Source organism: Triticum urartu, chromosome 6A (assembly GCF_056163025.1).
Source record: "Triticum urartu cultivar PI428250 chromosome 6A, HENAU_Tu73, whole genome shotgun sequence".
NCBI classification, from domain to species: Eukaryota; Viridiplantae; Streptophyta; class Magnoliopsida; order Poales; family Poaceae; genus Triticum; species Triticum urartu.
This window is the reverse complement of record NC_141878.1, coordinates 390,726,185-390,798,273: the sequence shown is the minus strand read 5'-3', so window position 1 is coordinate 390,798,273 and position 72,089 is coordinate 390,726,185. Positions and strand designations below refer to the sequence as shown.

Below are 72,089 nucleotides of genomic sequence, written 5' to 3'. Positions count from 1 at the left end.
GCGTTGGGTCACTAACATGCATGCCATGCACCCAAAGAGCCCACATGTCAGTGGAAGAACGACGCAGTGTCCTAGGTCAGAGTCGAATTTTTCCATGTGTTGTTTTCATGGACTAGCAAGATGCCCGTGCATTGCACGGAACATCAAGATGCATTTTTTACAAACTCCTGCATGCATGCAAGGGATAATTAATGTACTCCTTTGCTAGTACCACGAGGCAAACACCATTAATATTGCATCGATTAGTGTTACTGGCCTTGTATATCTGCAAATTATAATTTTGATAGTGGCCCCTTGTATATAAAAATGGAGGGAGAAAGATGAGAGATAAGGTGAGGAGGAGTGGGGCGTGGTGGTGACTGGTGGTCGGACTAGGCGGAGGCATGGGGATGGACGGCGCATTATGTCTAGGTTTGTATCTCTCTCTCTCACACACACACACATAGGTGGGGGCGTGCACGAAGAGAAGAGGTGCACGCATGGCGCACGTACTCCCTTCTCTTTCCCAACCACACCCGCGCGGGTACATGGTGGAGCTCATTTTTGTACGAAAAAGGCAGCCCACGTGGTAATTTGGCATGTGTACTGGTTGTCCACTTGGTGGAGGGAGGATCGTCTACCACGGGTGAACAAACAAATTGCGACTTGACGTGTTATGTTAAATTAAAAAAAGAGGCAAACCATGTGGGGCCTACCTTAGAGGCAAGGCTCTATACACTGGAGTACTTTTGATGTGTCCCGTCAACTCGCAGAACGAGGAGAAGCTTGCTTAGTACGCCGTCTCCCCCGCCCACGGGTGCGGTGGCTCGCAGGATGAGGTGAAGCTTGCTTACTACGCCTTACGCCCGCTCCCTCGCCCACACGCGCGGTGGCTCGCAGCACGAGGAGAAAATTTTTACTACTCCCTCCGTTTACTCCTCGTCCCTACTACGTACTTTGGTTAGTACTCCCTCCATTTACTTATACAAGGCCACTATAAAAAAATACATTTTGCATCTATACAAGGCCACAAATAGTAATCGAGACAAAAGTTACTACTCCCTCCTTTCCAGTTTATGGCTCAATTCAAAATCTCTCCAACCAAGGTAGACGGTGAGTGGTCGAATTAATTTCGTATTTTGCACAAGTAATTAGTACGCTCGTTTTTCTCAAGAAGTTATGTTTACCGAGGCATTAATTAGAACGAATGCATGAATGACCACTAAATTTCCATGAACTTGTACATGCATTGGTTAGTTTCCTCTTGACACTTCTTGCATTGGGTGATCTAACGCACCTCGAAATCCAACATGTAATGGTACTACTACTAGTATAGTAGAATTGAGACTTATCAAACGGAAAAACGTATGTTTTTTAGATGAGCCCTATAAACCCTAGTGGGTACGTACTCCGTAAAAACAGATTTTCCCAAAACTAAGTCACTCCCTTTCATGAATTCTGTAGTATACTCCTCCATCGACGCTCCCTTTCATGAATTATGTACTTCCTGTTGCCGACATGTGGGACATATAGCAACCGGGTCGACATGTCAAGCACCAAATAACAGTGCAGAACAGCAGGGGGGACGCACCCCACTCCTACCGGCCCAGTAGTAGTAATGAGCAATGAGATGTCAAATCACAATGTCGCACTTTCCCAGACGGACGAAGCAACCATTATTTCACACTTCGGTTCGCCATCATCTCAAACCACGTACTAGTATTGCTTCTGCCTCAAGAGGGACACGCGCATCGCCTTGGTACATCATGACATGTGGGACCGCATGACAGGCCATGCTCCCCCGCCGATCGCTCGGTAAAATCACCTCATTTTTACTATACTTCCTCCGTATCGGTTTACTACATGGCATGCACATCGTTCTAGGTTGAGAATTTAACTGGCTATATATGTGATGAATAGTACTCTAGCCTTTTAAAAAATGTATACTTTTGTACAGTAGTACTATCGATGGATTGCACCATGGAGCAAAAATTGAAATTAAAAAAAAGGTGGTACATATAGAGAGCGCTCGTCGCCAAATTATGCATATAGTACTATTAAAAAGGCTAGTCACAATAATGGTGTCCAGCACAACCCACCCCTCAAATAAAACTAAGAGGGTGCTTGGATACATTTTAGTCCCATGACTAAAAGTAGTGGGACTAAAACATGCTAGCCTCACCCATGCTTGGATCCAAATACTAAAAAGGCTAAAATCAAGTTAATGAACATTTATTATCCTCCAAACCCTCCAATCCAGAACTCGCATGTGTTAAAGGAGAGGAGTTAAATGAGTAGAGAGAGGACTAATCCACATTTTAGTAGGGGTACCCCTGACTAAATAATTTTTGTCTCAAGACTAGTTTTAGCCCCTCTTTAGTCAGGGGTGCTTGGAACTTTAGCCTCTTAAAGAGACAATTTTTAGTCAGACTAAAATAAGTCCTTTGGATCCAAGCACCCTCTAAGCATCCTGGAATTCTTTGACAAAACTAAGCACCGTGAAATTCTTTGACAACTAAACTGCTGGCTATATGATGTTGGCCATATATATTGTACGTATATAATGTGAAGGAATGAGTGGTAGTACTATACCAACTAAAAGATGAAATGTAAGAAATACTGGTATGTACGTACTGAAGAGTTAAAGTAACGAGAAGAAACATAACATAGTTCTGCTGGGGGCTCAGCACAACACACCCCTCAAATTAAATTAAGCACACTTAAAATTAAACTTTGCAACTATTCAGGTAGACACTGCATTAGAACCACCATGAGCAATGACACTCCCACCTTACTCGGAGTCCTCGTCCACGTCCTCGACTTCGTCCTTGTCCCTCTTCCTCTTGGCCGATACTTCTTTGCTTGAACTGCACACTTGGTTGTTGCTCTTCATCCAACCCTTGTAGATATTGAAGCAAATGTAGCCATCCATTGCAGCGTAGTGGATGTGGTCTATATCTAGTACATTCCCCTGCAATGCATGACGATGAAACATGTAATGAGGTTTCTCCAGTTTACCGTACGAAGGATGACCATGGCTCCTACCAGGGTCAGCATTGAAGGCTGACGAGAGGACACCAGCCGATTCTTCTAGAGGTCGAAGGTGTTGCCTACAACGAGGCCTATTTGACGCTGGACTTCTTTGTCATTACCAAAGTCTACATTAATGAATTTCACTGTTTTGTCCTTGAGGAAGTTCTTAAAATCCTGGCACTCAACGTTGGCATGGCATATGTGGTAGACCAAGCAAACATTATGTACGCAAACCTGGACCACGGCGGGCTTCTTCCTCTCTTCGTCCTTTAGATCCTTCTCTCGTCCCAGGACTATGGTGTACTCAACATCTAGCCCAGCGACCCACTCATCATCTGAGTTTTCGAACATGCGGCTGAAGCGAGAAAGGCATCCTTTCACCGCCACGGAAGAACGGGTGTAGATGACGTCGAACTCATCGCCAGTGATGGTTCTAACCTTGTACTCACTGCCGATCGTGGAGATTTGGGACGCCATGGATTTGGGAGGAGGGTTAGGATTAGTGGAACTGATGTAATGTGAATGGACGGGACGACTAGGAGCGAACCGCCGTAGTATTGAAGGACGTGCGGGGACGAGTAGGAGCGAACTGCCAGCGTGCGAACGGCAGGGTAGTGGTTTTCCATTCTCCCATGATACAGGCTTCCGAGAGCCCTTGGATCTGAGATCGAACGGTTGCATGGCGTGATTCTAGACCTATGGGTGAATATCCTATCCTGGAGGGTTATTCTGCAAATTTTCCGCAACTTAGCATGCGACCATTTGATCTCAGATCCAAGGGCTGCCAGCAGCCTGTATCATGGTCGCGCCTACCACGACCGTCGCATCGCTCGCGCGGTCGCGCCCTTGGAGATTTAACACGGTGCGTTAGGCTATCTGATGTTAGCATGTCATACATAGTCATCACTTAGTCACTCATACTACAACAAGGTTGGCTATAAGTGTATTTTTTTACTCCTCTCTATCTCTTTCTTCATACTCAAGGAAGAAACGGTGCTAAGCGCGTGTATTTATTGCATTTGCCAAGGAGTGACCTCTTCCAATGAAATGGTGTTGCTAAGTTTGCTTCATTTAATTAGCTATAGACTCAAAATTGTCTTTTCACCTAGGTACATGCGCTTAGCACCGTTTCTTCCTTGGGTCACCAAACTAGTCTCTCTCTTCTTGATTAACTTGCCACATCAGACTTTATGCCTATGTGGCAAGCTTAAGCACCTATAGGAGCAAGTAAAAGTAAGTACAATAGTGCACTTTACATGGCATTTTTGCATATGTGGAGGAAAGAGAGGCAAGAAAAAGTGGAGAAGTGGGCTCTCATGCAAGAGCCAGCCTCTACTACATGGTGGAGCATTGGGAGAGGCACCTATATGGAGGTGGTCAGGAATCTGGGAGACTCACGCCGGTCGTAGCGCCACAGTTAAAATGATAATGGCAAGTCAAATCACGGGGCCCCACCTGTCCAGCAGTAACTCACTGTCAAATCACACAACCCTACGTTTGCAGCAGCCTACTCCCTCGTCTTCTCGCTTCTCTGTCGAACCGACTAGGCGGAACTGCCCCGCCGCCTACCGTGCAGGAAAAGCCCCGCCCTCGACTTTTAAATACAACTACATCCGCTTAAGAATCTAATGATATACTTTTTGTGACATAGTAACTCATATTTAGTTAGTCAAATGGATGAGCTAGAACTATGTGCAGGCCCTATAAACCGAGACGCCTAAAAATAAAAAAACCAAGACGGAGAGGGTAGTTCAGCACGTATCTTTTTAGATCAACATTGTCGGGATTCACCAAGGAGCAAAACCAAGTGGTAGGTTGCTCCTGTCGTGTTGCCGTAGCAACTCAAGCAGGGTCAGTCCGCACACAAAATGGCGACACACTTAACAGGACCCCTTTGGCCGACATGTGGCTCATCCACCGTCTTGTTCCACGTGCGATGCACCAAATTACAGTTCGAAGCAGCGGTTGGAATTGGAGGCACCCCGGTCATAGCACCGCAGTAGTAGAAAATGAGCGACGAGGGGTCAAATCACAAAGCCCCACCTTTCCCGCATTAAGCTGGACGGACGAAGCAACCATCATTTCACTCTAGGGCGCAAGAGCATAAAGAAAAGAGAAAACAATGGTGCGTGCGGCAGCTACCTAGGGCACCCTAGGGTAGGGGTCTCCACTACAGATCCTTTTTTTTTAAAGCGCCTCCACTACAAATCGGCTTCTCCCTCATCCTCTTGAAGAAAACCGATGATGAGTGCGGCGGTAGGGTTTGTAGGAGTACTACGGAGTGCAGGGCCACGTCGTAGTAAACGGGTTCGAGCCGACGCCTTAAATATGTGTGGGCCGCTTGGTTTTACGGGAACGAGGCAGCATTTTGCGTTCGAGGACCAGTGGAGATATAGTACGTACAAAAAATTGTGGACGTAGGTTCGACCGAAAGGCAATGATGCATGGGCCCTGCATTTTGATATACCCGGGGCCGCGTGAAATTTGCTACTCTACTCAAAACTAGTAAGGTACACATGTATTGAACGCATGAGATTTCAAAACCAAATTATGAATAAATACACACTATAGGATGTAAAGCTTTGAGTCATATATGCATGATGTGGATGTTCGTTTAGTTCTTATAGTTCATCTCATTCAAAATCAATAAGTTTTATAAAAATGTTAAGATTCATGGGGTTGTGCATTGTACTCCCTCCGTTCCAAAATAGATGACCCAACTTTGCACTAACTTTGTACAAAGTTAGTGCAAAGTTGGGTCATCTATTTTGGAACGGAGGGAGTAAATCATAAAGTAAAAAACAAATAATGGAAATTCATTTAGAAAAAAATAATCAATTATGATACAGAAGATTCTAGAATAAAGGAGAAGTGCTTGTGTTTTGAGGTTTGTGCATTATTCTTAAGTTCAACCATGGAGTCTTCTAAATTGTACATGTGGCAGATCTGGTGGAATGTTGATGATATCCAACGGCCAGTAGTGCTCGGATTTTCCTATCTCTGCACTGTCGGGTTAGCTTCATCCAGCGACCATCTTTCAAAGTTATTGGCACACTATATAGTTCTTGTGCCATAGTTGCATGTTTTGGAGAAAAGCTACTAGTGGGTTGTACTATCTATTTAGGAATAGAAGATGTATACATGGAAGTTGTAGGGAAAGAGATGACATGGAGCATCTCAATTCCCACATCATAGGAAATTTTCTATTGAATATAGAGATGACATGTTTCTCAATTCCTATGAGGAGGGATTAGAAAAGAGATGTAATTTGGTTCATATCATAGGAACTTTTCTATTGAATATACGCTAATGTTTATTTTCCTTTGAAATTAAGGGAGTATAGGAATCCATTCATATGAACCAAGTGGCTGTAAAGCTATAGAAATGATATCATGTTTATTTCCTTTGAAATGTGGAGTATATGAATCTATTCCTATGAACCAATTGGCTCTAAAGGAAAAAATCCTATAAAAATCATATCATATAGAGTTCCTATGATATTCCTCGACACTACAGGATGCTTGAAATTGCCGCAGGTGATATGATGGTCTTTCTTTGTAGACTCCTCACCCAACTTTATAGTTACCTCTCGAAGATGAATGAAATGATATATACATGGTATTCTACATGTGCAATTTGGTACACGAAAACTCGGTAAAAGTTTGCGAGATTCGAATTTTCAATAAAGCTATATGCACTGCATTTCGGAACGGAGGGAGCATACGGCAGTTGCCAACACTCATGTGGAAGATTTGTGTGTAGGAGGAGTGGCTGTTCTGTTAAAGGACATGGCAAAACTGACACTATCGGATGCCGATCTAACGGTCCTTACGGCATTCGTCAGGAAAAGGCTTGTGGCGAACGTTTGTCGGATAATGATTTACGGACACATGCATTGCATTGATGCGTGCCCCCTCTCTCTCACGCACACGCACCCTCATGAGTCACGACTCTCCCGAGTCCTCTCGCAGACTCGCACGTCGCACCCACTGTCTATCTGCAGGTAGACGTCACGCACATATGTGCTCTTCACATCCTACCCTCAGAACTTCTAAAAAACAAAAGACGGTGTGCACATTTTATTTTAGCTCACACGTCACACACTTGTACTATTACTCTTGCGGCGAACGTTCTTTGGGCATAGTATATTGTACACTCACGAAGAGAAGCGGTGCACGCACGCACTAGTTCTCTCACACCCACTCGCGAGTACAAGTAGGAGCACATTTTTTTGAAGCTGGTACAACAAAACCACTCCACTATATATAAAAGCAGGAGCCTTAGCGCTTGCTTTACTAGGGTTCCTCTCGTTCACTCTCTCATGCTCTCCAGATCTAAGCAACACATAGGTGGCCACACTCTCTCTCTCTCAGCTCACGGCTGGTCACAAATCCGGCCGGACAACCTCGACCGGGGCAGGGGTGTAGGTGCATCGTTCACGCTGTCGTCGGCGGCGAGGGAGGAGACCAACGGCTGCCCGCGCGTCCCGATCGGCGGCCGTGTCGTTCTCTCCGAGAGAGCGCCGGCTCGGGAGGGCCTCCGACCCCTTCTTCCTCCCTGTGGTATTGTGGCCAAGATGCGGCCTCCCGACGCCATCTTTGCGACATGCCGACGACCCTCAAGTATATATTCCTTCGAAACCTGCCTTGCTCTACTGCCCCAGCTCCCTTCGTGTGGATCCTTTTCTACTTCCGTTCGCTGTTCCAAAGCCACCTAGACTTCTACTAAGGCACGTGCTTTGCACGTATGTTCTGTATGATAGATACTCATATACCTTCTTTTTAGAGAGAGAAATGGGTACTCGTATCTTGAGTAGATATCATAGTGTGTTTGTTTGCATGATCTAAGGACTATTCTGAAATAAGAAGCAAATCACTTGCGCAAATCAAACTGAGTTCCAAGTAAGAATTTGATTACAAGATAAAAGTTCTAGTTTTATTATATGTTGTTTCCTAGGTTCCACTGATGTATAGTTCCAGAGTTGTTTGACGGTTTACATGCATGTTTATGGACTATTTTGTGCAACTAAATAAGTCATTTAGGTCTGACAGACACTCATGTCATGTATTAGCTTGAGGTATAGCTTATGTATGACTGAAATAAAATATTACACTTTTTCTGCGAATAATAAAAATATTACATTTATCGATGAAGCAAAATAAAACTTTAGCTAACATCAGCCATGCAATGTTATGTTATGTGAACAGTGTAAACTTTGCACTATAGCGGCATCTAAAAAATCCATTTTTACAGTAATCTAAAAAAATAAGTTAGTAGTAGAGTGTTTATTTCCCAGGTGACAACGGGGAACCAAAATGTGCTAGCTATTTGCCAACTTGTCGTACTTGCATGTGAGGAGGTGGCAGCAGTTTCTAGACATTTCTCAACTTCAGTAGGTGCAATCCAGATTCAACGGGGACTTCTTTATTTGTTTACTTGGAGAGCAGAGTCGGCCATGTGCACAAGGAGCGGGAGCGAATCCGATAGCTCTTAGCCGTCAGATCATGTCATCCTTTGTTTGATGGATGGCAATGATATGCATGAGAGGGGAAATGAACGGTGGATTTTGAGTCAATGCTTGTTTAGGCGGGAGAACTGAAGATGGAGTGGTAAATCCAATTTCAAAACTGCCGCATTATAGTAGTAGTAGATAGTAGATTAGAAGTAAAGCTATTTCATACAGTTGACTCAAAGCGTTGGTTCAAACAAGGAAGAAAGTGGGAAAGCTGTAGCATGAATCTAGGACTTGGTTCTAAGAGGAAACGGGGGAACGTAGTAATATCTGTCACTGTTTAAATAACCGTATATCTTATTTGCGCAAACAGGGATGTTTGTCTCCATATCGTTTCGGGATGTCTATCTCCGTATCGTTTCTATTCGCGCAATCAAAAGCACACACCTCAGTTTTAGTACAACTGCGCAAAATGAGATGGCTATCCCTCGCTGTCGTCGTCTAACCTCCCGTCTTCAAGGTATGCCTACATTGGTAGTAACTAAGGTAGAATGACCAACGCAATCTAAAAGAAGTTGATTCATATGCTTTACTTCCTGATTGCAGTGCAGGGATGAGTGAAAACAACTGCATCCTAGTTCGGAATGCACTTTCTACCAGTTCATCCATCGACCAAGGACTAGCTGGCACGGCTGCACAGCGGTTTTTTGGACAGGTGCGCGGACAAGAGGCATTGTGGTCTGCTTATTTCTGCAAATAGCGGTGCTTAAATTTAGTGGAATGCACAAGCATTTCAGCTGGTCAGTACACTGCATGGTTCAGTTCAGCATTCCAGCTGATACCACAATTATAATTGGTTATTCTGGAATGAGAGAACCTAACCCTGAATGGTGGCAACAAGAAAAAACTAGAGTGAACTCCAGGAAATTTAAGCCTGCCGGGAGGCCCTTTGCTCAGAGAGAAGCCTTGCTTGTTTTTTCCTGATTTGTAAACCTTCTCACAACTTTGTCTTTTGCTGTGAACTAGTATATGTTTGTTATGTTCTATGAATCATTGAGATGTATAAAATTGCTTAACTTATGCTTTTCAAGTTTTTTATGAAGACGAGTTTAATGTGAGTGTTCCACATGAGCGCTGGACTAGCGTGTGAACGTTTGGAATTTAGTACATTGTGGCCTCAATTAACTGCATGAACCACTATAACAAGATACATAGTTGCTTATATGTCAGACAGCAGATTGTTGATTGTTAGCTGGTCGATAGCCTAGTGTTGAAGCGAGCTGAGCCAATGTGCCGTGTTTTGCGCAACTGCTTACAAGTGGGGTAGCACCAACAGTGTTTACAAGTACTTATGTATACGTCGGCGCACGGTTCTCGAACGAGTGCTCTATTTCATCAAAACACACACTGCTCGTATGATAAACCGTGACAACTTATGTATTACCATGCCATATTCATGAAAAAACTAGTGAGGACGCATCTGTTTTGGCAACAATTACGATGGTTCTCACATGATTCACGGGCACACAAAAGTAGCAGCAGTTCCCATAGACAGATTCAAACAGAGTACTAGCCCCAGAGGGGTCGATAACAGTCAAGGTTCGGATAATTAGACACAATCCAAACTACTATTAAACACTAGCTGGGGCAACTATTTCATGTCTCGATCTAATTTGGGCTGGACACAAGACGGACCTTGCCATGAACATCATCGAGGACGTCCCGCAGCAGCTCAATCCTGTGAACCTTCATGAAGACAACCTTGTGGCCTTGCCACTGATAAACTTGTTTGTGGAGGCATGCCATGTCATCTTCCTGCGTAAGCTTGACAAGAACAATATTCCTCCCAAACGAAGGAGTAGCTTTGAACTTCTTGTGCTTCAGTACACCCTGGACAACACGCCTGACAATAGTGAGGCTGGAATACAACTCTTCATTGGTATAACCGCAAATGGCTTCCAGGATCCAATAGCCTAAGAACTCTATTTTCCCAAAGTGTATATTCAGGTCGTCCGCCTCATAGAGAGTGACATGTACAACCACATAATCCTTGTCTGCATCAGGGCTCTAATTGAAACAGAAACAAATTCTGAATTACTTTTCAATGTAAGAAACACAAGTTATTTAAACCACTACGTATACCATGGCATCGAAGCTAATAAAATTTTGCATTATTAATCACCACATACTTCCTTTTCTAAAAAAATCACCACATACTTAGATGAAAAACCACAATCGAGATCGGCAAAGAAGGAAATCACCTTGGGCAACTCAGCGGGGGGGGACACATCCTTGAAGGGGGAAAACTGCTCCTGCAGTGCCACGGGGGCTGTAACCTCAAATGGGGCGTTGACCATCTCAGTATCTGGGGTCGCCTCGGTGGTTGCCTCCATCTTCTTGGAGCTCTCTGTCTCATGGGGATCAGCCTCCCGCGTCTGCTCCAATATCGGCAGATCTTTGCCTGGTTCTCCTTGGTCCATCATGAAACTGACGAATACTAGGAGTCCACTAAAAGGAAAACACAATCGCAATGACAATGAAACAAAAAAGAGAGTGAGGATCGGCTACTGCTTTGCAAAAGTTCTTTTTTTCCTCTGAACGAAAATATACCAACATCACGGATCCGCTTACCTTCCCTTCATTCGGAGAGAAGAACAGTGGCAGATGCAAGTGTTGCCTTTCTTGAAGACGGTGAGGGAGAAGGGGATTCAGCAAAGAGTGAAATGATGGTTGCTTCGTCCGTCAAACTTAGACTGCGGGGAGGTGGGGTTTTGTGATACGACGGCTCGTTACTGCCGCGCTACGACCGGGGTGACTCTCCGCTTGCATACTGCCTTCTAATTTGGTGGATGGCATTTGGGCCTGCGCGCTGCATGGCCCGCATGTCGGTGAACAAAAGTATAACGGCATTCAGTACAGGGAGACGTTTCAATGACCTAGGAGGAGCCAGAAGCGGTAGAGTGTCTCCACTGTACTAGTAGTAATTGTTTTTCTGGGTAGCTGTAGAGTGTCTCCACTGTACTAGTAGTAATTGTTTGTCGGGTCCCAAGACAAAACAGCCCATCCACACTAGTAAATAGTAAAATCAATTCAAAAACCTGGGTGCTCTTCTTCCTCCTCGCTCCCACCCACCTCACGTCAGCTCGCTCCACTCGTACCCCCAAATTCCTCACCTCACTCCTACAGAAAACCCCAGCTCCCCTTCTTCCTCACTCCTACAGAAAACCCCCAGCTCCCCTTCTTCTTCGCTCGCACTACAACTAGGCTCGTCATTCGTTACTCGGCTCAAATCTGTGAGCGCGACGCGACGCCCTCGAGGAAAATGGAGTCGGCTGACCCCAGCGCCAAGAAGATGAGGCTCCCGCCAGCGGCGACGCCTGTTGTAGATCCCGCACCCGACAGCACGGGGAGAAGCGGCAACCCCTCCCCCACCAGATCCCAGGAACCCATAGAATCTCGGGTGGACCACATCAGCGATCTCCCGGACGCCATCCTTGGGGAGATCATCTCGCTTCTCCCCACCAAGGATTGCTGCCGCACTCAAGTCCTCTCAATTCGGTGGCGCCCTCTATGGTGCACTGTTCCCCTTAATCTCGACTATCGTCAGCTATCTCTCTTCAATGATTTTGAAATACCAGAGCCATCATCTCCTCCCACCAGGGCTCCGTTCAAAGCCTCTGCATCCCTTCATGCTACCTGAGCAAGCATACCATGCCCTGCACGGTGGACACCTGGCTGGAATCCCCTGAATTCACAGAACTACAGCTGCTTGAGTTCTACTATTCCCCTGGAAATCACATACCACATACTGAACGCCATGAACTTGTGCCCTCAGCACCAATGTCCATCTCGGGGTTTTCGTCCTCTCTCCACACCGCCACCTTTGCGCAGTGCTACCTACCAGAAAATCTGGTACTAAACCTTCGACTCCCATTTCTCAAGAAACTTTCACTTGTGCAGGTTCGTATATCGGAGGCCTCATTGCACAGCATCATCCACTCCAGTCGCCCTGCGCTGGAGTGCTTAGTGCTTGTTTTCACAGTTAGAATCGGTTGTCTCCAAATAAAGTTGCCTAACCTTGTAAGAATTGGAATTTCTTTTGACGGAAGGCAGCTCATCATCCAAGATGCCCCTTCACTTCAAAGGTTGATCCTTGATTCTAGTTATTCACCGTTGCAAATAACCGTCCTCTCTGCGCCTAAACTGGAGACCTTGGGTGTAATACATGATCTCTGTGCTCATTTCAATATGGTGTTTGGCTCCATAGTTCTTCAGGTACTTTATATTATCATCTACACTTGTAACCATAAGCTGCATTTTAAATTTTTGCGCATAATTTATATATCATCTTGGAGTACACATTTTGTACTAATATTATGTTCTATGCTCAATGAAGAGTTTCTCCATGGATGGCCTATCAATGGTGCTGGATTCTGTCAAGATCTTATATATCCAAATGAATAGTTTTGATCTGAACAAGATTATTGGCTTGCTGCAATGCTTTCCATGTCTAGAGAAGTTGTATATAAAGGTGATAATTTCATGCACATTGGAAGCCCGCATATAGTGTACTAGAATTAACCGTTCCGCTGTTGCTGTTTCGACACTCTTCTTTTAGACCTTAACTGTTTTCAATCTTCATGTCTATTTAGGCAACAGGACGGGGTAAGAAAGTTATAACCCATCGATGGATTCGTAAGCATCGGGATTTTCTCACTTCTCATGAGATTCGATTGAAGACAATAACGCTAGAACGATATGTAGCCAACTGTGCAAACACAAGATTTGTCACATTCTTCCTGCTGAATGCGAGGTTACTATTGTCCATCAGGCTTAAGTTTATCAATAGCATGGTTTTGACGGATGGGTATGTCGAAGAGCAAAAAAAGGAGTTCTAGGTGGGCAAAAGAGCTTCTGAACGTGTCGGGCTTCTATTTACAACATATTGTGGTCATAATCCAGTAAATTTTACGACCCAGGATGTTCATTCTATGGACCTGACCAATCCATTTGACTGTGACTGCCGAAAACAGTGCTGGAGTTAGATGTTGTTGCCCTTTTCAATCTGGTTTTTTTTTGTAAACCTGATGAACAATTAACCCTCATGCTTTTGTACAGTTTGTAAGCTGGAGTTAGATGTTCCTGCCCTTTTCAACTCGGCTGTGACTGTCATATTTTCTTTGAAACAAGGCAAATGGCTTGCCATTCGTTTAATTTAGAGTGAAATATTGTAACAAATCCAAACCAAGGAAAATAACATCACTCTCGCTGGCTGCTTGAGCTCACTGTGCATTACAGAAGCCAAGTGATTAGCCCCCACCAGCACCCACAAACTTATTTCGAACTAGCACATCAAATGGGCTGTAAAATTTCATAGGAAAGGCTGCATGACCGTGACAGATTTGGATTCTGACATTTGGTACCCGCGAGGAAATAGCCTATCCAAGGTGGTGTCAACTTACTAGCCAGTCAACAAACGATTCTGCCTACCAGCCGTTGGATTGACATCCAACATTTGTTGTGTATCTTCTATCTCTTGTCTTCTTCCTCCAATCGTCCAAACCAAACCACCCCGTCGGCTCCGCCTGCTCCCGCCTCCCATGGCTGGCTGCGCCTCCGCCGCCCTACCGTACGTACCCTACAACGTTAGCCAGTCCCTCCCTCTATTCCCCCACACATCCTGTTATTCTCCGGCGATGTCAGCCCCAACACGCACCCGCGCCCGAACCAGTCAACCCTCGTACTCCCCTCCGCTTGCGACTGGACCGGCGCATCTTCAACGGCTCCTATTCGTTCCGTCCGAGGCCTCGCCGTCGTCCTCCGCCTTGCGTCCTTGGTTCGATCGCCGTGCGCGGTGCGCCGCCCTCTTGCGTTGTCAACGTCGTCAACAACCGAGAGGAACAAGGAGATCATTGTACGTGGAGAGGATGACAGTAGGGACCCACCAGCGTCATGGCAGTACGCAAGCAAGTGCCTCTATAGTACAAGCCCAAAAATATGGTTCCTCCTAATGGTTGGACATCTGGGGCTCACGCCATTGTCAACGTAGTCAATAAACGAGAGAATTACACTACGAGCGGCTGACACCAGGGACCCAGCAAGTCGCGTGGTTTTTTTTAGGAACAAGCAGTTGTTATTTATACTAGTTTTAGCGACAAATCAGGGTAACAATGGGGCTGTGCGGAGGCCATGGCCCGTCTAGCCAGGGTTTTATTTATGTTTACCACATCATGAGCCCAGTTGTGTTTTTTCTTGCTGAAAATGGCTAGCCCAGTTCTATTTTTTAAAAGAAATACCCAAACAAGGCCTACTTGCTTTATCAGCCCTGCTGGGCTGCAAATCTTTCAAGACGAGGAGAGTTTCATTCGGTTTGCCCAGAAATGGGTTGTACATTTTTAAAACACATCAAACCGGGAATTAGTTTCAATTTTTTTCATTACAAGATCTTAAATTCCATTGATTTTTATGCGTGGACAATTATTTGGATTTTATATTTATATAAATTATTTTTCAAAATAGTTTGAATGTGAATCGATATTTCTGGATTAAAAATAGTTGACCGCACCGAAATATGCAAAATTTCCTATACTTTTTAACCGTGGCCACAATATGGGGTGTGATGCTAACAAAAAGAAGATGGGCTCCAAAAAAATTCTTAAGAATTAGCAAATGGGATGTACATTATTAGAAATAATGGCAGATGGGTTGTATGCTATTTTCCACAGATTTGAGGCTGACTTGTGCGCCTACTACAGGTTGACGCGTATGCTTTCATAAAAAAAGGTTGACGCACACGCAACGCCCTGTCAACTTAGTCAACACACGAGAGCAGTGACTGTTGGATGTCCATCCGACGGCTGTCGTGCTTCTTCAATCTCTGCTCTTCATGCTCAAGCCGCTCAAACAAGCGCCGGCGGGACTGTCTGCTCCCTCCTCCCGCGGCCGGTTATGCTGCCGCGCAGGCCTCACGGCCCCACCATACTCCCATCACTGGCCTAGCCATCCCTCTACTCACCCACACATGCTGTTATTCTCCGGCGACGGCAGACGAACCAGTAAACCCTCGTACTCCTCCGCGTGGGAAACAACTTCCGAGTATTCCCTGGCTCCGTGTCATTCCCTTCCTAGGCTTCGCCGTCGTCCACCGCACTGGTGCTCTCAGCGCGGCCTGGTCAACGTGGTCAATGAACGACATCCATCGGAAGTGGACTGTACGTGGAGAGGCTGACAGCTGGGTCCACGGCCGCACGCAAGGAAATGCCTCCTTATTACGCGCAAAATAATGATTCCTCCACCTAACAGCTAGGACCCACAGGAAGGGCCTCTGTATTTCGCGAAAAAAATGTTCCCCCGCTGACAGGTCAGACCCACCAGCTATATCTTCGCACGCAAGGAAGTGCCTCCTTATTATGCCCAAAAAAATGAATACCCCCTGCTAGCTGGGACCCACCATATTGTTGGGCTGACTTGTGGGCCTACTAAGTTGACATGGACGGAGAGCTTTGTCAACTTAGTCAATACTCCAGTGACTGTATGATGTCCATCCAACGGCCATAGTGCTTCTTCAACCTCTAGTCTTCTTGCTCCAGCCGCCCAAATCAGCATCGGTCGTGCCGCCTGCTCCTGCCTCCCGTGGCCGGCTATGCTACCACGGAGGCCTCACCGCTCCCATACTACTCCCACCACTGGCCAGGCCATCCCTCCACTCACCCACACCCCCTGTTATTCTGCGGCGACGGCAGCCTCACACCGCAGCCGAACCAGAACGCTCGTACTCCTCTCCGCGTGGGCATCCAATGCCGCGTCTTGCATGGCTCCGCGTCGTCCCCTTCCTAGGCCTCACCGTCGTCCACCGCCGTGGTGCTCTCGGCGCGGCGTGGTCAATGTGGTCAACGACCGACTTCCGTCGGAAGAGTACTGTACGTGGAGAGGCTGACAGCTGGGTCCACGGCAGCCGCAAGGAAGTGCCTCCTTATTATGCAGAAAATAATTATTCCTCCACCTGACAGTGGGGACCCACCGAACGGGCCACCAGTATTTTGCGAAAAAAATCGTTTCCCCCTGACTGCTGGGACCCACCGGACAGGCCACCGTATTTCGCAAAAAAACGTTCCCCCCACTGTCAGCTCGGACCCATCGGATGTGCCTCCTTATCACGCACAAAAAAGGAATACTCCCCCGGCTAGCTGGGACCCGCCTTGCTGGGAGGCTGACTTGTGGGCCTACTAAGTTGACGGGAATGAAGGGCTTTGTCAACTTAGTCAATATGAACGATTCTAGATCCAGTGACCGTACGATGTCCATCCAACGGCCGTAGTGCTTCTTCAACCTCTGGTCTTCTTGCTCCAGCCGCCCAAAGCAGCGCCGGTCGTGCCGCATGCTCCTGCCTCCCGTGGCCGGCTGTGCTGCCGCAGAGGCCTCACCGCCCCCTACTATTCCCACCGCTGGCCAAGCCCTGCGGCGACGGCAGCCTCACACCGCAACTGAACTAGTGAACCCTCGTAGTCCTCTCCACGCAGGCTTCCACTGCCATGTCGTCCCCTTCCTAGGCCTTGCCGTCGTCCACCGATGTGGTGCTCTCCGCGCGGCGTGGTCAACATGGTCAAGGAACGACTTCCATCGGAAGAGTACTGTAAGTGGAGAGGCTCACAGCTGGGTCCATGGCCATAGCCCAGTTTTTTTGTGATTTGCCAAGTAAGTCGCTTTGTCAGGCCTGTTGGGCTGCAAATCTTTCAAGACGAGGAGAGCTTTCATTCGGCTGGCCGAGAAAATGGCCCATCAGTAATGAGAAATGGGTTGTACATTTTTAAAACACATCAAACCGGCAATTAGTTTCAAATATCTTTTTTTTCATTTCAAGATTTTAAATTACATTAATTTTTATGCGTGGAGAATTTGTTGGATTTTATATTGATATACATTTGTTTTTTAAATCAGTTTGAATGTGAGTCGAAATTTCGGGATTAAAACAGTTCGGACCGCACCGAAATATGCAAAATTGCGTATAATTTTTTAACCGTTGCCACAATATGGGCTGTAATGCTAACAAAAAGAATATGGGATCCAAAAAAACCTTAAGAATTAGCAAATGGGCTGTAAATTATTAGAAATAATGGCAGATAGGTTGTATGTTGTTTTCCACAGATTTGAGGCTTTCCTAAAAAAAGGTTGATGCACAAGCACTGACTGTTGGATGTCCATTCAATGGCCGTCGTGCTTCTTCAATCTCTGCTCTTCCTGCTCCAGCCGCTCAAACAAGCGCCGGCGGGACTGCCTGCTCCCTCCTCCTCGCGGCCGGCTGTGCTGCCGCGCAGGCCTCACCGCCCGACCGTACTCCCATCGCTGGCCTAGCCATCCCTCTACTCACCCACACCTGTTGTTATTCTCCGGCGACGGCAGACGAACCAGTAAACCCTCGTACAGTCGTACTCCCCTCCGCGTGGGAAATAACTGCCGAGTCTTCCCTGCCTCCGTGTCGTCCCCTTCCTAGGCCTCGTCGTCGTCCACCGCCCTGGTGCTCTCCGGCCTGGTCAACGTGGTCAACGACCGACATGCATCTGAAGTGGACTTTAGGCCGACAGCTGGGTCCACGGCCGCACGCAAGGAAATGCCTCCTTATTACGCGCAAAATAATGATTCCTCCACCTGACATCAGGGACCCACTGAAAGGGCCTCTGTATTTCGCGAAAAAAACGTTACCACCGCTGACAGCTCGGACCCACCAGCTATATCTTTGCACGCAAGGAAGTGCCTCCTTATTACGCACAAAAAAATGAATACTCCCCCTGTTAGCTGGGACCCAGTATAGTGGCAGGCTGACTTGTGGGCCTACTAAGTTGACGGGGACGGAGGGCTTTGTCAACTTAGTCAATATGCACGATTCTAGCTCCAGTGACCTTACGATGTCCATCCAACAGCCGTAGTGCTTCTTCAACCTCTGGTCTTCTTGCTTCAGCCGCCCAAACCAGCGCCGGTCGTGCCTCGTGCTCCTGCCTCCCGTGGCCGGCTGCGATGCGGCGGAGGCCTCGCCGCCCTACTACTCCCACCGCTGGCCAGGCCATCCCTCTACTCACCCACACCCCCTGTTATTCTGCGGCGACGACAGCCTCACACCGCAGCGAACCAGTGAACCCTCGTACTCCTCTACGCGTGGGCATCCATTGTCGCGTCTTCCCCGGCTCCGCGTCGTCCCCTTCCTAGGCCTCACCATCGTCCACCGCCCTGGTGCTCTCGGCGCGGCGTGGTCAACGTGGTCAAGGAACAGCTTCCATCGGACGTCGAATGTACGTGAAGAGGCTGACAGCTGGGTCCGCGGCCGTAGCAAGGAAGTGCCTCCTTATTACATGCAAAATAATTATTCCTCCACCTGACAGCGGGACCCACCGGACGGGCCACCGTATTTCGCCCCCCTAACTGCTGGGACCCACCAGCTACATCTTCGCACGCAAGGAAGTGCCTGACAGTCGGGACCCACCTGGTCGAAGCGTACGTAGCGTTGTCATTCTGGTCGCGAACGTGTACGTACATGTATATTGGTCGATGTAGAGGCGCGCACATGTGGTAGTAGAGGCGGCCAGGGTGCAAGAAAGAAAATACGGCCACATATGTGTACATACGGGCGGGGTCTCGAACGCCTACTCGCGCATATGTACGGCCAGCGCTCGTGTACATGGCTGGGTCGGAACGAAGAAACAGCGTCGTCGTCGTGTTCATGGGGAGGCAACGGAATGCGTCATGTTCATGGGGAGGCAACGGAATGCGTCGTGTTCATTGGGAGGGCTTGGACGGAACATGCGATGGAAACGAGGCCTGGCGTACCACAGAACGGAGGAAACGGCCTTGTGTTCGACCGGCCACGTTCAAAACGGGATCCTGTTCATCGGGAGGGGTCTGGCGTACCGTAAAACAGAGGAAATGGACCTCCTACGGTCGAAACGGGGGTCCTGTTGATCGGGAGGGTGTGGCATACCGCAAAATGGACGAAACGGACTTGTGTTGGAGCGCTACGGTCAAAACGGGGGTCCTGTTCATCAGGAGGGGTGTGGCGTACCGCAAAACGGGACTCCACGGGATACTGTTCATCTCCACCGTCGACCCCCTCCAGCCTCCACGAGCTACTGTTCATCCACCGTCGACCTCCTCCAGCCTCCATCTGCGACTGTTCATCCACAGGCTCCTGTTCATCTAGCCTCCACCGCGTGCTACTCCACCGGCTAATGTTCAACTAGCCCTCTCCACGGGCTCCTGTTCAACCACCCCTCCACGGGCTACTATTCATCCTGCCCTCCACCATCTACTATTCATCCTGCCCTCCACGGGGTGGTCCTGTTCATCCAGCCCTCCACGGGGTCCTGTTCATCCAGCCCCAACCGACTTGATCGATCGGGGTCCTGTTCATCCAGAGGCAACACCACGGGGTCCTGTTCATCCACCCCCACTGGGAACTGTTCATCCAACCCCTCCCCCCCCCCCCCGCAACGCTCACTGTTCATCCAGAGGCAGCATCGATCGGCTTCAGTTAGCAGCAGTAGCGAAGGAATCGCTCGATCGAGTTCAGTTAACAGCCATCGATCGATCGCTCGGGTTCAGTAACGCATAGCCTGCAGTGCAATCGCTCGGGTTCATTTAGAGCCCAACGCCTCGCTCGGGTTCAGTTAGAGCCAACGCCTCGCACACACGTGCGTACGTGTACGAGAGAAATGTGCATCGCTCAGCCCCCGACCTCCCACCGTAACCGGGAACTCCCCGAAATTTTCCTCGCCCTCGCTTCTACCACGGTTTTTTCCATCATGGACGGCCCAAAGAATGTCATGCAGCTGCGTCTCCGGCCCGCCCAGGACGAAAAGCCATTTTCTGTCATGATTTTTTGTCATAGAAGTAGGAGCCCACCACATCTATGATGATACCGGGTTTTGTCACAATTATCGTTATAGAAGTGTCATATGTATGACAGAAAAAAATTTCGTTCGGCCCAAAATGTCACGGATGTGTCTTTTTTGTAGTGACTAATGAAAATAATTGGACACTTCCTGAACCAAATCCTAAGCAAACTCCGAAGCAAAGGGGTATTCTATTTCTCAGTACTGAAGATATGCAAGAGGCAAAGAAATCTATGAAAGAAAAAGGTATTAAAGCTGAAGATGTTAAGAATTTACCACCTATTGAAGAAATACATGGTCTTGATAACCTGATATAGGTAGTAAAGGCAAATTCTCTCTATAGATTTGATGAAGGTGATATTCCTCGTTATAAGTCTGCTAGCCAATGCTTAGATGAGTTTGATAATTTTATTGTTAAACAAGAAAACTTCAATTCTTATATTAGTAGACAATTGAAACGCAATTCTGATATGCTTGAACACTTGAGTAATTATATGGCTAGTGTTAAAGGTGAACTTAAACTCATTAGTAAACATGCTTCTATGGTTACCTCTCAAGTAGAACAAGTACTTAAGGCTCAGAATGATTTGTTCAATGAATTAAATAATAAGAAAAATTATAATGATGTTAGAGTTATGACTAGAGGAGGTAAAATGACTCAGGAACTTTTGTATCCTGAGGGCCTCCCTTAGAGAATTGAGCAAGATTCTCAGAGAACTAATATTGATGCACCTAATTCTTCTTAGAAGAAGAAGAAAAATGATAGGACTTTGCATGCTTCTAGTGAACCTGTTGTTGACACACCTGAGAATCCCAATGATATTTCTATTTCTGATGTTGAAACACAATCTGGTAATGAACATGAACCTAGTGATAATGTTAATGATGATGTTCATGTTGATGCTCAACCTAGTAATGATAATGATGTAGAAATTGAACCTGTTGTTGATCTTGATAACCCACAATCAAAGAATCAACATTATGATAAGAGAGACTTTGTTGCTAGAAAGCATGGTAAAGAAAGAGAACCATAGGTTCAGAAACCCATGCCCTTCCCTCCTAAACCATCCAAGAAAAAGGATGATGAGGATTTTGAGCGCTTTGCTGAAATGATTAGACCTATCTTTTTGCGTATGCGTTTGATTGATATGCTTAAAGTGAATTCTTATGCTAAATATATGAAGGATATTGTTACTAATAAAAGAAAGATACCGGAAGCTGAAATTCCACCATGCTTGCTAATTATTCTTTTAAGGGTGGAATACCAAAGAAACTTGGAGATCCAGGAGTACCAATTATACCATGCTCCATTAAAAGAAACTATGTTAAAACTGCTTTATGTGATCTCGGAGCCGGTGTTAGTGTTATGCCTCTCTCTTTATATCGTAGACTTGATTTGAATAAGTTGACACCTACTGAAATATCTTTGCAAATGGCTGATAAATCAACTGCTATACCTGTCGGTATTTGTGAGGATGTGCCTGTTGTGGTTGCAAACATTACTATTTTAACGAACTTCATTATTCTTGATATTCCCGAGGATGATAGTATGTCGATTATCCTTGGTAGACCATTTTTGAATACTGCAGGGGCTGTTATTGGTTGCAACAAAGGCAATGTCACTTTTCATGTTAATGGTAATGAGCATACGGTACACTTTCTGAGGAAACAACCTCAAGTCCACAGTATCAATTCTATTGGAAAAATTCCAACTATTACTATTGGAGGTTTTGAATTTCCTCTTCCTACTTTCAAGAAGAAATATGATATTCTCATTGTTGGGGACATGCATATCCCCGTTGAGGCAACCTAGTGTTATTCGAAAATTCTTTGGTTTCAGGTTATTCGAAAAGAGTTTGTTAACAATACTTGATCAACCTTATTAGTGGATTCCTTTTGATGAGCATGAGATGGATGAATTTAGAAAACACAACTCTCTGTACCCTCTTTTTACTTTCTGTTATTTAGATTAAATAAAGCAAAAATAGTATTTTCTGTCTGTTTTCTGAATTATCCATGCAATAAAAATACCTCGAAAATAAAAGTTCTCCAAATGCTCTGAAAATTTAATATGATTTTTTCTAGAATATTTGAGAATATCTGGCACTGAGAACACACCAGGGGGACCCACCACGTGCCCACGAGGGTGGAGGGCGCTACCCCCCTGGGCGTGCCCCTTCCTCATGGACCCCACGTGGGTCCCCTCCACTTATCCTTGCACCCACACCCTTCGTCTTGCTCCAGAAAAAATCCCCACCTAGCTCAAACCCGTGTTCTAGCTCATCTTGCTGCCATTTTTGATCTCCTTGCTCAAAGCTCCATTCACAAAACTACTTTGGGGGATTGTTCTTCGGTATGTGACTCCTCCAATGGTCCAATTAGTTTTTGTTCTAGTGCTTTATTTGTTGCAAATTTTTGCTTCTTAGGTGACCCTGTTCTTGAGCTTGCATGTCAAATTTATATGGTCAAAAGTAGTTTTAATGCATAATATAGTCTCTAGGCACTTGTAGGAGTAGTTGCTATCAATCTTGTTGAGTTTGGTTCACTTTTATTTTTGAGTTACTAAAAATTTCAGAAATTTTTCAGAGGAAGAAATATGTTTAGGAAAATGTATCAAGGTGGTTCCTCAAGGAAGCAAGGCCCAAGGCCCGCAATACGCGAGCCGGACAATGAACTACCAAGAGAAGCTCAAATGTGGCCTTGTGAATGGCCGTCAGAAAATTTCATGGTCCGGGCAGGAATTAAGGAGGAATTTGAAGCATATGTGCGTAACACTGATCTTGAGAGCTTCGAGTTAGATAAGTGCCATCAGTACCTCTATTTACATCATCATGCAATTCTCAAACTGTCATGTTTGATCTTTATGATAAATCTTATACCATGGACTTAGAAGAGTTTAATACTGCTTGTAAACTCCCTCAGTGGGGTAGTGCTAGTGAGACTCGCAAATCTGAATATAAAGATTTTCTTGCTAGTATAACTGTGGGGGAATCTAGAGAAATAACACAAGCCACCATAGTGAGCATTCATTTTCCTACCATACATTATTTTGCTCTCTTTTTAGGTAGATGCATTAACGGTAAGGACGAGGCATGTCACATGTGCGTTCCCGATCTTAATGTTCTCAAGAGTGTTATATTAGGAGATAGACAATATAACTTGGGGGGCATTGTTGCACGCAGGTTGCATGATAATAATATTAATGGAGATTTCTTTGGTGGAATTTCTGCAACCCGTTTAGCTGATTTTCTTGAGACACCCATATGTGGAGATGATATTGAGTTGCCTCCTGCTTATTTAGATTATAATGCTATGGTTCGTCATCAGTTTGTTGAGAGGAATGATCAGTCCCTCCAGTACCAACTAATCTTTGACAGACGACGCACCTATCATGTCGCCCTCCCTGCTCCTACTTTCTTTGACTTTCAGGCAAAAAGGAGATATGTTATAACCAGGGAGGAGGCGAACGAGTACGAGAGGAGCGTGGAGGAAGCCTGCCTCCAAGCTGCAGCCCTTCAGGCAGTAGCTGATGCATCTCAGTACGACCCCGGCTTCAACTTCGGATATCCACCAGGCCATCCATGGGCATAGACCAACTTAGGCCAAAAGCCTAAACTTGGGGGAGTACGTATTTCTCACTGACATTACATTCATGTTCACACACTCATGCCAGTTGTCGGTGCTCATACTTTTTCATTGTATCATCCATGCTAGTTTATTTTCTTTTTAAGTTTTCTTCTTGTGTGTTTCAAAACCCTTAAGAAAAAACAAAAAAATTATCTGTAGCTTTTAGCTAGTTTACTTTCCATGCCTGTAGTAGTAGTAATTAAAAACCCCAAAAACATTTCTCGTTCTTCTTTTGCTTGTTGGGAGCTTTCCCGTGTAAATAGTTTTATTTCTTTCTTGTTCTTTGGGGGTCGAGAGGAGAATGCCATGATGAAATTGTTGAGTGGCTCTTATATGCATTATTGTTGATCTAACAAAGAGCCTGTATTACCTTGTCTTCTCCCTTGAATTGAATGCTTGCAGATTCCAGCTTAGTCCAATGCACGTGCACTATTATTATTATCCACACTATTCGGCCATGCAAGTGAAAGGCAATAATGACGATATATGATGAACTGATTGAGATGAGAAAAGCTGGTATGAACTCGACCACTCTTGTTTTTGTAAATATGATTAGTCCATCATTCCTGATTTAGCCTATTATGAATGAAACATGTTTGCAATGACAATTAGAGATTATAGTTGCTTATGCCATGCTTAATTTGCTAGGAGTTTATAATGGTTTACCTTGCGTGCCAACATGCTATTAAAATGGTTGTGATGTGGTATGATAGGGTGGTATCCTCCTTTGAACGATTCGAGTGGCTTGAGTTGGCACATGTTCACGCATGTAGTTGAAACAAAATCAACATAGCCTCCATGATATTTATGTTCATGGTGAATTATATCCTACTCATGCTTGCATTCAGTGTTGATTAATTTTAATGCATGTTCATGACTGTTGTCGCTCTCTAGCTAGTCGCTTCCCAGTCTCTTTCTAGCCTTCACTTGTACTAAGCGAGAATACTGCTTGTGCATCCAATTCCATAAACCCCAAAAGTTGTTCCATATGAGTCCACCATACCTTCCTATATACGGTATCTACCTGCCGTTCCAAGTAAATTTGTATGTTTCAAACTCTAAAACTTCAAATAAACATTCTGTTTTGTATGCTCGAATAGCTCATGTATCAACTAGGGCTGTCTGTATCCTCCATGTTAGGCGGGTTATTCTCAAGAGGAGTGGACTCCTCTCCTCACTCACGAGAAAATGGCTGGTCACCGGGATGCCCAGTCCCATGCTCAAATCAAATCAAAATAATTGCAAACAAAACTCCCCCAGGATTGTTGCTAGTTGGAGGTACTCGTTGTTTCGGGCAAGCCATGGATTGATGCTTGTTGTTGGTGGGGGAGTATAAACTTTACCATTCTGCTTGGGAACCGCCTATAATGTGTGTAGCATGGAAGATATTGAGATCTCTCGGTTGTTATGTTGACAATGAAAGTATACCGCTCAAAATATTATTCATCTCTATTTCAAAATCGAGCTCTGGCACCTCTACAAATCTCTGCTTCCCTCTGCGAAGGGCCTATCTATTTACTTTTATGCTGAGTCATCATCCTCTTATTAAAAAGCACCAGTTGGAGAGCACCGCTGTCGTTTGAATGTATTATTGTTAGTTTACATTGAGTATAATTTGATTGGATCTCTTTTACCATGAATTACAATGTCTAGTCAATCCTTGATCTTTAAAGGTGCTCTGCATTTATGTTTTGCAGTCTCAGAAAGGGCTAGCGAGATACCATCTTGTTATATCATATTATGATTGTTTTGAGAAAGTGTTGTCATCCGAGATTTATTATTATTGCTCGCTAGTTGATTATGCCATTGATATGAGTAAACATGAGACCTAAATATTATTGTGAATGTGGTTAGTTCATAATCTTTGCTGAAAACTTGAATGTTGGCTTTACATATTTACAACAACAAGAGCAAACAGAGTTTGTAAAAGTTTTTCTTTGTCACTTTTAGTTTGTCAACTGAATTGCTTGAGGACAAGCAAAGGTTTAAGCTTGGGGGAATTGATACGTCTCCAACATATCTACTTTTCCAAACACTTTTGCCCTTGTTTTGGACTCTAACTTGCATGATTTGAATGGAACTAACTCGGACTAACGTTGTTTTCAGCAGAATTGTCACGGTGTTATTTTTGTGCAGAAATAAAAGTTCTCGGAATGACCTAAAAATCAACGGAGATTATTTTTAGAATATTAAAAAATACTGGTGAAAGAATCGAGGCCAGGGGGCCCACACCCTATCCACGAGGGTGAGGGCGCGCCCCCTGCCTCATGGGCCCCCTGATGCTCCACCGACGTCCATGCTGACTCCATATATTCGTGTTCGGGGAGAAAAAATTGGAGAGAAGGATTCATCGTGTTTTATGATACGGAGCCACCGCCAAGCCCTAAACTCTCTCGGGAGGGCTGACCTGGAGTCCGTTCGGGGCCCCGGAGAGGGGAATCCGTCGCCATCGTCATCATCAACCTTCCTCCATCACCAATTTCATGATGCTCACCGACGTGCGTGAGTAATTCTATCGTAGGCTTGCTGGACGGTGATGGGTTGGATGAGAATTATCATGTAATCGAGTTAGTTTTGTTAGGGTTTGATCCCTAGTATCCATTATGCTTTGAGATTGATGTTGATATGACTTTGTTATGCTTAATGCTTGTCACTAGGGCCCAGTGCCATGATTTCAGATCTGAACCTATTATGTTTCCATGAATATATGTGAGTTCGTGATCCTATCTTGCAAGTCTATAGTCACCTATTATGTGTTATGATCCGTTAACCCCGAAGTGACAATAATCGGGATACTTACCGGTGATGACCGTAGTTTGAGGATTTCATGTATTCACTATGTGTTAATGCTTTGGTCCGGTACTCTATTAAAAGGAGGCATTAATATCCCTTAGTTTCCAATAGGACCCCGCTGCCACGGGAGGGTAGGACAAAAGATGTCATGCAAGTTGTTTTTCATAAGCATGTATGACTATATTCGGAATACATGCCTACATTACATTGATGAACTGGAGCTAGTTCTGTGTCACCCTATGTTATAGTTGTTGCATGATTGATCGCATCCGACATAATTATCCATCACCGATCCATTGCCTACGAGCTTTTCATATATTGTTCTTCGCTTATTTACTTTTCCGTTGCTACTGTTACAATCAGTATAAAACCAAAACTGCTACCGTTATTTTTACCACCGTTACCACTACTATCATATTACTTTGCTACTAAATACTTTACTGTAGATATTAAGTTTCCAGGTGTGGTTGAATTGACAACTCAGCTGCTAATACTTGAGAATATTCTTTGTCTTCCCTTGTGTCGAATCAATAAATTTGGGTTGAATACTCTACCCTCGAAAACTGTTGTGATCCCCTATACTTGTGGGTTATCAAGGCGCGCCCTCCACCCTCGTGGACAGGGTGTGGGCCCCCTGACGTTGATTCTTTCGCTAGTATTTTTTATATATTCCAAAAATAACCTCCGTTGATTTTCATGTCATTCAGATAACTTTTATTTCTGCACAAAAATAACACCATGACAATTCTGCTGAAAACAGCGTCAGTCCGGATTAGTTCCATTCAAATCATGCAAGTTAGAGTCCAAAATAAGGGCAAAAGTGTTTGGAAAAGTAGATACGATGGAGACGTATCAAATACTAATAATAATGATTTTATTAGTACTCCGATTACTCCCGCCACTAGTGCGGAACTTATAAAATTAATGTCGCTTTGCTGAATCTTGTTATGAAAGATCAATTTTCTGGCCTTCCTAGTGAAGATGTCACATCCCATCTAAATACTTTCGTTGAGTTCTGTGATATGCAAAAGAAAAAAGATGTGCATAATGACATTGTTAAATTGAAGTTATTTTCGTTCTCACTAAGAGATCGTGCTAAAACTTGGTTTTCATCTTTGCCTAAAAATAGTATTAATTCATGGAATAAGTGCAAAGATGCTTTTATTTCCAAGTATTTTCCTCCCGCTAAGACTATCGCCCTTAGGAACAATATAATGAATTTTAAGTAACTTGATAATGAACATGTTGCACAATCTTGGGAGAGGGTGAAATTGATGATAAGAAATTGCCCTACTCATGGTTTAAGTTTATGGATGATCATACAAATTTTTTACGCCGGATTGAATTTTGCATCTAGAAATCTTTTAGATTCCGTCGCAGGAGGTACTTTTATGAAAATTACATTAGGAGAAGCTACTAAACTTCTAGATAATATCATGGCTAATTACTTTTAAAGACATGGAAAATATTACTTTCTTTTGCGATGGCAAATTTTACTATATTCTCCACGACAAATTACTTTCACATACATGGTAAATTAACTTTTTATCACTCATGGCAAATTTACTTTTGAATTTTTCCATGGCAAATTGACATTTTAATTGCCATGATAAATGTACTTTACATCCATGGCAAATTTACTTTTTCAATTGTTCATGGAAAATCTATAGCTTTTATTAAATGTACTTTACATCCATGGCAAATTTACTTTTTCAATCGTTTATGGAAAATCTATAGCTTTTATCATGGCAATAGTTTTTAGTTGTTGCCATGTCATCAATATAGACTTTGCCATTTCACCAATACAACCCTTGCCATGCCACAACCACACTTTTTTACAAGGCTCAGTTTTATAAAAAAAAACTTGTCATGGCAAATTCAGTTTTATGGCCCATGGCAAATTCACTTCATGGCCCATGCAAATTTCCTTTTTTATGACAATGTCGACCTTCTTTTTTCCTATGGTCCCTGGCGAATTCACGTAATCGACCGTCGCAACTTTTTTCTTTCTTTTTGGACAATGCCAAAGTGTGTCTCGTACCTCGTAGCATAATTTCAAACATTTTTTTAGAATAGTCACGCGATAAATATATGAAAATTTCATCTTCATAAGAATTTTTCCTTATAAGAACATGTCAAATTTATTTTGTAGCATGGCAGACTTACTTCATTTTCCATGGAAAATTTACTTCATTTTCCATGGCAAAGTTTAGTCTACTTTTGCCATGGCAATTTTACTTTTAGTGACATGTCAGATATTAATTTATTTTTTCATGGAGAATTTTGCTATATTCTCCACGGCAATTTTACTTTCACATACATGGAAAATTAATTTTTATCACTCATGGAAAATTTACCTTTTAATTTTTCATGACATTCATCCTTTTATTGCCATGGTAAATGTACTTTACATCCATGGCAAGTTCACTTTTTCAATGTTCATGGAAAATCTTTTCCATGGACCATGGTAAATTTACTTTTATGAAACATGGAAATTATTACTAAAAAAATGGTACACTTTAACCAACATTTTTGCCACCTTATACAAATGCAAATTGGCAGGGCTATTTTCCTTTTTCTGCCTTTGAAAATAATCTTTTGAGCATGGCAAGATTTGCTTTTAAATACGATGGCGAATTTATTTTTTTAAACCATGGCAAATCTTACTAAAACAACCCATGGTATCTTGTTTTTCATTATCTATTACGGCAATTTTTTCTTTTACTTTTGTAAAAGGACAGACCCAATGCATAGAAACTCCAACACAAGGTGCTGTGTGGGGAGGGATTACAGGAACCTAGTCTTCAGTGGCGGAGCTACAAAAAAAAATCCTGGGCGGGCCAAGATAAAAGAAAACACACAAAAATAATCAACTCAAGCAAAGGATGATGAGCTGCTGCTCAGAAGTCTTCCTAAACTTCATATGTAATCACATCATCTCTTTTTCTATTGAGAATCAAATCTCTGCGTTGATTAGCCTTGTTGTCCATGGCAATTATGTAGTGATTACCGGACGAACCCTGCCAAGCTGGAACTCCGGCGATCACCAGAGTTATGGAAGAAAGAGTGAGCACACGAGATAGGGAGGTCTTTGCTCTGCGAACTATATGTAGCTTTACTGTTTCTCTTCTTCTATTCAGTCGTTACAGACTTCAACGGAAAACGAAAAAACAGGCATGTTCGGGTCGTGAGTACCGCCATCCCAATACTCCCTGCTCGTCGCATGTCATGGCACCATGACCGTTTCATCGTGCGATTCCATGATCGGGTCAGGGTGCCGCAATCCTAGCTAGCTACGGTCGAGTCGCAGCTCGGTTATTTCTGACGAAACTAAAGAAATGTAGCTACAGTCGAAACTGAAACTTTCAACACCTAAAACTCTACTGAACCCTGAACAACAACAATGATGTGCCTATGTAGCGGTGCTCATCCCCCAGCTGGCCCCTGCTAGGGGCCCGCCTGGGGTATGGGCTCGAACCTGCTACTCGTTGTGATGGTGGGACTGGGAGCTCGACCCTCACGGCTCCCGGCCACCTCTCTCTGGCCCTTCGCGCGGCTGCACGCGTGACCCATGCACTAGTATCAGTCAGCTACTCTGCACTCTGCTGTATAAGATGAGGAATCGAGGGGGGGAGGGCATAGAGCGATCGTGGCTGCATGCGAAGGAGAGAAGCGTGACGAGGTGGTGCTGCGAGCGAGCGATGCAGTCGTGGGCTGGGCTGTAAGTAGTATATGTACGTATTACCTGCTGGGGCTGGGCGGGCCATGGCACGCTTTTGCCCTCACGAAGCTCCGCCAGTGCTAGTCTTACCCTTGCTACATTGCAATGCAGAGAGACTGGTTCAAACCTAGGACCTCTTGGCACAAGTGAGGAAGACTTCATCACTGTGCCACGTCTACCCTCCTTTTCTTTTACTTTTGTACCATGGCAATTTATTTTCATAGCGTCACAATTTTTCTTTTTTGCACCATGGCACATTTCAATTTTTTGAACACCATGGCAAATTTAAACACACTACGTCAATTTTGTTATCATGACACTCTTTTTTTTTACATTTTTATTCCTTCTTTTTTTTGCATCATATCATGAAAACACATTGGCAACTTGAGTTTGAATGACATTTTTCATGCATGCCATTTTTTTAGTTTTTGTTTTCTCTACTCTAAGTGCCTTTTTTTTGTAAATATAGTTTTTAAGCCATTTTTTCATCGGATCCATGCTGAACTTCATGGGATTTTTTAGTATAGAAATCATTGCTTTTATTTGTATTTTTGTTTTACGTATTTAAAGTCATGTACCTAAGGCTTCGTGTTCGCGCTACAAGAAGACCGAATGGAACGATCTCGTTCGATCGATAGCTTCTTTCCTGATGATGAACCTTTGGTGGGTGGTCGCCAGACCGAACGTCAGGTCAATATCGGCGTCCAAAAATTATCAAATTAACAAGTATAGTGTCAAATCCGAAAGCAATCTTATCCTGAATATGTCTGTCCGAATCAGATGCACGCACATATGCCACAACCAAGTCCACGCGATGTCCTAAACAGTGAGCTTAATTAGCAGGTGAGGCTGGTCCCCGGGTCGACGCCGAACTGCTGGCAGAACTGCTTGTAGAAGGCGACGCGGTCGTTGACGGCGCTGGGGTTCTTGCCGTTGCACTCGAGCGCGCCGTTGATGGCCCTGATGGTGGCGCCGAACCCCTGGCCGGAGACGATGATGTCGTGCACGCTGTTCATCCAGTACCAGAGCGCCGCTTGGAACGCCAGGACGGGGCTCCGCGCCACCGCGTCCGGGTCGTTGAGCCCGTCGAAGCCGAGGCTCTGCCCCGCCGCCCCGTAGTTGTAGTTCCACGAGATCTGCAGCGACCCGCGGCCGTAGTAGCCCTTCCCGGCGGCGCACGGCCACTCCGCGTTCGTCGGGTCGCAGTAGTTCTTGCTCGGCCCGTTGATCTCGTCGATGTAGCAGAACTCTGCAAATCATTTCGTAGTAGTACAAGCTCATCATGGTCAGGGCTCGGGGCTACATATATATATAAGCGTGGTGAACTGTCGGCGTGCGTGGTGAGCTTACTTATGGTCTCGTGGTTGACGTGGGCGAAGAAGGCGGCGATCTCGCGCTTGGAGTCGTCGTCGGAGCCGGTGCGGCCGAAAGCGGGGTAGCCGCCGAGCGCCGTGAGGAAGGCGTCGCGGGTGTAGAAGCCCTTGGCGGCGCAGTCGTCGGCGGCCTGGGCGACGAGCGCGCCGAAGAAGGCCGGCGTGACGATGGCGGGCACGGACACGTTGTTGGTGACGGGCACGGTGCAGGGGCCCGAGCGGCAGCCCGTGCCGCAGTACTCGCCGGTGGTGCCGCAGAACCCCCAGCGGCTGCAGCACTCGGTCGCGGCGCACCCGCAGTTCTGCGCGGCCGCCATGGTCGATGCCACTGCCAGGAGGAGGAAAGCCGCGGCGGCGCCGAGAGCCAGCACCCGCGCCATGGTTCGTTGCTGATGACCCGAGTTCGTTGCTCTGTGGCTAGCCCGTGTGATCGATGTCAAGCTTCCGACGGTTCGCTGCTGTTTATATAGGGTTCTCCGGATGGCCCGGGGGGAGTGACTGACGTGACCCCTTTGTGTGAGCGTCTGACCATTTTCTTCCAAGTCCAACAAGGGCTTGGTCAAACTGCAGTCGGCGCGTGCACGTTGCGAATTGGTACGTGAACGTCAACCGCGTCTACGTTTGCGAGCTTCACTCCAGCAGCGTACGCAGCCTGCGTTTCACGTTCTTTTTTTTCTATGATGAGCAGCCTGCGAGCCACAGACTCCCCAGCATCTAGAGAAGAGAAGCGTCCTAAAAATAGGTCGGACTAGCCAAAATAAGCATCCGGCTGCTGCATTTTGCCGTGGAGGAGAGGGCGTCACGACTGCAATAGCAACCGGTTGCTTTCCCCGTTACGTACAAGCAAAATTGATACGAAAAGAAAAAGCTGGACGGCAGCTCGCCGGGAACGGTCCTGGGTTTCCTGATGCGACAGGCGACGGCCAATACTGATGAGTACTCCCTCCATTTTAAAATATAATGCGACCGTGTTTTTTGAAGTTCAACTTTGACCATAAATTTAATCAACAAGACAAACTGCGGCGGAAGAAAAAAATTATATAATTGAAAACTTCTTTCGTATACGAATTCGTTAATATAATTTTTGCTCTCAGCACAATCGGTTTTGGTAGTTAAATTTACGGTCAAAGTTGAAACACAGGGATAGAGGAAACACTACATTGTGAAATGGAGGGAGTAAGATAAGTGTACCTTTGTTCCAGAGAGGTACGGCTACCATACATCTTCAGCCCATCACTGGGTGGGTTAGGGCTGGGGTTGTCATGGTTGACAATTAGTGCTGAAAAAACGCAGCCGCTGAAATTTCATGCTTGCCCTACGTGACACGGTGGTAATGTTTGACTCGGCACGTACCGTTATGAGTTTCCAGCAATCTGGCCAGCCTGACTTTGGTGAGGCCGTGAGGGAAGTCAGCTTTTCTTTCTTTTTTTGATAATCGCCGCTTGCCTCTTCGGTCTCCGGCACTGCCAAACAGTCAGAGTTGCTTCGTATCCGAAAGAAAAGTCTGGTTTTATGAGAAAATAGACAAAAGAAAACTCTCCAGCAGTTTCGTAAACACACAAAAAATATACATGAAGGATTTTGGCCATTCCACTACCATTACATGAGATGACAGATTTTCTGGCATGGAACATGTCTAAGTGGACTTTCACGGTGTGATCTGCATGTCATACAGAATGAGAATTTTAATTTGGGCATAAGTTGGAATTAACGGTTGGAGGTTCAAACCCATCTTATACATGGGCCTCAGTATGGAACTTAGTCTGCCCAGAAAAAATAAAAATATTTATGTGGCACGCGCTCCAGAGTGCTATTCTTTGTCGATCTATCCTGGCTAATAAGCACTTGAAAATAAATTCGAGTTGTCCAGCCTGTAACAGGGGCCTGATGACATAAGACATATGTTGTTCGAATGCAAATTGACAATGGACGTGTGGAAGATGCTCGGTCTTGAGCTTGTTATCAAACATGCACTGAAAGTTGACAAGGCAGATAAGCTTGTGTTGGCACATCTTTTGTGTCTTCCAGAACAACAAATTCAAGTGTTGGGCTTGCCGAAGTTCAGAGAAACGATGGCAACAACGACTTGATATTTGTGGTATGAAAGGTGAAAATTGACACATGACGAAGAAACTCAAAGTGCATATCAAATCAATATGTCAATGAGAGGCTTAGTAGCAAATTATACCATCTCTTATAGCCCAAAGGCTCACATCTGTTCAGATGCTTGGGTGAAACCAAAGTATGGTTACGTGAAATTAAATGTTGACGCGGTATTTGATAGTGACACACTCGCAACAACATTTGGAGCGGTTATCCGGGACCATAGGGGGAAATTTATAGCGGCTGCTAATGAAAAGATGGACCTTTGCTTCGACTCGTTCACAGCAGAAGCAATTGCAGTGAGGTTTTGTTTGAATCTTACTAATACCGTCGGATGCAGTAAGATTGGAGTGAATTCGAATAGTGTGGAGGTGGTGCATGCGTTGAGCCAAGGCTACTCTTCTTCAGTCACTTCATCCATTATAGTGATTGTTATTTCTTGTCATTAGGTTTTTCCATGTCACTTATGATCATTGTAATAGGGAACGTAATCGAGTAGCTCATGTACTAGTAAGGTTAGCTAGGTTTTCTTCTCTAAGTGTTTGGATGGATAACGCCTCTAATGAGGGTATTCCTTTACTTGTAAACAATGCTAGTTTACTTATGAATGAATAAAGAAGAAGAAGTTTATAAAACGCACACAAAATTATTCGGGATCTCATAAATTCTTCCAAACTTCCTCTTCGTCTACGGAAAGATGGTCCTTCTCGCGCCACCGCTGGCCGTCGCCACCACTCGCCCGCTGTTGCAGACACGCCATTGTTAAAAAACGTTTTTAGAGAAAGTTCTTACTGAAACTAATAAAACACTTTACTTGTGAACTTATCCTAAATTATATGGACGTCCCATGAAACCACACACCCAACATTTGAGCATGACCATTATGTCTTGGCACATGGAGTTCAATGGATGGTTCTGGACTAGCTCCTTATCTCAGGAAATTGTTGTTACTCTCGGTGCAGACGAGGTATATCAAATCTGTGAGATTAAGCTCCCCTGAAAAATCACATACTTTGTGTGGCAGCTCATTCACGGTCGGGGTCCTTCGGGGGGGAGGTCCGCAAGCATAACCGTCTTGGAGATGGACGGTGTCCTTTTGAGTGACGTGGGTGAGGCTCTAATCATATATTTTTCTCTTGTGTCACAACTCAACTCCCATGGAGTTGCATTCATAAAATGGTTGGCCTTCAAACTTTCGTCACCACTATGAAAATATTGGAATCACACTATTACCGATCGTCGTCTTCATTGGTTATGCTTTGGGGTGTTATTCTAGACACTCTAGATTATTAGGAGTAAGCTAGTTATTGAGCATGTCAACTTCACGCAATTGTCGGATGCCATTTACAAAGATTTGTGGTTACATCAGTGGAAAGTGATTACCAGATTGCAAGCGTGCGTCACATCGAGGAGTTGGCGGCTCAGCTTTTTCATTGTACTGACTACGGTTTTCCTTGTTAATTATTAGATATAAGATGCCCATCACATGCATTTCTTAGAAGAAAAAAAAGTTTGTTCGCTCTCACGCTAAACATACTTCTCCACTCGAAAGTCCTCTTCTGCTCCAGAGCTCAAATGGGCTCGTGATGAACCGTAGTTTCTAATAAAATGAAAACAAATTCAAAAACTCTTTTCGATGCCACTCGTCGTGGATGCCACTCGTGGAAGTCGTGCAAAAGAATCAAGCACTCCAAAAACGCTTTTGAAAATAGCAGCTTTGATAATTGATTTTTTTATTGCCATGAATTCCATGATTTAATTTATACCAGAGGCAGACCTAAGTCAAGGTAATCCTTTTACTAAATTAACTAATTCATTTCTGTTTTGTTTTTGGCATTATTCAACAATAAAAAAATACTGAATTTTTTCAAGAACTTAGAACATTTGTCAATGTTTGACACAAAAGAAAACATAATTTTTGAATTTGTTTTCAATTTTTTGGATTTTATTGTTCACTCAAGCTAGGAAACATCACGTCCTTCCCCACTTACCTTCTCAGGATAACGATTAGAACGAAAACTCCACCCCTAAAAGCAAAAGTACTGGGAATGTATTACCGGTGCACTTCTGTCGGGAAACTAGTCTACACATGTTGATTTTGTAAAAAACTAATAATTTAGCATTAAGGTATAATCTTTCTACATTTTATCTCCATTCTCTTTTTCCTTTTCCTGTTTTCAACCATTTATAACTTTGGTATAACCTTAACACATGAAGATCTTTGTACAAACATGAGACCAACAATGTTTCTGTATATATGAATATTTTCATTGAGGCACGCAAACATTTTTTATTATTATCTGGTTTTAATTATTTTCTTTAAAATATATTAAATAAAATAAAAAAACATGCAAGAAACAATATGTGATTTATTGGGTCGTGCTAGTGGACGACCCGTATAGGAGACCTGTTATACAATTTGACGCACAGGGCGTAGAGTGCTCCTAATTGGCGCCTTATGCCCGCCTGGTTCACTCGTTCACTGGTTCGCTTCGATTCTAGTTGATCGGTCGACCATTGACCAGTGGCCCAGTTGACTCGAAAGAAGTTCACAAAACAAAACCAAAAAAAGATCACGAGTTTGAAAAAGATCATAAATTTGGAAAAACTGAGAAAATGAAAAAGTTCATGAATTCGAAAACAGTTCCTATTTTGTAAAAAAAATAGGGAAAATTTCATAATTTAAAAAGATTGCAAATTTTAAAAACTAATTGAAAAACACATAAAATAGAATAATTTCATGAATTTGGGGAAAAGATTGTGAATTTGACAAAAAATACAAATTTGAGAAAAGTTGAGAAATTTGGAAAATGTTCACGCATTTGAACAAAGAAAAAAAAATGGATCGAAAAAAATGACGGTCCAGAAACCAAACAAAGAAAATGACCTGAAGCTTCGCAAAACTGGGATGATCTTCTCCCCTATAGCCTTAGATGGGCCAGTGCATTGTGATCAGCTTCAGGCGCCACATATCGCGCTGTAAGTGGCGTAGCACGGGATATCAGGGCGGGGTACCTATTACATGCGTGGGTGAAAATACTCACCGAACGCGCACCCCCAGCACCCTCGTGCGCTTTTGGGCCGGCACATGTACGAGGCGGGGTGCCCCTGCTTTTTTCTTTTATTGTTTTTCTTTGCTGTTAATTGGTTGCTTAAAAATTGTTTGGGATTTTTCCTCAAAAAAATTTAGGATTAAAAAATAATATGAATTTATAAAAAATATTCACGAAGTTCAAAAAAATATATTAAAAATATTCATAGATTTGAAAAAGTGCTTCTGGCTTTCATAAAATGTTCTTGAAATTTTAAAAAATTCCGTATTTCAAAAATATTCATGAATTAGAAAAAGAAATCTTGACTTTCAGGAAAATTCCAAAATTTTAAATAATTAATAATTTGAATGTTTTCCCAAAATTCAAAAAAAAATCCATTTAAAAAATCAAGAGATTTTAAAAGTAAAAAACTTAAAATAAAAAACCAAAATACCCCGAAAATAATACAGAATAAATCCGGTTTAAAAAAAGGGGAAGACCCCGATTCAGGAAACAGGACCGAGCAGCTACGCGGAGCGGGGAGCCCACCCGTTTCTGTGGGCTCCGATCAACTCTTTCACTGCGCGGCGCTGGGATACTCTCAAAAAATAAAAACTTCCCGACCCGAGTGTTCAAAAAAAAAAAAAAAAAAACTGCCGGAGCCGAGCCGAGTACGAGGACCCCAATCCAAATCGCCTCTTTCCCTTCCTCCTTCCTTCTTCCCCGTCCCATCTTCTCGTTCCCCCTTCGTACGCGGAAACCCCGCCTCGCCTCCACCCACCGCCGGGGTCCAGCCTTCCGCTTCCGCCGCCGTGGTGCTCGAGGTAAGCGACCGTGACGCCTGCTCCGCCGCCCCCGTTTTCCTCCCGCGTATTCACATGATCCGAGACCCTCGCCTTCGGCGTTCGCGTGCTCCCGTGCGCTCGTCTCCGTTTGGTTTGCCCGTCTCACGGTCGTCGTGTTCGTGGCTTGTGCCTAGCGGCACCTTCCACTTTGATTAGGGTTCGTTAGGATGCTCTGGCCTGCGCTGTGGTTCACCCCCTCGGGTACCTGATCGTACAAATTGCCGCGGAGATGGGGAGAGGCGTGGTGGGCCTCTACCCTTATCTGAGCCCCTCACTGTTTCAGCATCAACAAAACATACTGTTTCTTACCGCCGATTACGACCCCCTTTCCGGCCCGCTGCGTTTCCGCATGTGATTTGTGATGACGGAGTTCCCGGAGAAGGTTCATTCTGTTGTATGGGAAGGGACGAGAGATTCCTTGTAGCTGTGTGTCCGCATATCTTTAGTCGTTCCGCGCCATCATTCCTGAGGCAGAATTTTATCCACTTAACTTGTGGTTTTCCATAAGTTGGTTTGAGCATGAGCAAGGTAGTGCATGTTTAGTTGTGGATTCCGTATTAAATTTTTGGCATTTGGCATTACGTACATCCAGATCTGAGATTGTGAGAACCACGCTAAATGTTTCCTCAAGGTGGTTATTAAACCACAAGATTGCATCTTATGCATTTGCTTTTATCTACCATCTGGAGAAGAGAAATTGTCTTGTTCAAGATTATCTGATGAAATTGAAGCCGTCAATAGATTCACAACCTCGATGTATTTCCACTTTGCTTCTTGCTAGCAAACATGCCCCTGCGTTGCAACGGGAGAATTAATATCTTAGCGACGTAGTGCAATAATAAGCATGGTCAAGACCCCTCACCCCCCATGACAACACATCCGAACGTTGTCAATCTTAAGATGATGAGCTTGGCCATCGTGCGACACACCTGTCATTGAACTGCGCTAGCGCAAGGGGATGCTTAAAGCTTTAGAAATTAATCTCGCCAAGCTCGACGTGAGTGCCGCCCTCCGCGAGCTACTCTCTGCAACCATTGGAAAGAGAGGAAGAAAAAAAAAACAGAAGCATGTTTCATCCTACTACTTATTGCCTAGTCCACATGATCTTTATGACTACTATTAAATCCAGTCTGCTTTAGTAGCAAACAACTGTGTTGATATTGTGGCTAGCGTTTATGCTAGATTTTCAATCGATTAATTGGTAATAAAGCTACTCTTTTTTCTTCAACATTATGATTTCTTCATTGTCAAATCTAGCACGTGGATTTCCGTTAGAACACATGAATTAGGCTTACTTGGTGCAAATCTAGCACGTGGATTTCCATTAGTTTATTTAGTAGAAAACAACTGCGTTGATATTGTGGCTAGTGTTTATGCTAGATTTTCAACCGATTAATTGGTAATAAAGCTACACTTTTTTCTTCAACATTATGATTTCTTCATTGTCAAATCTAGCACGTGGATTTCCGTTAGTACACATGAATTATGCTTGCTTGGTACAAATCTAGCATGTGGATTTCTGTTAGTTTATTTATAGGGTTTTAAATGGCCGGAGGGCCACGGAGTGGAGGAGTCCTGATTTATTATTATTAGGCCCGGCTTGGCTTAATTATCTCTGCTGTCTTTTTCCCGGTCTTCGTTGGCATAGCGTTCACTGATTGGAGGAGCATTCTTATAGGCACCAATGCATGCGTGAGCAGGAGCATTCTCTCTGTGCATTGCATGGATAACCAATGCATTCTTTATTATTAGGTCTCTCTTTTATAGGCACATACACATGCTGTTTCTTGGTCTTGTTTCATTCTGTATTGGGCCTCTCCTTTCATAGGAACTGATGAACACGCCCGTTTCCTTCTTGGGTCTGTTTCATTCTATACTGGGTCTCTCTCTTTATATAGGCACCTGCTGTTTCATCATTGAGTCTTCTCTTCTTATAGGGAGCGTGCAGCCACCCGGTTAAGTTAAATTCCTTCGTTCCCCATGCCGGGACTCACACCTATTTTTGTTTATTCTCAAGGCGCCTCCTTAATTCTGTAGGGAAGTCCCCAACATATTTAAGTTATGAAAAATTTATGTAAAGAAGCGAGGTGGGACTATTAATTATCAAACGAACAGTCTGTTATAGCACAACCAACAACTGGCCCAGTTGGCTGTATATAGTTGTTGACGGGGAGGTTAGGTTGTGAGTTCGATCCTGGCTCGAAACACCTTTGTATCAATATACGAATTGGCCCGAAGCAGTGCTTTGCTAAATATTAATCTTTTTTATTTTATTTTGGCAAATCGTTTTTCTTGGTATTGCGGGTTGATTCTCATATAGATCAGGGATTTTTTGTAAGAAAGTGCGTGACAGACCAAGCATATCACCGCCCTTTATTAGTAGGTATAGAGTATAGATTTGAATATGTTTCCACTTGTATGATTGAACTATGGTGAATACAAGAACATGGATTGGTTTATTGCTCCTACTTCATTTATTGTTCCGTAGAAAAAACTCACGCTGTCTGTAAATCTACAGGCTTGTCTTTGGTGAATTCGGCGATTCAAGCAAAAGAAAACCATGAGCTACTTCCAAGCTACAACTTGCAAGCCTCATACTGGGCTCATTGTGGACAGACCCATAACGGGTCTTGGGAAGACCTGCAGATTACTACCTGTTCCCCAGTATTCCCTACGGTCACGTCCTCTCGGATTTCGCAAGCTTGATAAGCATATCTACCCACGCCTTGTTCTTGTTGCTGCTAGCCATCCAAGGCTTACTCCTGTATGCGCCTCAAGTGGAAAAGGGAACCCTGAGATTGACAATGATGTAAGCATATTCCGTGTTTCTATGCTTGATTATGCATGATGAGAGTATGTGTCTAAACCCATAAAATAGTCATGAATGCTATTGTTCTTTTCTCAAAGCGAACTAACATATCTGTCATTATTTGTTTCAACCTTGCTCCACCTTCTCCCAAAACATGCTTATGGCATGCTCCTGAAACTAAGATATTTAACTCATGTAATCTTGGTTGGTCGAAAGGCTATTTTTGCTTGTGTCTGATATTTCTCTGTTTTGACAAAAAAACTGATGATTGCTTATTTGATCAGAATAGAGCCTATGTGGGACCATCCAAGTTATTGTAACAGACACAGTTTTGTATTCATATTCAAACAATATTCTGGGTTTCTAATTAGGTGCATGGTCTGGCTTGGTCATAGAAGTAAACATTAGCTGTATGGGGCACTAGAGTTCTATATTCTCAATTTATGCACCGTATGATTTGTGCTGGAAAGGTGCATGTACATACATTTGATTTGGTTTCTATTAGGAGTGTGGCAGGACAGTCTGCTTAACTTGTTTGTTGCCTTGTTACAGCCCTTTATGGATCATTTGAAGAAGGCCATGGCTGATGCAAAAAAGCCACGACCCATACAAGATGCGCTGAAAGAGAAATTCACCAAGCTGAGAGAACAAGCATCTGGTGGAGGTGGAGGGAATGGAAACAGGCGTGGAGGCAATGGTGGTTCCGGTGGCCCAGAAGATGAATCATTCAAGGAATCATTGGATGAAGTAGTCCAAGTTATCTTAGCAACTGTTGCTTTTATACTTGTGGTAACTATCACTGCTTTCTACTTGTGTTTATCCTTTCTTTCAGAATGCTATTTATTTGCATTTACCGCTCCTGATTTGTAAACTGTAGTGTAGCTCCACTTTCTAGTTATGTTATAATGATTAATGGCTATTCAGCAAATAATTAGGTTATATTTTAGGAAATTTCTTGTTATATAGTTAGTTTTTAGTACAATAACTGTGCCATCTAGCATTTTCCTTGTGATTAGAACCAGCATCGGATCATTTGTACCAAAATAGTTTTCTATGAGTATGTTTTAGTCATCAAGCGCTGTATGTTGACAGATAGTTTATTGCTGGTCGCTGTTTGGTTCGTGTTGTATTGAAAGATTTTAGTTCATTGCCAGTCGCCTGCTTGGTTCAGGTTGAAATATTTTAGTTCATTGCATGTCGCTTGCTTGGTTCGGGTTGTAATGAAAGATTTTAGTTCATTGCTGGTCGCTGTTTGGTTCGGGTTGTATTGAAAGATTTTAGTTCATTGCTGGTTGCTTACTTGGTTCGGGTTGTATTGAAGATTGTGTGTTAGTTATGTACTGCGTACCATGTGCTTATGAAGTAAGTTTCTTGTGTATGAATAGGTTGCATCCTCCACATGCAATATGGGAATAACAAGTGACCTTTATACCTGTACAAAGTCTCATAGTTGTGTATTTGTGCTTAGCTTGATCCTTAACATTAAGCACTCGTGACTTTAATCTAAATCACTTGTATTTTTGTGTGATGGTGTGCAGTACATCCATATTATCAGAGGGGAGGAGCTGTACCGTCTTGCGAGGGACTACACTAGATATCTGGTTACTGGTAAGCGAACTGCCCGGCTGAAGCGCTCCATGCAACAATGGCGCAATTTCTCGGAGAAATTCATGCAAAACGAGGGCTCTCAAGAAGAGCGGTACGAAAGGCCAGCTGCTACGGAACCCATGTGGTGGCAGCAGCCTCAAAAGTTTGTTCATCTTATGGAGGAGCTTTGCAGAGGGAACTGGCGTCCACATGCCCAGAAGTCTTAGTTCTGGCGTTCCACCGTCCTTTTTTGACACTTGAAAGAATATGTTGGGTGTTGTGTGGGTGAGATGGGTACTGGCTGCGTTTCTTGGCTGGAGCAAAGGTTTTACATGGATGGAGTTTCCTGATGGGGCAGATGGTGTTGTTCTTTGTTGGTTAGCGTGTATTTCTGTCTCTGGTTTGTCAAGTATTTGAATGTGGGTATAAGTTGTTGGAAATTTTGTAGTCGAAGAGACCGATTATTCCTTATTTATGATGGTTAGCCTGCTAATCAGATGTAGGTCATGGCTGGTCACCTATTTTGCGATGGATCGAAACTGTAAAAGCCATATGAGAACCAATGTGGCTAAATTGAAGATTTATCTAAGCACTTGGTCCTTGGATGTCGTTGGCATCCTTTGCATTGGTTTACAATCCTCTAATACAAGAAAAGAACATGGAAGATTAATACCACTGTGCAATGAATATCATGAACCAATGTTTCAAGACCAGTTAACGAGTTCCTGATGTAATGTATTCCATCTATCTGTTTCTCACGCTCTTGCTGCTGTGAAGTATTGCCTGAAAAGAATAGGGATGCGATGCTGTCAACGAATGTGTGTGGGTGTCCATTTAAAAAAAAATGTTTGTGGGTGTCGTCGGTCTTGCTCGCTGGGTGGCGTGTAATGTCATAGTCCAGTGATGGTCATTTCCATGCACGCAAGGCTGCGTCGACTTCTCTCTTCGTCGGAGCAGATCAAAGCTCCCAGTGGGTGCTTTATCTAGTTCTGCAAACTCCAGGGGATGAAATAACCGGTTTCAAAGCTCAAGGGGCAATGTGATCGTTTCCTGAAACCTCAGGGCGGTTGCGTTGACTTCTTTCTGTGTCTTGTGGCGGCACTTCTCTACAGCTTAATGAATAACCAGAGCTGCTGATGTGTTTCCTAGGAGAAAAAAAAACATGCATCTGACAAACAAAATAAAATAGCTCCACTGTTTTCTGTGATATAGTTACACAAACTGTCCGTGCGTTCAGCGCGAAAAGTCGAGTAAAATTCTATGGTCATTCTTGTGCCTCTGACTCGAGTCTCACATATTACAGTGTAACTGGAAAGCGTCATTTCTCATTCACAAGATGCATAGCCATTTCTTCTTCGGAATGAAGGAACTATTCGTCACTATGAATTTCACTCAGCAGCGAAAAATGCCAAAACAAGCCAGTGGATCAGCTGTCATCAGCGGAAGAGCCTTCCCCAGCCTTCTTCTCCTTCTGCTTCTCCCTCCGCTTCTTATTTCTCAATGCAGTTTTGCTCATCTCTCCTCTGTTTCATTTCCAAGGTTGGTGAGTTGCATAGAGCCAAAAGTGACATAAGATAAAAACAAGAAAATGCAGGCCGTGATGAAGAAACTGACCCGGTAGGAGCAAGGCCACCGAAAAGCTGCGATTCAACAAAATAATGTGGAAAGTCAGTATATGATATAAGAGCAATGAGAGCTTTCTCACCCACTTGAACTACGAACAGAGAGTGCTGCAGGTAGTATAACATACAGAGTACAAAATAATAATTAACTAAGTGTTTGGTTCCAGATTGGTAATGCAAACGCAAATCTAACGTAAATGGTATGGGCAAAGATCATATTTTGTTTGGCTACCTACGTTGTAACATTAATGAATACTAGAGTTTGGTATGTATCAGCCGAGGACGACGTAACCACCAGCTGGAAGCATGGTGTCCAGGTCCAAGCCGAGAAGAAAGGGACACAGGGGACACCAGTGTAGCACTGTAGCTTCCCTACCGCGCATGGGGAGCGAGGAAGGAGGACACATCGTTCGTGTCTTGGGGGAGATGTCGAATTGTAGCGAGGCCAACAGCTTGCAGCAGCGACGGTGGCTGCAAAGACAGCGACTGGTTGCGGCGGCGCCTGCAATGACGGGTCGTCGACGGCTGGTGGCGGTGGCACCGCGACAGCGACGCTTTAACCAGCATAAATCGCAGAGAAGAAAGCGAGGGGGGACTATAGCGGCTTTTCATTACGGATGATTTCGACCGGTAACAAATTTGTACTAGGCTTGTCTAATACCGTGTTATGGGATTACAGAGCAACCAAAACAAACAAGATCTGACGGTATCCATTAACACTGTAATCAGGTTACGATACAAAATCATGAACCAGCAAACAGTATTGTTTCAGTGAAATGTCGTAGAATGCGTAATGTCATTGCACATGCTGGTAATCTAACCTGACGGTATCCATTAACGCTGTAATCAGGTTACGATACAAAATCATGAACCAGCAAACAGTATTATTTCAGTGAAATGGCGTAGAATGCGTAATGTCATTGCACATGCTGGTAATCTAACCTGCGGGTGCAGGCAGCAATGGTATACTCTTTTCTAGTATATTAAAAATACTCTGCAGGAATAAACAAACAAATGCCAAATGTCGACTCGTTTCTCTAGGTAATAAATGAGTTGGTGGGACATCTTCCTGCAATATATATGTGCTCTCAAAGACTAGGCTATTACTGTTTGACCACAACATTATGCACATGCAGTGTGCTGCATTGCAGGACTTCAGGAGCGACCAGAAATAGCTCAGTTCGAGAGGAAGGCGGAAACAGTTTGGGTTTTATTAACCTGGCACCTATTCATTTACTGGTACACTTAGCAAGATCGCTTTGAAGAATGGATTCATCCTAGGATGCCCATCATGATTATTCATATGATTTTTTGGCATCACATTTTTTCTGTTCTTTCGACATTCTAGTCCACATATCAAAGATCCCAATTCTTATGAGGAAGTCTGCAAAGTGTGCTCAGACAGCACCGTACCCTTCGGTATGTATAAAGTGGCAAGCGAGCAAATGAAGTCAAAATTTGATTCCCCACAAAATGTCAATATTTGATCAGCACAGGGTCAGTGATGCGGATAACAGATGTGATTCGTTCTATAGTTTGTGATAGCAAGCCCAGCATTTCAGGATAACTAGAATTTGATGTATCTCTCATATTTACCTTGTCTTGAAGCGCTGCAGTGTGCTTTGATTGAGGTGGACGGTATGCTCCTGCAGGTTTTGCTGCTACATTTACAGGAGCCTTGCTTGATGTTTGTGCCGATTTAGAACCTTGTCCTGAAACTAGACAAGTCAATAGGAGAAAATAATTTGTCCAGACTTGCTAGCATGGAGCATAAGATAATACTGGAACCTTGCTTCTTTGTTTCTTCAATTTTTAAGCCATTCAAAGATATCGTGAGCTCAGCAATGTCAACAAATCTTTCAGGAGATTCTGGTTTCCAGTCAACCTGCACAATTGAAAAGCAACAATCATGAGTGCAATGTGAGGGCTTGCATATATATTTCTTCAACACGTTACTAATTGTTTAGGACCAATGGGGTACAGATAACAGAGAAGTGGTTATATGCTGTCGACATACCTGATACAGTTTTTCAAATTCCTTTATAAACTGCAGAGATCCAGTGTGGTCAAATATTTTTATTCTGCACCAGGAAATATAAGATAATCATGCAAGGATCCTAAACCATTTCCACTAGCATGCTAAAGCTGCAGGAAATGTACCTATTATCTATTTGAAGCCTTGGAGCTGTTGTAGCAGTCATAAAATGGCGACCATCAGGGGACCATTCACTTATGACAGACCATTCAGCCTTTGCTTTCTGTATCAACTTCTTTTCTGAATAATCCCAGAAAGCCTGGACAAAAAATACCCTGTGAGCTATGTGGCAACCACTTGAAGAAATATTAAAAGATGCCCTTTTTTGCTTTATAGTTTGTCCTAGAAATATTAAAAGATGCCCTTTTTTGCTTTATAGTTTGTCATAGGTTCTCTTAAACCACATAAGACTTCCCCAGTCAGAATGTTCACTCATTCTAACTGTTAAGGCTATTGCCTACTACAAATTTTAGCGGAATGACATACCATATCACCAGGCAAATTACCAAATCCAGCTATAACAATAACTGGTGGACAAACTTGGGTTAAGGATATCACCAAGCTAAACATGATTTTTTTCTTACACGAAAGAAATAACATTAATAATTTGCTAGACGCATATTGCTATGCTAATAACTATACTATAACAAAGGGTGTGTATGCTAAAGCGAGCATGAGCGTAGAACTCTAATTCTACGCTCCGGCCGTATCACGCGCCGTTCGGCCAGTACACACGGACCACCCACACACGCACCTAATTTTCTTAAGGTAGTAAAAATACGTGGCAGATATGGTAACTGAATTAATCGATTACGGCTACACCCACTGGTTCCTCGTCTCGCTAGAAAATTAGTACACATAGTAATGGGCCATCCGAAAAAAAGTAACAGAATTAATTACGTTACAGGCTGCACACACAAGTTCCCGCTCGTCATAGTAATAGATTAACTGTCATTACTACTACTTGCATCGGTTCAATCTGCACCATTTTTCTTTCTTAGTTGTTTGGTAGTAAAATAATTAGGTTATGTAGTAATCCGTCTATCATAGTAATAGAATCAAAACCATTACCATCTAGACCTTATTTCTAGTAAAAAAAACGAGAATCTAGTAAATATAGTTGGATCTAGTAGTAATTCGTTGTGTCCTAACTAAATATCTTGTATAGAGCGGAAAACACTAAATAAATTATGAGCAATCAAATAAAAAAGGAAAAATGTCCATGGGCACTGAACCGGTGCATAAGCAGTAACCCAATTAATGTTGTTACTATTTCCCCCATAGATCATTACTATGTAGCTAAATTATATGGTGGGACGGAGAACGTACAGATGCGTCAGTAATAAGATTAATTCTTTTACTATACTTTCTTGTGATTTTACTATCCTCCACAAGAAAAATAGGTGGTTATGCTGAGTAGGACATGTGACCCGCCCGTGCTCCTATGGGTCGGAGCGCATTATAATCGTAATGCGCTCTAGCGCACTTTAGCAACCCTATATATATACACCCACTCAAACCAGAGAACACAGCACGACTGGCTGATCAAATCATTGCAAGGATACATCGCCCTTTGGGGTTCCATCTTATCGTATTATAAGGGCCTTCACCAAGCTCATGAAGAGGATTGCATTTTTTGTTGAATATTGTTGCTTTGGCAGGCATAACTGAGTTTCAGTCAAGGAACACTTGTGCAGAAAACAGCAAGACATTAAATCTGAAATATTATGGTTCATGTAAGAGTAAGGATACATCCATAGACCACAGCAAACTCTGAACCTGAAGAAGACCACTGAACATCATGCACTGGCCCCTCCTTTTCTGCAAATTGCTGATAGAATTAGTGACCAGACTTTAAAAAATAGCCTTGTGAAGAATTTCAAAAACTAAGAACTTACTGAGAGGAACAATTCCTTCAAAGGCCCTATCAGTTGTCAAGTAGTGCAACTTGGTTTCACCGTAGTAACTCTGGTTGGTTTTATCCACATCAGCTTGGGAAACAATAAGAAGTCCAGTAGACCCCTTGTTCCAGTGAAACTGAACAGTTGAACAGCGAAAAAAGCTCCTGCGGGCAACAACTTGGTTTTGTGCATCCTTGTCACAAGAAAAGATCTGAACACTGGCTGGAACACCCTACTTACAAGAAAAAAGGAAGGAGAAAGATAGCAAAACCATTGAGTTTGTGAAATTAATTCACTGTAGAAACACTGCAAAAGTCAAAAGCAAGTAAGTCATACCTTTGCCTCTGGGACAAATCCAGCAACATGAGATCCTGGAGCACTTGCTAGCTGCAATGCAGCTATGCCTGGTAATCTTACCTTGTACACAATCCCTTTAGTGAAATCATTTGTGTCAAAGAACTGCATCTCGTTGGTCGCCATCCGACAAGCGACTGACTCGTCCGCAGAAAATTGAACCATTGGCCTATGAATTTAATCAACATGTCATGCACCAGTAAGCTTTATGCATCTCGTCACCCATTCCAAACTATGGCTAAATTAAATTAGCGGTCTTAGGTGTACAGTCCGTTTAGATTACGTAGCACCCTAGAAACAAGAGTTATGCAAATTTTGAAGCATCCAAGGCCTGACTAGTTGGAATCATTACCCCGGGTGTGAATCAATATTTGTTGAACTACACTAGGTATGGATGTCTTAGAAGTTAAAACAATAGCACCACAAATCTAGGATAGTCGTACCTATTCAGTAGTGATTTCAAACATTACAAAGGGTGATAGGAGATATTTATGTGTATATGCAGCTTTGGAACATTCATATACATCTATTGTATTTTTATCTCTATCTCTCTCTCTATATATATATATATTATATTATATTATATTTACTTTTATCTACTACTTAAAAAGAATGTAAGGTTCCCGTTTCACTTTTCTTCCCACCACCCCTTCGTCCAACCTTCCCCGTATAATAATGAATCACCTTAATTTACTTACCTTGTAAACCAATTTCACTTTAATTTACTTATCAAATTTCTAATCAAAATGTAAGGCAAATCACGGGCAGAATTTGATGAACATTTATTTACAAAATCACATACTATGGGCAGGTAAATCACTAATGATCAACATATAAGGTAAATCACGGGTAGAATTTGATGAACATTTATTTACACAATCGCATATTATGGGAAGGTAAATCACAATTTAACGTACTAGAATATTTATACCGCGTTGCAACACACGGGCATTGTTCTAGTACTTTAAAAAGAACGTAAGGTTCCTGTTTCACCCTCTCTTTTGTCGAACCTCTCCTTCGTCCAACCTCACTATATATGGTCCCACCTTCCCTTCTCCTGTTTGATTTTGTTCCTCCCATCTCTGATTTTTCTCCCAAATAGTAATATTCTTTGGCACGTCAACAAGTGCTTAACAATAAGATGGCAATTTTCCTCTCATATCTGATCTTTCTCCTAAATAATATTTTCTTTGGTAAGTCAACAAATTCTTACCAAATAAGTGCTTAATCTCATCTACTACTAAAATGTTTAGACTCCCGTTGCAACCCACGGGCAATTATTTAGCAATGAAATGCCTGCAATGAACTAAAGGATACAATTGCAGATGCACTTCACTCCATCATATGAAGTGTTCAGCCTCACTATTAAAAGTTGTACATGTATAATTAAGCATCCAGGTTCATGAATCATAATTTAAGCACCAAAGTTCTAGTAGCACGAACCAATTGGCCTTAGACAAGTTCTTCCGGTAGTGCTGGTAGAGCGCCGTGGCGGTGTCAACGTGCCAGACCGTGACATTTTTGACCTGCGGCGAAGACGACTTCTGGAAGGTCTGCAGGTACGAGCCAGTGGGCGAGAGCGCCGCGGAGGTGAGGCCTGGGAGGTCGAAGGACCTGATGACGGAGAGCGAGCTGCAGTCGTAGACGGTAGCCGAGGCCGAGGCCACCGTCGCGAGGAGGCGGGAGCCGTCGCTGGAGAAGGACGTGGCGCTGCACGCCGTCTTGGGGAGCCTCTGCGGCGGGCTGGAACCAGGCGGGTAGGGAGGGCCGGGCCACACCGTGAAGCCGTCGGGCTCGCGCACTGCGGTTGGCCCCAGTCGCGCGTTACGTCAGACGGGCGCAAGATTAGGGGAAAGCACCGTGAGGGGAGGAGGCAGCGTACCTAGGATGGCGAGGGATGGCTGCTGCAATGCCATGGCCGACTGCGCGAGAAGGTCTCGGGGACCGGCGGAGAGATCAGAAGCGGAGCTGCGGTGGATGCGGCGGCGCGGCGAGGGGACTTTGCTGGATGCGGGTGGTGCCTATGTCATGCCTTCCTCACTGACACATGGGGCTCATTAGTTTGTGGGCCTCAGTTTTTGTTAGGGCGTTGTGGGCCTTAGTTCGTAGCAACAGAAACGGAAGAAAAACGTCGGCGGGCCAATAAACAGATTGCGCTGCATTCCTGGGAAATGGGGCGGCCCATTCTGGCACGAGCGCTTTTTTTCTCTCAACAAAAAAACCGAGTTTCCCTCAAAAAACAAAGAAACGGTTTTCTTTTAAGGAGCTAAATAATTCAAATCCCTATTAGAAAACAAAAAAACATATTTTTCAGTACAATTTCTTTGAGAGGGTTCAGTATAATTTTTAAAAAAGTTCAGTATATATTAAAAATATGGTCAACGTATATTAAAAATGTTCATCATATATTAGAAAAATCTTCAGTGTTTATTAAAAAATGTTTAGTAAATATTAAAAATATTGGTGTGTATTCAAAAAATGCTCATCATATGTTAAAGAAGTGTTCACAATGTATTAAAAAGAAAACACAGAAAGAAAACCAAACAAAAAAATATGAAACCGGAAAGAACAAACCAAAAAAAAGGCACAACAAAAAACTACAGCCAGCAAACAACAAACGCAATGGCGCGACACGAACTAGACCCGTCCTACCACACTCGCCAATGAGCGTTGGCTCCTCTAGTGGATTTGGCATCCAGTGTGCGCGTATGTTGGGGGATGGATGGCGACCAAACACGCATCCCGCGCGGGAATGGGCCGCCCGCCCGCCCAGCTCAGCTGTTATGTGTCTTTTGTCATCGATTTTGGTGGAGTGACCCTGATCCTATAATCAATAGTTTTGTTTGAAAAGTTGATCCATCTTGAAGGTACCATACAAGTCACAGTTATCACGAGTCGCGGTGGAAATATATGTTGAACCGAATGTACACATATTCATTTGATCCGACTGTTTTTCCTCCCGATGATTGTATAGAAAAAGAAAGACCAATAGAGTTATTTTTATACTCCCTCCATCCCAAAATTTTTGTCTTAGATTTGTCTAGAGACGGATGTATCAAGTCATGTTTTAGTATTAGGTATATACGTATATGGACAAATCTAAGACAAAAAATTTGGAACGGGGGGAGTATATTATTATGATAACATGCCCTGAGCTATTGAAGCAATCCACTTAGAAAGTGGGAACATGTCTACCATGCCAAAGGAACAGTTTAGTAACTTTCTTTTTCCATCTCTTGTTACTGATGTATTTCTTACCTATACAAAAAATAACATAACATATGAAGTATAGAGTAATCACAGGAAACAATAGAATCAGCCAACCATGTGATTGGAGGGTGATTGTGCCACTGAAATATAGCAACAGGTTAACCTTCCAGGGATGCAAAAGAGATTTCGCTCACATGGACGTTATACTTAGGCCCAAAATAATCGGCACACTTTATTATTCATTTTTTGTTGTACTATCGGTTATTCGGTTATGGATTTTGCTACAATATAAGAACTACAGGTATGTGTGTTGCAGTATATTGCACATCCTTCCCCTTCAGTGCTCCGAGCAGTTATCAAACGGTCTGGTTTTGTTAATTAACCAAAAAATAGGTTAAATAAACTAAAACAATGGCTTAATATATATTTTTACTAAAACGAAAAAAAAGCCATGGCATACAAAATTACATGCTGACCATTGTGAAAGGTCTAGCTTACCTGCAGGGAGATTTCTATTCTGGGGAATATTCATGATAACGCGTTCTCATTTTACCACTTGACATGAGTGGTGAGCTATCTCAAAAACAATGAACGCGTTCTCATTTTACTTTGTCTTTTGAGCGGCAGGTCAGTTTTGCACGTAAGCAAAACAGCCCGAAGCTGCTGCTCTGCCGGGGTGCACTTTTCCTTCCATTCACAGGGACCGTTGTTCCTTTGGCTCGACAGTCTGAGACACTCCATTTCCTTGGTCGATCGAATTCAGCCGCACACAACTATCAAATGACAAAAACACTTTACATGGCTACCGTTATCCATCCAAAATCCAAGTGGTTGTTTTCCCCTTTTCGAACAAGGAAATCCAAGTGGCCTGGATAGCCATAGACAGACATCTGCAACTTGCAACTAGTTGGGATTTTCTCCAGTGTCGCCCTCTGTTCATGAATGCATTGCAGAGAGGAAACGGACCGGCCCTTCAGTGCCAGCCACAAGCCCTGATGGAACCAGCGACCCCAGAGGCAGCTCTGCTCTGATTCAGATCTCTAGCACAGTAGTAGTCTGTGAACCTGTCAGCTCAGCTAGCCTGTGTATGGGTGAATGGAGCACAGGGCTTCAGCGGTCGGCAGATCCGGCCGTAAATGCGGGCTCCTGACTCAGCACCGTACGGGACGTGCGGCTGGTGTTGCTTCTCAAATGCCGTTTCTTTTACCTCGCTAATACTGTTCGTTTGTAAGTTCTGCGGCATCATCTCTGAATTGCACAGCCGTTTTTACCACAAGGGTAAAAATAAGCACGGCGATGGTGTGGCACCTTAGCAGCCGTGACTTTTGCCGAATTAACATATCGGGAGAAGATCCGCCCACTGGATGAAAACACTCTTGTCTGATGTGCTCACGATTATATAAAGAACTAATTCCCGAGAAAAGCGGGACCCTTTTCCATGTCTGCCCAGTTGCGGCATGAGCAAACAAACGCAAAGTTGCGGCCAAAAACTTTTCGGCTGTCATATTTGATGAAAGAAAGAAAAACGAGAGTTTTCGGCGGCTACAATAGAAGAGGGGCCCTGAATATTCATGCGAGGAGGGCCGCTTCCGGGGAGTATGAGACTATGGGAGTGACAATTGACTTTTTACATCCGTATTATTTTTGCTTGCCTTTTTCAAAATCATAGCTAAGAACAATTCGATTCAAACACCAAGATTTTGTATAACCATAAGAGGATTAAAAAAAAATCTTAACTGGATCTACTAAAGTCAAATGGAAAACTCCCCATCTCCAAGTCGACCAAAAATGCTAGTCCAAACATACATATGATTGTCTTTTTGAACCCTGAACCATACAAAAATAGTTCTATGGGTTTATCTTTTTATAAATGGTAAACATGTACAAAAAATATTACAAAGGGGGGCAATCAGCCGGTGCCAGTTTTTGGAAATATAAGCAAACTATAAGTGATTATCTATCCCATGACTATAATTTTTGTGCGTTTAATAGTTTAGCTCTGATAATAGCAGCCGAGAGACCTTCCTTCAGCACCTGCAAAAAAAAACACCCACAAAAAGAGAGAGACCTTCCTTCAGATAGTGAAAACAAGTAGGAATATAAGGGGCAACTTGTCTGAAAATCTATCCATTTTCGATAGACCAAGTACCCCAACAGCTCGTGAGTATAATGTCCATAGCAATCTCAGTAAAGGATAATCAGATTTCATCATAACTGGAGATGTCATGTTTCTTGAATGGAATAATGTGGCTCCAACATTCCCTGGCAAAAGCACAATCCCAGAAGAGGTGAGTGAGGGTTTCTTCAGTATGGTAATTGCAAAGAGCACATACATAACTCTCTAGGTACATAGATTTTCTATGGAGTAAATTCCTCGTGTCAAGTCTGTCATAGAGCAGAAGCCAGAACAATATCTTATGTCTGAGTTGTGCAGAGCATTTCAAGAACAATTTAAGGACCTTGTGAAACATGGCTTGGGCCTATCATAGCTTTGTACATCTTAAGGGAGGAATATTTAGTCGAGCTCCAAGTGTAGGTCCATTTGTACTGCACAAACATATATCCTCTATTATGCATAGCAGTACCGAGGAGTAGGACCTGTTGATGATACTAGATAGGCAAAGATCTATGAAAAAGATCTACCAAGTTATCAAGTCCATGGACTTGCTGAAGTGATATCCCAGATAATATTTACCCACAGGGTGTCTTCTTTGTTCATAAAGTTATGCAGACATTACGTCAGAAGGGCCTGGTTATGAGTGGTGATATCCAATATGCCAAGACCAGCATGAGATTTTGGTAGACAAGCTTTATCCCATGAAATCAGAGCCACGCCTTTCTCCCCAAAACCATATTTTCTATAAAAAGCCGTGTTTAAGGTAGGAATTAATTTGGTGCACCACTGTCTTGGGGGTAGCAAGGGAGCACTTGAAGAAAATTGGCATGCTGGAGAAGACTGATTTAATCAAAGTGAATTTATCTCCAAATTATAGTAGAGTAGCACATCCACTGAGTCTTGTGGCAATCCTATTGAGCATTGGGGGTAAGATCTTCAATCTTTGGCTTTGAAAGGCTCAATGGGAGACCAAAATAAGATAGTGGCAATTGACCAATCCGGTAGCCCATGATTGAGGAAAGATTGGGCATAAGAGGCTGGGGGTATTAATGGATACCAAAGTGGATTTGGAGTAGTTGTCCTAAGACCAGTGTATGCAACAAAGTGAAGCAGGAGGTTCTTGATATGAAGCAGTTGAGAAGAAACAACAAGCAACACAAGAATGATATCATCTGCATATTGTATCACAGGGAAGTCTAGACAAGAGACATGATGGATGGATGGTTGGATCAAAGAATTCTGCATGGCCTCGTTGAGCATAGTTTGCAGCAGTCCATCAGTCATGACAAATAGATGAGTAGCTTGTACAATAGAACAAATTGATCCACTGGATCCATTTAGTCAGAAATCCTTCAACTGGCATAATGTCCATAATAGTGTCATGACTAAGCATGTCAAATGTATTCTCAAAATCCAGCTTAAGCAGCACAATCTCTTTGTTGGAGTGGTTGCATCGATGAATGTATTGTCCACAGTTAGTGTTCATATCATTGGATGCAAGACCCAGCGCAGCAAAACCCATGGTCATTCTGATTCATAGATTCTTTTCTATGGAGAGTTGGATACACTTGGTACGAATGCAATTGCAAATGATTATGTTAACCAATGTATTACGTCCTAATTTTCTAGGGTTCCCAACAAGATGGTAGACCTAACAAGTTTCTTTTCTTTGGACCTAACATGAACAATCTTATCTTCATATAGTTGCAAAATTTATGTAGAGCATCCTAAGAGTCATGTTTGCACATATTCACAAGTCTCCGTGGACCACAAACAATGTGGATGAGATTAATTTTACTCCCTTCTTCCCAAAGTGTAATGCGTGTTTGACTTTGCACGACCTTTGATGCAGAACTTTAACCATTAATACATATAAAAATGCATGGATTGGATATGTATAAGTGGTAAAGTCGCAGTTGTCTTGCAGAACATACTTATTTCATGAATATTTATATTAATTTAGTGGACATACAATAATTGAAAATCATAGTCAAAGTTGTACAAGAAGACTAGAAAAGTCAAAGCGCGCCTTATATTTTGAGAGGATGGAGTAGTTTTCACGCCAAGAATGAGGGGTGAAATCTTTCGACGAGTAGGCATGGACTGGTTCTTCTGGAATCCTTTGTGTTCCTTTGTGTGTAAGATGGTAGAGAGTTATAACATCTCAATCCTATGTTTTCTATATTTCTGCATGAATAGACTCCCATGTTTTCAAAAAGGCCATGTCGGTAACAATATCAAACCTTCAGGCTAAGGAAATAGACACAACATATGTTGGGAACATCACCACTGAAAGGACATGCGGTGCCCCCATGTGTGGTTTTGGTAATTGATGACAATCTCTATGGACTAACGGTTGAATTGAGTTATGTTTGAAGGATTTGTCCATAGGATTGTCTTGAAGTCCATGTGTTGGTTTCAAGGAGTTTATGAGATGGACAAAGTGCTTTTCAAGGAATTAACCAAAGATTGGTCATGTGAGAGTTGAGCTTATTGCAAGCATGTCTTGAAGAAGAAGATTGTGTGATCATTCATGTTTACCTTCAAGACATCATCCAAATGAAGAGAGTTGGAAAGATTCAATGTTGATCAAGACTAAGTCAAGAGTGAATCAAGTTGATCAACTCACAAAGCGTAGAAGAAGTATCGAGAGGGATCAAGTGATCCCATGGTATGGTAAGCATTGTCCATTACGCTTTGTGTACTAACCCATGGTCTACGCGAGAGTTCTTTGGGGGGTTAGGTATGTTTCCATGGTCTTGCGTCAAGAGGAAGATCTCATACAACCCATGGAGGATGACATCAAGTGGTGATCGTCATCAAGTTTGCAGCGTCCAAGTTCAAGTGGAGCAACACGAAGAGTGGCTCACCCATAATGGAGTATGGGGGAGCAATCAAGCTTGAAGCTTCCCGTCCATTGTGGTGTCAATGTAATTGTGAAGATGTGCCGAAGAGTGGCTCACCCATAGTGGAGTATGGGGGAGCAATCAACTAGTCTTCATCGAGCCAACACAATCAAGAAAGGTGGTCCAACTTGAGAAAGTCAAGATCGTCATCATCTAGCTCAAGTGGACTATGTGCAAGGCAAAGGTTTGCCCTTGATAGGTTTTCTATTTACCGGTCTCATAGTGGTAGTTGGGAGACCGGGTTGTAGGATCGATTGTCGTACTATCAAGGGGGGCTCTCTAGTGAGTAGCTTGATCGTATCGTTCGTCGAGAGCTCAAACCATTGCATCCTTGCATCATCTCTCTTGGTTCTAGTTTTTTTTTCTCCTTGTGAGATTTGGATCTCATGGTCATCTTCTTGACAAGCTCGAGTTCATCGAAAATCGATTTCATATGCATCTTCTTTTGTGTTTTCGGTGTTGGAGTTTCTTTACCGGTCTCAATTGAGAAAGGGTTCTCAACATTTTATTTTGGGTATTTTCTCAATTGCTATTTCTTGATATTTCTATCAAGATTGTGTTTGCTCTTGTCCTTAGCTTTCCAACAAACTTGATTTCATCAAATTCGGAGCTCGTATGCGAAAGTTGTGGCTGTTTTGATTTTACCTGTTTTACACGGAGAGGTTGTACCACCCCATGGAGAGGTTGTACCGGTTGACCGGTACAACCAGTGTTTGGAGTGGTTGTACCACTCCAGAATTGGTCCGGAGGTTGTACCGGCCATGTACCGCTCAACCACCGGACTAGTCTCTGTTGTGGTGCGGTTGTTGGCCGGTTGTACCGCTTATTGCCTGTAACCGGTTGTACCGGTGCTCATAGCGGTTGTACCGCTCCTATGTTATTCTACTCATAACGGGCAGATTCGTGGGGACCTATTTAAGGGGGTCTTCTTCCCCAATGGTTCCCTATCTCTTGAGCTCGTTTTTGCCCCCATTGTTGACCTTCTTTGAGCTTGCTAACTCTCAATTCCTCCATGGATTCTTGCTAGTTTTTGAGGGAAAAGAGAGAGGAGATCTAGATCCACACTTCCACCAATCACTTTCTCCTCTATGTGAGGGGAACCCCTTGGATCTAGATCTTGGAGTTCTTGGTGTTCTCCTTCTTGTTCTTCCTCTCACTTTCCTCCCTAGCATTAGTTGCTTTGGTGGGATTTGAGAGAGAAGGACTTGGGCACTCCGTGTGCCCTTGCCATTGCATTTGGTGCATCGGTTTGAGTTCTCCACGTGATACGTGGAAGTTACAAGTTGAGAAGCTTATTACTCTTGGGTGCTTGGTACCCTTGAGCTTGTTCCTCTTGGGTGCTTGGGTGCCCTAGACGGTTGGTGGTGTTCGGAGCTCAATCATTGTGGTGTAAAGCTCCGAGCAAGCGTCGGGGTCTCCAATTAGGTTGTGGAGATCGCCCCGAGCAATTTGACGGGTACCGGTGACCGACCCCAAGGGTTGGCAATGGGATCGTAGCAGAAATTTAAAATTTTCTACGCATCACCAAGATCAATCTATGGAGTAATCTAGAAACGAGGGGAAGGAGAGTGCATCTACATACCCTTGTAGATCTCTAAGCGGAAGCGTTGCAAGAACGCGGATGAAGGAATCGTATTCGCAGCGATTCAGATCGCGGTTGATTCCGATCTAAGCGCCGAACAACGGCGCCTCCGCGTTCAACACACGTGCAGCCCGGTGACGTATCCCACGCCTTGATCCAGCAAGGGGAGAAGGAGAGGTTGGGAAGACTCCATCCAGCAGCAGCACGACGGCGTGGTGGTGAAGGAGGAGCGTGGCAATCCTACAGGGCTTCGCCAAGCACCGCGGGAGAGGAGGAGGACTTGGGAGAGGGGGAGGGCTGCGCCAGAACTTGGGGTGCAGCTTCCCTCCCACCCCCCACATATATATAGGGGCAAGGGAGAGGGGGGCCGGCCCCCTCAGATCCAATCTGAGGAGGGGGCGGCAGCCAGGGGGGTTGCCTTGACCCCCAAGGCAAGGGGGGGCGCCCCCCTTTAGGGTTCCCCCAAACCCTAGGCGCATGGGCCCTAAGGGGGGAGGCACCCAGCCCACTAAGGGGCTGGTACCTCTCCACACACAGCCCATAGGGCCCTCCAGGGCAGGTGGACCCTCCCGGTGGACCCCCGGAACCCCTTCGGTGGTCCCGGTACAATACCGGTAACCCCCCGAATTATTCCAGTGACCGTATGATGACTTCCCGTATATAAATCTTTACCTCCGGACCATTCCGGAACTCCTCGTGACGTCCGGGATCTCATCCGGGACTCTGAACAACATTCGGTGACCACATACATCTATTCCCTATAACCCTAGCGTCATCGAACCTTAAGTGTGTAGACCCTATGGGCTCGGGAGTCATGCAGACATGGCCGAGACAACTCTCCGGTCAATAACCAACAGCGGGATCTGGATACCCATGTTGGTTCCCACATGCTCCACGATGATCTCATCGAATGAACCACGATGTCAAGGATTCAATCAATCCCGTATACAATTCCCTTTGTCTATCGGTACGATACTTGCCCGAGATTCGATCGTCGGTATCCTGATACCTTGTTCAATCTCATTACCGGCAAGTCTCTTTACTCGTTCCGTAACACATCATCCCGTGATCAAATCCTTGGTCACATTGTGCACATTATGATGACGTCCTACCGAGTGGGCCCAGAGATACCTCTCCGTTACACGGAGTGACAAATCCCAGTCTCGATTCGTGCCAACCCAACAGACACTTTCGGAGATACCCGTAGTGCACCTTTATAGCCACCCAGTTACGTTGTGACGTTTGGCACACCCAAAGCACTCCTACGGTATCCGGGAGTTGCACAATCTCATGGTCTAAGGAAATGATACTTGACATTAGAAAAACTTTAGCATACGAACTACACGATCTTGTGCTAGGCTTAGGATTGGGTCTTGTCCATCACATCATTCTCCTAATGATGTGATCCCGTTATCAACGACATCCAATGTCCATGGTCAGGAAACCATAACCATCTATTGATCAACGAGCTAGTCAACTAGAGGCTTACTAGGGACATGGTGTTGTCTATGTATCCACACATGTATCTGAGTTTCCTATCAATACAATTCTAGCATGATAATAAACGGTTATCGTGAACAATGAAATATAATATAATAATAACTAATTTATTATTGCCTCTAGGGCATATTTCCAACAGGCAAAGTGTACAGGTTCGGTGACCGCCCCCAAGGGTTGCCATTTGTAAGGGTTCAGTGACTGCCCTCAAGGGTCCCTTAGTGGAATCACGGCATCTTGCATTGTGCGAGGGCGTGAGGAGATTACGGTGGCCCTAGTGGCTTCTTGGGGAGCATTGTGCCTCCACACTGCTCCAAACGGAGATTAGCATCCGCAAGGGTGTGAACTTCGGGATACATCGTCGTCTCCGCGTGCCTCGGTTATCTCTTACCCGAGCCCTTTACTTATGCACTTTACTTTGTGATAGCCATATTGTTCTTGGTCATATATCTTGCTAACTCTTAGTTGTTTATCTTGCTTAGCATAAGTTGTTGGTGCACATAGATGAGCCTAGTTGTTGTAGGTTTTGTGCTTGACAAATTAACCGCTAGGTTTATTCCGCATTTGTTCAAGCCTAGACCGTAATTATTTTAAAGCGCCTATTCACCCCCCCTCTAGGCGACATCCTCGATCTTTCAATTGGTATCAGAGCCTCGTCTCTCTTTATTAGGCTTTACCGCCTAGAGAGTAAAGATGTCGACTAGGGGATTATGATTCTCTGACACTCTTAGTTTCGATGGCACAAATTTTGATGTTTGGGTAATTCGCATGCTTAATCTGTTTAGGGTCATGGACCCAAATTTAGAGCGAATTGTAGATATGAGTTTTTCTCCTCCAAAGGATCCCCAAAGATTATCTTTAGATGATGAGAAAAACTCTTATCTCAATGCTCAAGCTTCTAATGTGCTTTTCAATGCTTTGAGCAATGTAGTTATATTTCAACTCATGCCGTTTTGGGATGCCCATGAGTTGTGGACAAAGCTTCAAGATAAATATGGTGTGTCCAAGATTTGTGGGGATGATTGTTCTCCCTTCACCTCCGGCCGTGTTGCCTTCTCAACTTCTTCTACTTCACCTACATGTGGGTTGCCACAAGGTAATGACATGGTGAGTAGTGGTGTACATTGCAATGATGATAGTGGGCTTATTGTTGATAATCCTTAATCACTTTCTTATTGCAATGCTTCATCTTTGGACTTTAGCACTCCGAGCACTCCAAATGTTTCACATGCTTGTGTTGATAGTCCTTGCATATCATGTAGAAATTGCTTGACTAAATCTCATGATGATATGTTTACTATGTCTTGTTGCCATGATAAAAATGCATATATTTCCTCGAATTGTTATGCTAACAATGTAGAGGAAACCCAACACTCCATGGAACAAGATGTGGTCTTGAATGGTGCTTCAAGGGATCCTACATCATCATCTATTGCATTTTGCCTTATGGCCAAGGCTTCAAAGGTATCTCCCACTTTGAATCCCAATATATCTTGTGATGATATTGATGATGGCAAGAGTGATGATGATGTTGATTATGATGAAGAGAATGATGATGTTGCCTCCTTAAAAATTAAGGGGGAAATGATTTTAAAGCTCTTCTTAAGAATAAAATTGCTCGTTCCAACTTCATGGAAATCATGTCTATTGCTATTGAGGGCAAGAAATATATTGATGAGTTGGAATCTCGTCTTGAGGAGCATGAGATCACCATTGATAAAATGGAAGGTCACGAGAGTGATTACGCTAATGAGATTGCGGACCTCTCTCAAGCTCTTGAACTTGAACAAACCACCAAGGAATCTCTTGAGGAGACTTTTGCTCTAGAATTATCTAGAGTGAAGGAATATCATGATAGAGCTCTTGAGGTGGCCAATGTTTTTAAACTAAAAATGCTAAGCTTGAAGTTGCTCATGCTAGACTCCTTGAGGATTTTGAGCACCTCGAAAACGGCTCAAGGGTCATCAAGGGTTAGCTCATCAAACTCACCGAGTATCATGATCAACTTGAAGCTTCTTATTTAAAAGAGCTTGTCAAGTTGTCCTCTCCTATTGCTGTTAATGATGATGCTTGTGCTACTAACTCTATTACTTGTGCAGCATCCATTTTGAAGGAGAACGTTGAGCTACGGGCTCAACTTGAGTTGCTATCTAGCAATTATGGGAAATTGGAAGAAAGCCATGAAAAGCTCTCAAGCTCTCATGATGATCTTCTAGTATCCCATAATGTGCTAAAGATAGCTCATGAGGCCATGCTTGCTAAGGTAACATCTAGTGAGCCTCATGTGGATACTAGCACTACTTCTAGTTAAAATGCTATACTGCCATGTGCTAGTCCTTGCAATTCATCTACTCACAATATTGGTACATCTTGTGATGAATTGCTTTCCTTGCCTTGTTGCTCTAACGATGAAGCTTATACTTCCTCTAGTACTTGTGTTGAGGCTAACCACGTAGAGGAAATCAAAGAGCTCAAGACCCAAGTCACTTCTTTGAAGAAAGACTTGGAAAAGAGTCATGAAGGGAAATCCACACTCGACAATATCTTGAGTGTGCAAAAATCCCCCAATGACAAAGGTGGACTTGGATTCAACTCCAATAAGAAGAAGAAGTCCAAGATGATCAAGAAGAAGGGCCAAGAACAAGTCAAGAATTCGGCCAAGATTTTTTGCTTCAAGTGCAAAATTAAAGGGCATCATGTTAGATCTTGCCCATTGAAGAAGAAGGCCATTAGTGACAAGCAACTAGGGAAGAGGCCACAAGTTCAATCTCATGCTCAACCTCAAGTTGAAGAAAGGCCACTTCCCAAGAAGACTCAAGTTAATGCTTCTCTTGTTGAGAAATCAAGTGAGAAGAGAGTGAAGAGTAGACGTTGCTACTTATATCGTGAGAAAGGTCACGTCGCTTCTTCATGCACTAGTGGTAACTTATCCAACCCAATTATTATTGATGATATCTATTCTCTTGGGAAGGTTAAGGTTGGCAATGTGTTTGCCAAGTTTGTTGGTACTCAAAGTGGTGTCAAGAAAGGAACCATTTGGGTAGCCAAGCCTATCGTGACTAACCTCTTAGGACCCAACTTGGTTGGGGACCAACAAGCTAAAACTTGATCAATAGGTGTTGTTGGAGGTCATTGGAGACTTGGCTACATTATGAAGAATTAAGGGGACTTCATCATTCTTGTTGTCTCAAGCCAAGTCAATTGGGTTATCAAGTTTCTATCTTATATCCAATGTGCCTCCTTGCGGTAACTTTACTTCAATTGTTTACATTGAAAGTTACTTGCCCCTTTGCATGTTTTGGTTTTGTTCCTTGCATGTGTTTGTATATTTTGTGTTTCCAACTTGCTTATCTTGAGCAATCAAGTATGTGTGTGTTGGTTTACACATCATGTACGTGTGTGTCGTGCGTTGAGCCTTTATGCTTCTTGTTTGTATCCTAGTTGGCTCTTGTGAGAGATTAATGGAATATCCCATTATGGGGGAGTGATTTGGTTTGTACACCTCACAATCCTATAAATGTGTGTACATGAGGAATACCATCTAGTATTGATATTACAAGATTATCTAGTCGCTATGTGGTATGTCTTTTCATGAGAAATTCAAATTCAAAATAGTCCATTAATTATCTATTGTTGGATACTCTTATTGCCTCTTGTTAAGTTTTTATTGGTATCACATTATGGGGGAATAATATGCTATGTTCATATTACAAGCCTAGAAAATGTGTACATTTGAGATATTGTCACCTAGAATTGATATTGTAAATTATCTTGTTCTTAGGCGGCATGTTGGCTCTACAAGTTTCAATTTGGTTGTGTTTGGTGTAAAGATGATGTTGGATATCCTTATTATCTACCACCGGGAATTATTTCCAAATACTTCTTGTCTTTTGACAATTGGTACTCACTTTTTTGGTAGAATTTATTGATCATCTTTACATTGACTTTTGCTTTTATTTGCCTTTTCTCTTGCCAAGGTTTGTATCTACTCCCTTTGTCTTCCATACCACTTGTGGATCTTGTTTATTTCTTGATCTTGTCTAGTGTTTCCTAGATATAGTGAAAGTGGTGATCCCACCTTGTGCATTTTGTATTCAAATGCAATTTCTCTATAATGCACTAGTCTTAGGGGAGCTATCCTACTTTCTATAAAACACTTATAACATCCCAAATTTTCAATTTGGAATGTTATACATTAGATCATCAATGCATATCATATTTCTTTTGCATTTTGGTTGATCCTAGAAATTCTATGCAACTCAATGACCCACGGAGAGAGTTGGGGATTTCGATATTTTCATATTTGAGTTCTCTCAAATTTTGAGAATAGGATCATTTGATTTTATTTATTTTATCATCAATTATTTCTAATACAGAAATATGAGAGAGGGAATAAAATGACTTTCCCAAAATAAAGAAATATTGAGGATTTAATAATAAAATCAAATAAGATTTTATTTCAGAGTTTTTCGGTGTTTTATTTGAAATTAGGAAAAAAATGCGTTTTTCAAAATTGCATTTAGGTCCCAAATAAATGTTCACCTTGTGAGGCTTGATTTTAGAAGCCCGTGAAAATTTATTTCGGAAATTTTGGAGTCCGTTTAGTATTTCTTTTTTTTCTTTTCTTCCAAGAGGAATATATATAAAAAAACGCGCCGCGCGCCGACTGGGCCAAGGCCCAGCCGACGGCCCATCCCGCCGCGTGCGTCTCCCTCCAGGAGACCGGAGCCGCGCCGCCGCCCGAGTCCGGCTCGGGGCCGCCGCCGTGCCCCCTCCCTCAAGGCAGCACCCCCTCCCTCTCTTAAATACCGAGCCGCCCCGCCGCCCCTCACCTCACCCCGCCCCGCCGCCGCACACCGCCGCCGCCACTGCCGCTGCTATGCCGCCCCGCCGCCCCGCATAGCCACCGCCGCCGCCGGAGCCCCGCCCCGCCCGCCGGAGTACCTCGCCGGAGGTATAGCCGCCGCCGCCGTTCGTTTTTTAAAAAAAATATAAAAAAAATAACCGCCTCGGTTTTTTTTCGAAACCCTAGATCGGTTTATTTCTCTGGTTTATTTAATTAGTGAACGTTCACCGATTCGTTCGTTTTAACGAATGCGTTCATCGTTTAGTTTCAGATAACGAACGTTCGTTCGTTAATCTGTTCTTTGTTTTTCTTTTCTCGGATTAAATCCGTGATTTTTCTGATCGCGATTCCTGATCCGATTTTTGTTTTAGTTTAACTTTTCGCTCGTTTATCGGAATCAGGCGATTCAAGCGCCTAGGGATTCGTCTCGAAACCCTCTATCCGTTTAACCAACCTAAACAAGATTTTGCTATTGTAAAATTTGCCCTAGATCCAGATTGCTAGAACGAAGTTGTTTTCTTTCGCCGTTTGTCTTTCGTTGCTTCGTTCGATTTGATTCTTTTGCCAACCGAAGTTCTTAAGTTGAACCTTCTGGTTAGATCTCTTATTTGAGTTTTACCTGTGCATTAGATGAGTACTTATTGTATGCTCGTTTGTTTGTTTGCGATAGAGTATCCGGAGTGCGCCGCCTGTTACTTCGAATCGCTAGGTTTCCCGGTTCATCAGCAAGGCAAGTAACACTTTGATCATACCTTCTCTAATACCCAGTTTTATTGCATTAGATCAATCCACACACATTGCATGATTAGGATCTAATTAAATTGTGGGATGGGAAGTAGATGAGGTAGTACCTATTACTAGTTTATTTTTCAAACCTTTGGGAGTTACTTCTACGTTTGCTTATCATGCCATGCTATGCTAGTAGACGTGGATTGGGTGAGTGAAATCCATTGAAAGATGTGAGATTGTTAATTAATGGTTTATCTAAGGTGGCAACTTAAACACACATCTGGGTGGATTGAGGCACCTGGGTATTCCAGGACTTGCCTGTTTTCTTTTGGACCGCCACCCAGGCTCAAAGGGATCATAAGACTATTCATACTAGAAACTTCCGTGTGCAGCCACAAGCTATTATGGGCTCTAGCATAGTTGACTAAGTTGTGCGAACTCTTACAGTGGTAGACTAGCAGATGTAGGGGATGTAGGTGGTACGCTCTACCCGATCGTAAGGTGCTAGTGCTTCTGAAAGACTATGTCTCGGTCATCCGTCTTCTCAAACACCCTGTAGTGCGAGAAACCAAACGGATGCGATCGAGTCTTGTGGAGAAAAATGCGCAAACCTCTACAGAGTGTAACAAACTAATCATGATTAGCCGTGTCCCCGGTTATGGACATCTTGAGTATCTAGTACTTGGATTATCATGTGAATCTCAACATGTTACTCTAAATTAATTTTGTTGGGTTATGATTAATGATGATGCTTAATTGGGATTGAGAATGCTGTCAACCATTCTCAATGTTTAACAACTACCATGATAGTTAAATAAAATTATTCCTTTGAAGTAGGGAAAAATTGGCTTTACGCAAAAACTGTAACCATAGAGCTTTCCACCAGCCAAATATGCATATAGTATAGCTGTTTCATTCCATTACTCTCTATGTGTTACCTTGCCAGCATATTCCATGTGCTGACCCGTTTTCGGGCTGCAACATTAATGTTGCAGACTTTTCAGACGATGATTAAGGAGTTTTTAGGTCGTGATTCTATACTCAGTGATGCCGTTGGAGTTGATGGACTCACTATCTTCCAAGCCTTCCGCTGTTATCGTTATTAGATGGCCTTAAGCCATATTTATTGTAATAAGTTCTCTTCTGAGACACTCGATGTAATAAGTGTGTGATTGCTACTTTGCTATAAATCCTCCGAGTACTGTGTGGTGTCAGCATTACTGATCCAGGGATGACACCGGAGCACAGAGATCAGACTGTTTGAGGTCTGGTCGCTACAGAGATTGTATCAGAGCACACGCTGACTGTAGGACACGACCACTAAGCTAAAAGACCTAGATCACTATTCACTCTCTTCTCTTCTGACTCCTTATCTTTTCTACTCTTTAGGATGGCGGATGCAAGGAACAAGTTCACACAACCGGATGAAGATACACCCTTTGGACGACACTTGAAGGAAGTCACTAGATACCTGAACATAGGAGTACCAAGCTTCACGGGAACCTACAACGCCACTTTACCTAAAGAAGAGCGCTGGATGATTCAAGTTCAAGTTCCAGGAAGGACGTTCATGCCAGTCACTGAGCCCATAGAGTTTTCTTTTGATGCACCTGTTGGGTTTCGTAGTAATTTCAAAAAAATTCCTACGCACACGCAAGATCATGGTGATGCATAGCAACGAGAGGGGAGAGTGTTGTCTACGTACCCACGCAGACCGACTGCGGAAGCGTAGACGCAACATAGAGGAAGTAGTCGTACGTCTTCCCGATCTGACCGATCCAAGCACCGTTACTCCGGCACCTCCGAGTTCTTAGCACACGTACAGCTCGATGACGATCCCCGGGCTCCGATCCAGCAAAGCGTCGGGGAGGAGTTCCGTCAGCACGACGGCGTGGTGACGATCTTGATGTTCTACCGACGCAGGGCTTCGCCTAAGCACTACAACGATATGACCGAGGTGGAATATGGTGGCAGGGGGCACCGCACACGGCTAAGGAACGATCACGTGGATCAACTTGTGTGTCTAGAGGTGCCCCCTGCCTCCGTATATAAAGGAGCCAAGGGGTAGGGGGCCGCCGGCCAGGAGGAGGGCGCAAGAGGAGTCCTACTCCTTCCGGGAGTAGGACTCCCCCCCAATCCTAGTTGGACTAGGATTCCCCGAGGGGGAAAGAGAGAGAGGGGGGCCGGCCACCTCTCCTAGTCCTAATAGGACTAGGGGAGGGGGGAGGCGCGCGGCCACCTTGGGCTGCCCCTTTCTCCTTTCCACTAAAGCCCATAAAGGCCCATATGGCTCCCGGGGGGTTCCGGTAACCTCCCGGTACTCCGGTAAAATCCCGATTTCACCCGGAACACTTCCGATGTCCAAATATAGGCTTCCAATATATCAATTTTTATGTCTCGACCATTTCGAGACTCCTCGTCATGTCCGTGATCACATCCGGGACTCCGAACTAACTTCGGTACATCAAAATGCATGAACTCATAATAACTGTCATCGTAACGTTAAGCGTGCGGACCCTACGGTTCGAGAACAATGTAGACATGACCGAGAAACGTTTCTGGTCAATAACCAATAGCGGGACCTGGATTCCCATATTGGCTCCTACATATTCTACGAAGATCTTTATCGGTCAGACCGCATAACAACATACGTTGTTCCCTTTGTCATCGGTATGTTACTTGCCCGAGATTCGATCGTCGGTATCCAATACCTAGTTCAATCTCGTTACCGGCAAGTCTCTTTACTCGTTCCGTAATACATCATCCCGCAACTAACTCATTAGTTGCAATGCTTGCAAGGCTTATATGATGTGCATTACCGAGAGGGCCCAGAGATACCTCTCCGACAGTCGGAGTGACAAATCCTATTCTCGAAATACGCCAACCCAACATCTACCATTGGAGACACCTGTAGAGCTCCTTTATAATCACCCAGTTACGTTGTGACGTTTGGTAGCACACAAAGTGTTCCTCCGGCAAACGGGAGTTGCATAATCTCATAGTCATAGGAACATGTATAAGTCATGAAGAAAGCAATAGCAACATACTAAACGATCGGGTGCTAAGCTAATGGAATGGGTCATGTCAATCAGATCATTCAACTAATGATGTGACCTCGTTAATCAAATAACAACACTTTGTTCATGGTTAGGAAACATAACCATCTTTGATTAACGAGCTAGTCAAGTAGAGGCATACTAGTGACACTAAGTTTGTCTATGTATTCACACATGTATTATGTTTCCGGTTAATACAATTCTAGCATGAATAATAAACATTTATCATGATATAAGGAAATAAATAATAACTTTATTATTGCCTCTAGGGCATATTTCCTTCAGTCTCCCACTTGCACTAGAGTCAATAATCTAGATTATAATGTAATGATTCTAACACCCATGGAGTCTTGGTGCTGATCATGTTTTGCTCGTGGAAGAGGCTTAGTCAACGGGTCTGCAACATTCAGATCCGTATGTATCTTGCAAATCTCTATGTCTCCCACCTGGACTAGATCCCGGATGGAATTGAAGCGTCTCTTGATGTGCTTGGTCCTCTTGTGAAATCTAGATTCCTTTGCCAAGGCAATTGCACCAGTATTGTCACAAAAGATTTTCATTGGACCCGATGCACTAGGTATGACACCTAGATCGGATATGAACTCCTTCATCCAGACTCCTTCGTTCGCTGCTTCCGAAGCAGCTATGCACTCCGCTTCACATGTAGATCCCACTACGACGCTTTGTTTAGAACTGCACCAACTGACAGCTCCACCGTTTAATGTAAACACGTATCCGGTTTGCGATTTAGAATCGTCCGGATCAGTGTCAAAGCTTGCATCAACGTAACCTTTTACAGTGAGCTCTTTGTCACCTCCATATACGAGAAACATATCCTTAGTCCTTTTCAGGTATTTCAGGATGTTCTTAACCGCTGTCCAGTGATTCACTCCTGGATTACTTTGGTACCTCCCTGCTAAACTTATAGCAAGGCACACATCAGGTCTGGTACACAGCATTGCATACATGATAGAGCCTATGGCTGAAGCATAGGGAACATCTTTCATTTTCTCTCTATCTTCTGCAGTGGTCGGGCATTGAGTCTGACTCAACTTCACACCTTGTAACACAGGCAAGAACCCTTTCTTTGCTTGATCCATTTTGAACTTCTTCAAAATCTTGTCAAGGTATGTGCTTTGTGAAAGTCCAATTAAGCGTCTTGATCTATCTCTATAGATCTTTATGCCTAATATGTAAGCAACTTCACCGAGGTCTTTCATTGAAAAACTCTTATTCAAGTATCCCTTTATGCTATCCAGAAATTCTATATCATTTCCAATCAGTAATATGTCATCCACATATAATATCAGAAATGCTACAGAGCTCCCACTCACTTTCTTGTAAATACAGGCTTCTCTGAAAGTCTGTATAAAACCAAATGCTTTGATCACACTATCAAAGCATTTATTCCAACTCCGAGAGGCTTGCACCAGTCCATAAATGGATCGCTGGAGCTTGCACACTTTGTTAGCTCCCTTTGGATCGACAAAACCTTCCGGTTGCATCATATACAACTCTTCTTCCAGAAATCCATTCAGGAATGCAGTTTTGACATCCATCTGCCAAATTTCATAATCATAAAATGCGGCAATCGCTAACATGATTCGGACAGACTTAAGCATCACTACGGGTGAGAAAGTCTCATCGTAGTCAACCCCTTGAACTTGTCGAAAACCTTTTGCGACAAGTTGAGCTTTGTAGACAGTAACATTACCATCAGCGTCAGTCTTCTTCTTGAAGATCCATTTATTCTCAATTGCTTGCCGATCATCGGGCAAGTCAACCAAAGTCCATACTTTGTTCTCATACATGGATCCCATCTCAGATTTCATGGCTTCAAGCCATTTTGCGGAATCTGGGCTCACCATCGCTTCTTCATAGTTCGTAGGTTCATCATGATCTAGCAGCATGATTTCCAGAACAGGATTACCATACCACTCTGGTGCGGATCTTGCTCTGGTTGATCTACGAGGTTCAGTAGTTTCTTGTCCTGAAGTTTCATGATCATCATCATTAGCTTCCTCACTAATTGGTATAGGTGTCACAGAAACAGTTTTCTGTGATGTACTACTTTCCAATAAGGGAGCAGGTACAGTTACCTCGTCAAGTTCTACTTTCCTCCCACTCACTTCTTTCGAGAGAAACTCCTTCTCTAGAAAGGATCCATTCTTAGCAACGAATGTCTTGCCTTCGGATCTGTGATAGAAGGTGTACCCAACAGTCTCCTTTGGGTATCCTATGAAGACACATTTCTCCGATTTGGGCTCGAGCTTATCAGGTTGAAGCTTTTTCACATAAGCATCGCAGGCCCAAACTTTAAGAAACGACAACTTTGGTTTCTTGCCAAACCATAGTTCATAAGGCGTCGTCTCAACGGATTTTGATGGTGCCCTATTTAACGTGAATGCGGCCGTCTCTAAAGCATAACTCCAAAACGATAGCGGTAAATCTGTAAGAGACATCATAGATCGCACCATATCTAGTAAAGTACGATTACGACGTTCAGACACACCATTATGCTGTGGTGTTCCGGGTGGCGTGAGTTGCGAAACTATTCCACAATTTTTCAAATGTACACCAAACTCGTAACTCAAATATTCTCCTCCACGATCAGATCGTAGAAATTTTATTTTCTTGTTACGATGATTTTCAACTTCACTCTGAAATTCTTTAAACTTTTCAAATGTTTCAGACTTATGTTTCATTAAGTAGATATACCCATATCTGCTTAAATCATCTGTGAAGGTGAGAAAATAACGATATCCACCACGAGCCTCAATATTCATCGGACCACATACATCTGTATGTATGATCTCCAACAAATCTGTTGCTCTCTCCATAGTTCCGGAGAACGGTGTTTTAGTCATCTTGCCCATGAGGCACGGTTCGCAAGTACCAAGTGATTCATAATCAAGTGGTTCCAAAAGCCCATCAGTATGGAGTTTCTTCATGCGTTTTACACCGATATGACCTAAATGGCAGTGCCACAAATAAGTTGCACTATCATTATCAACTCTGCATCTTTTGGCTTCAACATTATGAATATGTGTATCACTACTATCGAGATTCATCAAAAATAGACCACTTTTCAAAGGTGCATGACCATAAAAGATATTACTCATATAAATAGAACAACCATTATTCTCTGATTTAAATGAATAACCGTCTCGCATCAAACAAGATCCAGATATAATGTTCATGCTCAACGCTGGCACCAAATAACAATTATTTAGGTCTAATACTAATCCCGAAGGTAGATGTAGAGGTAGCGTGCCGACCGCGATCACATCGACTTTGGAACCATTTCCCACGTGCATCGTCACCTTGTCCTTTGCCAGTGTTCGCTTAATCCGTAGTCCCTATTTCGAGTTGCAAATATTAGCAACAGAACCAGTATCAAATACCCAGGTGCTACTGTGAGCTCTAGTAAGGTACACATCAATAACATGTATATCACATATACCTTTGTTCACCTTGCCATCCTTCTTATCCGCCAAATACTTGGGGCAGTTCCGCTTCCAGTGACCAGTCTGCTTGCAGTAGAAGCACTCAGTTTCAGGATTAGGTCCAGACTTGGTTTTCTTCTCTTGAGCAGCAACTTGCTTGCCGTTCTTCTTGAAGTTCCCCTTCTTCTTCCCTTTGCCCTTTTTCTTGAAACTAGTGGTCTTGTTAACCATCAACACTTGATGCTCCTTCTTGATTTCTACCTCCGCAGCTTTCAGCATCGCGAAGAGCTCGGGAATAGTCTTATTCATCCCTTGCATATTATAGTTCATTACGAAGCTCTTGTAGCTTGGTGGCAGTGATTGGAGAATTCTGTCAATGACGCAATCATCTGGAAGATTAACTCCCATCTGAATCAAGTGATTATTATACCCGGACATTTTGAGTATATGCTCACTGACATAACTGTTCTCCTCCATCTTGCAGCTATAGAACTTATTGGAGACTTCATATCTCTCAATCCGGGCATTTGCTTGAAATATTAACTTCAACTCCTGG

At 43.6% G+C, this 72,089-nt stretch overlaps 3 protein-coding genes across 3 annotated transcripts; 1 reads left to right on the top strand and 2 right to left on the bottom strand.

Moving 5' to 3' along the window:
• Nucleotides 1–31,179: 31,179 nt before the first annotated feature.
• LOC125517671 (chitinase 6) lies at nucleotides 31,180–32,311 on the bottom strand. The gene is made up of 2 exons (XM_048682880.2): nucleotides 31,835–32,311; nucleotides 31,180–31,733 (listed from the first exon to the last, which is right to left on the bottom strand). The coding sequence occupies exons 1-2, from the start codon at nucleotides 32,235–32,237 to the stop codon at nucleotides 31,321–31,323; spliced, it is 816 nt and encodes a 271-aa protein (XP_048538837.2). The 5' UTR covers nucleotides 32,238–32,311; the 3' UTR covers nucleotides 31,180–31,320.
• Nucleotides 32,312–37,651: 5,340 nt separating this feature from the next.
• On the top strand, nucleotides 37,652–42,869 carry LOC125513726 (uncharacterized). Its single transcript, XM_048678905.2, has 4 exons — nucleotides 37,652–37,816; nucleotides 40,356–40,646; nucleotides 41,199–41,435; nucleotides 42,185–42,869. Exons 2-4 carry the CDS (start codon nucleotides 40,398–40,400, stop codon nucleotides 42,458–42,460), a joined length of 762 nt encoding a protein of 253 aa, XP_048534862.1. The 5' UTR covers nucleotides 37,652–37,816; nucleotides 40,356–40,397; the 3' UTR covers nucleotides 42,461–42,869.
• A 533-nt stretch (nucleotides 42,870–43,402) lies between these two features.
• LOC125513725 (Eukaryotic translation initiation factor eIF2A family protein) lies at nucleotides 43,403–50,187 on the bottom strand. The gene is made up of 13 exons (XM_048678904.2): nucleotides 50,028–50,187; nucleotides 49,589–49,946; nucleotides 48,128–48,314; nucleotides 47,789–48,023; nucleotides 47,643–47,711; nucleotides 47,456–47,557; nucleotides 46,377–46,417; nucleotides 46,016–46,149; nucleotides 45,873–45,936; nucleotides 45,644–45,740; nucleotides 45,452–45,567; nucleotides 43,848–43,873; nucleotides 43,403–43,756 (listed from the first exon to the last, which is right to left on the bottom strand). The coding sequence occupies exons 1-13, from the start codon at nucleotides 50,059–50,061 to the stop codon at nucleotides 43,660–43,662; spliced, it is 1,560 nt and encodes a 519-aa protein (XP_048534861.2). The 5' UTR covers nucleotides 50,062–50,187; the 3' UTR covers nucleotides 43,403–43,659.
• Between the last annotated feature and the right edge of the window lie 21,902 nt (nucleotides 50,188–72,089).

What these genes read in the sequence shown, in the direction of transcription:
- LOC125517671 (XM_048682880.2), bottom strand. Translation starts at nt 32,237, where the DNA reads ATGGCGCGGGTGCTGGCTCTCGGCGCCGCCGCGGCTTTCCTCCTCCTG. An exon ending in CGTCAACCACGAGACCATAA is followed by an intron (nt 31,734 to 31,834) that starts GTAAGCTCACCA and finishes AATGATTTGCAG; the next exon opens with AGTTCTGCTACATCGACGAG.
- LOC125513726 (XM_048678905.2), top strand. Translation starts at nt 40,398, where the DNA reads ATGAGCTACTTCCAAGCTACAACTTGCAAGCCTCATACTGGGCTCATT. An exon ending in ACCCTGAGATTGACAATGAT is followed by an intron (nt 40,647 to 41,198) that starts GTAAGCATATTC and finishes GCCTTGTTACAG; the next exon opens with CCCTTTATGGATCATTTGAA. An exon ending in CTGTTGCTTTTATACTTGTG is followed by an intron (nt 41,436 to 42,184) that starts GTAACTATCACT and finishes GATGGTGTGCAG; the next exon opens with TACATCCATATTATCAGAGG.
- LOC125513725 (XM_048678904.2), bottom strand. Translation starts at nt 50,061, where the DNA reads ATGGCATTGCAGCAGCCATCCCTCGCCATCCTAG. An exon ending in GCCATCCCTCGCCATCCTAG is followed by an intron (nt 49,947 to 50,027) that starts GTACGCTGCCTC and finishes GGCCAACCGCAG; the next exon opens with TGCGCGAGCCCGACGGCTTC. An exon ending in AATTTGAAAAACTGTATCAG is followed by an intron (nt 45,741 to 45,872) that starts GTATGTCGACAG and finishes TCAATTGTGCAG; the next exon opens with GTTGACTGGAAACCAGAATC.